This window comes from Mercurialis annua, linkage group LG2 (genome assembly GCF_937616625.2).
Source record: "Mercurialis annua linkage group LG2, ddMerAnnu1.2, whole genome shotgun sequence".
In the NCBI taxonomy this organism is placed as follows: domain Eukaryota; kingdom Viridiplantae; phylum Streptophyta; class Magnoliopsida; order Malpighiales; family Euphorbiaceae; genus Mercurialis; species Mercurialis annua.
The window spans coordinates 37115895-37187983 of record NC_065571.1 but is presented as its reverse complement, the minus strand read 5'-3'; the positions used below and the strand labels follow the sequence as shown (position 1 = coordinate 37187983).

The 72089-nt window shown below is 34.1% G+C and overlaps 2 protein-coding genes across 2 annotated transcripts; one reads left to right on the top strand and one right to left on the bottom strand.

Moving 5' to 3' along the window:
* The first annotated feature begins 20485 nt into the window (after positions 1 to 20485).
* On the top strand, positions 20486 to 21441 carry LOC126670274 (uncharacterized). The gene is made up of 3 exons (XM_050363964.2): positions 20486 to 20515; positions 20580 to 21097; positions 21222 to 21441. The coding sequence occupies exons 1-3, from the start codon at positions 20486 to 20488 to the stop codon at positions 21412 to 21414; spliced, it is 741 nt and encodes a 246-aa protein (XP_050219921.2). The 3' UTR covers positions 21415 to 21441.
* A 316-nt stretch (positions 21442 to 21757) lies between these two features.
* LOC126669593 (uncharacterized) lies at positions 21758 to 23500 on the bottom strand. The gene is made up of 4 exons (XM_056104769.1): positions 23476 to 23500; positions 23062 to 23370; positions 22882 to 22969; positions 21758 to 22809 (listed from the first exon to the last, which is right to left on the bottom strand). Exons 1-4 carry the CDS (start codon positions 23490 to 23492, stop codon positions 22033 to 22035), a joined length of 1191 nt encoding a protein of 396 aa, XP_055960744.1. The 5' UTR covers positions 23493 to 23500; the 3' UTR covers positions 21758 to 22032.
* Positions 23501 to 72089: the final 48589 nt, after the last annotated feature.

Genomic DNA, 72089 nt, shown 5'->3' with positions numbered 1-72089 from the left:
ATATAAAATCTGGAAATTTTTAATTGATATCGTATTTGGCTTTTGTATGTTGTTTATACCTTGGGTGATTTAGTTGAGTTGATGCATTGGATTTGTTAATCAACTTATTTGAGTTTTGGACTTATATTTCTGTTTTAAGCCTTTATTAAAAATCTGGAAGTTTTAAAATAAACGAATCATATGTTGTTAGATGTTTAACAATATGTTGGGCGATTTGGAGGAATCAGTTAAATGAAATAATGTATCATTTGGGTTAAGTTGTGGAATTGAATTCTGTTTTGAACTATAAACTAAAAGCTAAAAATGTTGTTTAAAGGTTAAATGATTGTTAATGGAAATTCCTACTTTGGGTGATTGGAGATAATTGGCTAAGGCTAGATTATATGTTAAAGGTGATTTTAATTGGAATAAATCGTTATTTTAAGAATACCTACATGTGGTCATAAATTGTTTGAGTATAAAAGATGTTAGTTACCTTAGGTTGTTTGGTAACCACTTGGGTATTCAGTATATAAGCTATGTAAGATATTGTTTTGATTGTAATGTTTTGCCTAAGCTATTTTAGTTTCAAGTCGATACTTGAAAGATGTTTGAATCTTATGGATCCCATGTAGATGATATATTTAAGTGTATTACTTTATTGCTTTCTATGATATTGGCATTATTAAGTTAGGATATGAGTTCTTATCTAAATGACTTAGGCCTATTTAAGGATGGATTTAAACTTTGGTTTTACTTTGGTTTATAGTTGGGTCGGGTTAGACTTGTGTCGCCTGACATGTTGTGTTAAGCTTATAGTATGGTTTATGGATAACACACTACTATAGGAATTTTAATTGATCTTAAATGATTTATCTAAGTTATGTAAGAACTCCATATTTTTGTTTTAAAATAAGAACTAATCTGAGCTTAACTCGGTGTTGGTTTGTATGTGTGTATACATGCTTGTTGGAATCATTTTAAGTGATTTGACACGCTTGTGTCTACTCTGGGTGGTTTGGCCAATTGTGGCTAGTTTTGAGCATATTGTATAAGTGTTGCTTTGTTGTTAAGCTATATTGAGTTCAATGGTTTTCAAATGAATGTCGTTTTGATTTAAAAAGGCATCAGATCATACTTTGGTTTTACTCTGGCATATCTTTGGGTCGGGTTAGACTTTGGTCGCCCGACATGTGAGATTAAGCTTGTAGGCTAATTCACTACTCTGGGATTTTCACTTGGTTTTAAAGTTTTAAACTAAGTTTTATAAATACTCTGGGTTATATTTTCAACGGGAAATCAATTATGCGTAACTTATTTTTTGACTCTGGTATTACCTTGGATATGCAAAGTATATGTATGGATGTTGTGCTTGGACTTGTACTTTTGTTGTAGTTGAGATGCTAGTCCTATGTGGTGTCTAGTATTCTTAGAGTTAGGGGTTGAATTGAGTTTAACCTATGCTTTATTTCTTAGACCGTCGACTGCTCGTGCTTCGGAGTCGAACCAGGTTTAGGTTGCTTGCCAGGTTTTCACGTGGATTCGCAAGCAGTGAGTTTATATCGCTATTTACCTCTTTATTAAGTAAATTGTGTATTTTCATATATATAAATGTTTGCGAACTATTTTAAGTCATTATGGATCTGGATTGGAACGAGCTACTCGATAGGCGTGCATCGAGACTGTGTGCACCGGTAAGTAATCTGGGATCGGCAGACTGATGTTTTGCTTACGCTGGGAATTGACGAGGATTAGTTCCCGTCAACTATGGGATTCAGTGTGATGCGTCGCACTTACGCTGGGATCATTTCAATATAGTATTTCCATAATGTTATATTATATTAGTATAAAAGTGATTTGAGGTTTTAAGGGTTTTCACTTAATAAATGTAAAGAGTTGTATGAACTCATCTCAATATATCTGACCCCATTGTTTTCCCAATTTTCCAGGTTTATGATTTGAGAGTTTTTGGTTGATCTCTGTTTTCTTGATTCCTTCGGAGGTTCTTTGTTTTTAATAAAACTAGTCAACTGTTTATTACTCTTAGACCGCAGTAGAACTAGTTAGTCTTTGTGATTATTATACTTTGGTTTGTCGGATTGGTCCGACTGTTTATTTATGCTGCTGGCATGTTATACTCTGGATTCAATTTTATATAAGTATGTTGTTGGAGTCTCGGGTTTGAACCGAGCATTTATTTATATAATTGTTTATATAAATTGTTAGACTTAGGTTGAAGTCTCGGTTGCCCCCGAGCAGTGGTTTTTGTGCAGGTTTATTTAATTTTATATTTATCCGCGAGGTTAGCTAGGGGTTTCGGTACAACCATACCCATACCCTAGCGCCGGTCACGATCTCTGAATTTGGATCGTGACAAAGTTGGTATCAGAGCTTTGGTTTCAAACAAAGGCCATTTTGCATGTTACGTGTTTACTGCTTTATGGAATGTTAAGTTGTTGTTGTGTCACAGGATCTACTGCGGAATTAGGATTCAAGTCCTGTCTTTTGAAACGTCGTCATTTGTATTCAAACTTTACACCTTCACCTTTGGGAGTGTTGTTTGTCGGTTTTATGTGTTACGGATGCTTTACTTTGGAATGTTTATTACTTAATCATTGGGTGATTTGTTGGCTGTTGTGCCATATATTAGATATACTTTGGGTGATATTTTGTTGGCTGTTGTACCTTATATGGTGTTTACTTCGGGTGACGTTTTGGTTGACTGTTGTGCCTTATATGGTGTTTACTACGGGTGATGCTTTGTCGGTTGTTGTGCCTTATATAATGTTTATCTTGGGTGATTAGTTGTTGGATTTTGCGCCTTAGATGATTTTGATTATAATTTGATTGCTTTCACCTTGTTGGTGAGTACAGTTTGGTTTTGACTGTGTTTGTTGGGTGCTAAATAGGTTGTACTATTTTAGGTTAGGCGTTGGCCTTGTGTGATTTTTTTTAAAAGAACTTTTGTGATAAATCTTTAAGCATATTTTGTGGATATACAGTGTTCGACCACATGTTGGTTTTATGGTTATTATTGAGAAAACTATTTTTATTTGATTTGTGTTTTGACATGAGAGTCGGATGAGTTGTCTGCTCATAATACTTTAAAAATGTGATTTTTGGTTATTTCTCCAATAAAATGAATTTTTCGTATTTCAGAATCTTACGTTGACTTGGTTTTGACCAACAATTGTTTTTAAAATAATATTATTTATGAGATGATTCATTGTTTTGAGAATTTAACATTATTGTTATTTTTACTGTGTTGTGGTATGTCGACGTTTGAAGTGTCGTTGGTCATATGTTTAGTATTTTGTGTTGGCTGGATTGGGTGTATACCGAATGGTTGTTGTGAATTACATTTTTTTCAATTAAGTAATTGAGTTGATTTTTGATACTTGGGTTGCGTTGAGCTCTTATTTTGGAAAGGATTAAGATTTTTAATTAAAAGGATTTTTCCGGATTTATAAATATTTAAAATACGTTTTATAAATGGTGGTTTTGGGTTTGACTTGGGTCACCCAAATTTGAATGTTAAGCTTGGTAGTTGTAATGACTCGGCTAGCACGATGGTTGTTTTGGATTGAGATACTTTGGAAACTTTTAAGGAAATTGATTTATAAAAAAGGTTTTCCGGAAAATGGAATTTAATAAAAAAACGTGGGGCTCAACTAGAACTTGGAAACTTTTGTGATTGACTTATAATTCAAAATGAGTTTCGATGCGTATTTTGATCGATGACTTACTACTTGTTGATTTCGTTACAATAATTTGGAGGTTGTTGTAGCACGTTTTGATTTTGTTTTTGATATACTTTTGAGGTTAATGTGGATAATGGCATGTTTGGGTGATTTATGGTTTGCGGAAATTATAATTTTTTGGTATTGTTTGCGTTTGTATACATGTATGTTGATTAGTTAATTTTTATTTTGTCTCGTCGGGTGAAGTAGCACGTGAGGTTATTTCTTTCATGCGGTTCTTTTAGTTTTAACATTGATGTTGGTTTTGATTGTGAGTCGAACCTTTATTTAGAACTCTGTTGCTTTTAATGTCGGTTTTGAGTTACGTTGGGTTTCGTGTATCGATTTATGGATCAAAATCTTTTGGGTTATGATACCGAGAAAGACGAGAAGAGTTACTCTTTGGAAACATTAGTGATTTCTGATTATACTAGAAAACAATGTTAGAATTTTGACCGAGATGATAGACCAGTGTAGTAATAAATTGGTGTGTACATTAGAGTGAACGGTGCGATGCTGAAACTAATGGTAAGTTTTGTTGATACGTATGTTATGTATTAGTTTCCTTTAAGTATAAATTCAATTTAACTGGAGGTCAATTTGGATGTTTTTTTTTTGCCTAAGAGAATTTAGCGGAGTTATCAATTTGATCTGATATAATAGTATTGTATGATTTAGTAGATTGCAAGTATGGAGTTTGAGAAATATTTTGAGATTATTGAGTGCATATCTCACAGAGTGTAACGTCTAGCAAATGTTTTATTGAGATATTGATTTCAAATGTTAATTCATTGAAGTATTTGAAATGTTTTTATCATATAGTTGTGTCCAAACATGGCATGAACATACATTTTGAATGTTACGAATAGGGAATTGCATTGAGCACTGAGTATGTTCACTAAATAAAAAAGAAAATAAATAATTGGTACATGCATAGTAGTACATGCATCATGTGCACTGAAATGATTAGAGTTGGATGCAACTCTTTGGGGATGAGAGGTGTCATCACCCTGGCGCACAATTATGTAAAATTGATTTTATCAATAAAGTTTTTTGAGAAAGATGTTTTGAAACGAACTCGCGAGTCACTATGTGATAAATGTATTTATAAAGAGGAGGATTTCAAATGGTTTTGAAATTTTTACCGAAAGGTAGTTAGACAAATACTCTGTGATGATAGTGGTGAATTGAGGACGATTATGTTGTAAAGGACCGGGTAGTATAATTGGGAATAATGATGTTTCATAGTATATGGTATTCGATTTAAGGTTGCACTCGAGATTTTGTTTTGATAAGTTCGATAAGATGTTGGAGTCGGATTGGAAAACTTATGTGTTAGTTTCTGATTTATGATTTGAGTAGTATTGGATTAAGGAATATGGTTATACTTTATGCGTGTGATTTTAAAAGATGTCTTGTCTTTCAATGTTTTGATATATTTATATAAAAATATTTTTGTCAACAAAAAGATTTTCATTTTAAGATTCTATCTTTTGAAAAAGGGCTGAACTTTTTATCATGTTTGATTTAAAGCGAATGATAAAATTCATCGGTTGAACGATTTCGTAAATTTGCAAATTTATTCAAAAGCGAAATTTAAATGCGAATTCAGAAATTATGGGAGTTTTAAAACATGATGTGTATAGGAAGAGGAAAGTTTTTCAAAGGTTGTTATTTTGGTTTTTAAGAATAAAATGGAGTTTATGCTGTTGTGTTCTTTAAAGAGAAGTAGATTTTTTTTTACTATATAATATATGGTAAACGGAAATTATTTTACTATAAGATTGGTTTTGAGCCTAACCAATGACCTAACAATTTGTGATCTGGATCTGAGAGATCTTTAGCTATACATGAGGTTATAATTAAGATATAATTTTGAAGAATTGATCTTAATTAAAATATTTGAGTTTGTTGATCGGAGGATAGCGATTGATGGGTTTCGATAACAAGGTTGGTTGCTCGAGACTTTTGATTGAGGTTTTTATAGGTTAAATTTTTGTTATTGATTGATTGGTTGTTTAACCGAGTGTATAGAATTCGACTAATTCATTTATAGTTTTTTTTATCGATATAACCTTTTGGTATATGATTATAGCGAGTATTTTGACAAGGTCTACTTGGTTTTGAGATCATTATTGAATAAGTGGTAAGTGTTGGTGAATTTATTTTGATTTGTGAATTTCATCATTTTCAAATTTGAGGCCGTAGACTTGGGTATAGTCAGAACTACAATTTGAGACGCGGGCTTGTTATTGCACCTTGTTAGTGTGGTTTTGGAAGTTGGTCATGTTCGAGCTGTTTTTTGGTTTCACCCCATTAGATGGTGTTTTATAGTCTTTGGCTATAGTATTTTTGAGTATTAAATTGTTGTTTTATCGAATGTATGTTTGTGCGTTTATGTGTTCGATCTTGCGGGGCATAGATTAAGTTGAAATTTAAGTTTGATGGTGGAGAGAGTATCTTTGTTCAAATGGAGATGCATAACCTTTTTATTTGGCATGAGAATTTTCAGTATTTAGAATGTAAGATTTTAGTTTTTAGTTGGAAGCTTGTGTGTTCATCCGTGTCCACTTAGTCTTGGTGTTGATATTTTGTGTTACGCAGGAGTTTAACTATAAGACTGGTTTAATCATATGAGATTGATAAGAGTAATCGAGCTTTGATATTTGATTTATCATTTCAGGGAAAAACCAATAGTGAGTGTGCGATAGTGCATAAGTTATTGAGTACAAAAATAATTATGGTTAAACTTGTGGCTTAATAACTCGGTTGAGAAGTATTCTTTGGAGACAGAGTCCATTTTGCAGAATCGCTACTTTTTTTTCTTTTCTCTCGATGTTAGTTGGGTTTGTTGCTTACGTGTTTTTATTATTTTTGTGAGCACAATATCTTTGATATTTTATTTGAGTTGTTTTATGTCAAATTCGAGGACGAATTTTTATAAGGTGTGGAGAATGTAATACCCCGTATTTTCCGACTTGTTTTGTTGGTTTGGTTGTCCGTTTAAAGTTTGGTTTGTGATGGACTTTGGTTGTGTTTTCGCTTCGTCATTTGCTCGTTGTGATTCCGACTTGTTTTCGGATTGATATGTGTTTGGATTAGCATATGTGGTACCTTGATTGTGTCATGTTGAGCAACTTATGTGTACCCCTTGAGCCTCTAAGTATTTGATGTTGAATTTATTTATTTCCGGGTTGTTATTGAAAAAAATGTTTACATGTTTTTCAAATCTGCCATGCTGTAATAAAACGTCCGTATATCCCAATTGAACTGTCGGATCGGGCTGCATTTTGGATATGTTGTACCTAAGAGGATTATCTTTCATTCGACCGTGCGGATCGTCGGTTCGACCCTTTTTCGGGTCAACGGGACCTGTGAACCGGACCTGCTGGGTAGATCAATTCGCAGATCCGGTCCACTTTGTTAATAGACTTTTACTCGACCTAAACAGCCCCGATTCAATTATTAAAACCCTAAACTCATTCTAAGTCATTCATAGGCCATTTTCCTCTGATTATTGGTGTCCATAACATTTGGTAAGTGTTTATAATCTACATTTCATTGATAAATTCATTGGTTCCTCGGTCTTTTCGTTTTGGTTTCATTAGCTATGGTGTTTGATTGATTGTAGGCTTGTTCTAATCAATAAATTTATGGGTTCTCTTCTTTTGATCATTCAAAAGGTTAGTAACTCCTTTAACATTGGTTTTATTATAGGATCTTTGTGTTGTATTGATTGAGTGTTGTGCTAAATCCTTACTTAGGGTGTGTGGCTTATTATTTTCTGTTTTGTATGCAATAGAAAATCTGGAAATTTTTAATTGATATCGTATTTGGCTTTTGTATGTTGTTTATACCTTGGGTGATTTAGTTGAGTTGATGCATTGAATTTGTTAATCAACTTATTTGAGTTTTGGACTTATATTTCTGTTTTCAGCCTTTATTAAAAATCTGAAAATTTTAAAATAAATGAATCATATGTTGTTAGATGTTTAACAATATGTTGGGCGATTTGGAGGAATCGGTTAAATGAAATAATGTATCATTTGGGTTAAGTTGTGGAATTGAATTCTGTTTTGAACTATAAACTAAAAGCTGAAAATGTTGTTTAAAGGTTAAAAGATTGTTAATGGGAATTCCTACTTTGGGCGATTGGAGATAATTGGCTAAGGCTAGATTATATGTTAAAGGTGATTTTAATTGGAATAAATCGTTATTTTAAGAATACCTACATGTGGCCATAAATTGTTTTAGTATAAAAGATGTTAGTTACCTTAGGTTGTTTGGTAACCACTTGGGTATTCAGTATATAAGCTATGTAAGATATTGTTTTGATTGTAATGTTTTGCCTAAGCTATTTTAGTTTCAAGTCGATACTTGAAAGATGTTTGAATCTTATGGATCCCATGTAGATTATATATTTAAGTGTATTACTTTATTGCTTTCTATGATATTGGCATTATTAAGTTAGGATATGAGTTCTTATCTAAATGGCTTTGGCCTATTTAAGGATGGATTTAAACTTTGGTTTTACTTTGGTTTATAGTTGGGTCGGGTTAGACTTGTGTCGCCTGACATGTTGTGTTGAGCTTATAGTATGGTTTATGCACTACAAAAAATTTGGCTTCTTGTGACGAATAAAATTTATCATGTTAAGCCCAAAATTTGTCACAACAACGTTATTGTGACTACTTTGTGACGAATTTTGTTGGTCACAACAAACAAGTCACAATAAGTCAATTTTATAGTTTGTCACCATAAATTTTCTATTGTGATAAAATTGTTTTGTCACATTCATATTTATTGTGATGAAAATGTATATCACAAGTAATCCAATGTTGTCAAAATTTGTCGTAATATACATCGACTTCTAGTGACAAAACGCTAATAACATGACAAAAAAATATTTATCACAATTCATATAAATTTGTCACTACATACACCGAGTTATTAGTGACAAAAAGATTATATGGTGATAAAACCATATTTATCACAATTAATATACATTTGTCACCACATACGCCGAGTTATTAGTGACAAAAAGATTGTGAAGTGACAAAAAAATATTTATCATAAGTAATCAATCATAAAGTGACGAAATTGATTGCCATAATAATTAATTAGTTGTGATAAATGTAATTTATCACAACAAGTAATTTAACATAATGTGACGAGATTAATTGTCATTATAATTAGGTAGTTGTGATAAATTTAATTTATCATAAGAAGTAATTTAACTTAACGTGACGAAATTAATTGTCATAATAATTAGTTAGTTGTGATAAATTTAATTTATCACAACACGTAATATAATAATAATGTGACAAAATTAATTGTCATTATAATTTGTCGACGGTGACAAATTTAATTTATCAAAATAAGTAATTTATCATAACGTGACGAAATTAATTGTCATTATAATTTGTCAACGGTGACAAATTTAATTTATCACAACAAGTAAGTTATTATAACGTGACGAAATTAATTGTCATTATAATTAGTTAGCTGTGACAAAAATAATTTATCACAACAAGTAAGTTATCATAATGTGACGAAATTAATTGTCATTACAGTTTGTCATCGGTGACAAATATAATTTATCACAACAAATAATATATTATAACGTGACGAAATTAATTGTCATTATAAGTTGTTAACGGTGACAAATTTAATTTATCACAAGAAGAAATTTATCATTACGTGACGAAATTAATTGTCATTATTATTAGGTAGCTGTAACAAAATTAATTTGTCACAACAAGCTATTATTTCCATTTTTATCGATACCAAAATAATTGAATACGGTAATTTGTTGCTAAAATCAATGAATAAAAAACAAAATCAATTCAAATATTACATAAAATTATCAATGATTAAGTCTTTAATAACACTAAAATAACCGATCGTATGCAAACATGTAAACTATTTGCTATAAAGAAAAGAAACTAAATTAAGCCTAACTTTTGATATAGGAGACGTCCATCTTCTTTCATTCAATTCCAATCTGCAAGAAAAAAAATACGTTTATTATATACACTTTTATTTTCAAACTGACATAATTAAGTGAATAATTTTCAAATTATAGAAAAAATTTAAAAGCGTAACGAATTAAAAAATATATTTAAGTAAGCCGTCACATACCAATCATTAGATGGTTCGTCATCAAGAGATTTTTCACAGCCATCGATACATGTTTCGTCGCCATCAATAGATATTTCCTCATCATCTTTTGCATTCAACATTTGTTGAACAAGATGCTTGAGTTTGCTATATGATTGAGAAATGTTATCAATTTTCACCTGTTGATTTTGAATTTGGTCATTTAGTTCTTTAACTTTCTTTTCAGTCTCAAACTTCTCTGCTTGTAAACGAGCTTCAAACTCTGATTCTTTAGCTGTTATCCGTTTGGCTCCATATCCGAGTCCACGAGCATAATCAGACTTCGGTATATCCAAAACCTTTTGTAGAATTTTCCTCCCATCAATTGCAACGCCTTCCTCGAGTGCTTTTGAGCGAATAGCTTCCATTTGTTCCTAAGAATAGAAATATGCTTTAATAACACTTTATAAAATTGTGTTTAGATAACTATATATATAAAAAAAGAACTTACGTATTTATCTCCAGCTTCTGGGTCAATCCATGAGCCGTCTTTTTTACGGTGTGCTTGACTGTAGAGCCTCATTTCAGGTGGCTCTTCATCAATGACTTCAGATGTTTCCTATAACGTTCATACAATTGATTAAAAACTAAATGATAAAGAATTTAAGTACGAAATCAAAAACAGATTACATATAAACTCATATTTACCATTTCATACAAACGTTGTCAATAAGACTTTGATCCCGAAGTGTGAGAAAAGGTCACTTTCTTGCGATTATTAATGTTTACAGTGCTTCGAGCCTATTATAATAAAGCCAACACATAAAGGTTTTAAAGGTACATATCATATTATCAATAATAAAAGCTTTATATAATTAGAAATAAACTATTTTAACCAAAATAGTAGAGATATTCGTATCTCAGAAGCATAACTCGTAAACATGCCAAATACTCGGCGAAGTACAAGCATTTTCTCGAGTTATGTTAATTATGTAGACATCTGAACTCGAGGTAAGGCATAAAACTCGAAGAGTTTCAAGCCTTTCATCGAGTTTGAGCTTCTCAGATATGAACTAACTCGAGGAAGGAAAAAATACTCTACGAGATCATTCATTCCTCGAGATTTTCATTTCTGTATAAGCTCATTTTCGTGGAGAGGCTTTAAACTCGAAGTGTTTCAAGTCTAACCTCGAGTTTAAGCTTCTTCAGAGTTAAAATAAATCATGAAAAGGTTAAAAATCATTTAATATTGAAATCCTTTGAACAAACCTCGTATTTTCGTTCAGAACACAATATGTGAAGCTAATTTAGATATAATTGGAAACATACTACCAACTAATTAGATAATAAAGTACTCATTTTTAGCAAACGATAATAGACAATTGTATATAAAATTGAAACATTACCTTAAAGTGTGCATGTTCATCAAAATGTTCACATAGGTTCTTCCAATCGTTAATTTTTACATCCTTGGGTGGATGTTTTTCAGCTTCTTCACGAGTAGGGAACGTCTTATAGTGTAAGTGACACTGATACTTGAAGTTTCTAAATCGTCTAGCCATCATTCCATATACTACTTCTCTTGCATGTGGATCACTTAAATCAATCTCAAATTCACCCTATCATAAAAAAACATATGAATAGTCACATATTATAAGAATATAATTAATTGAAATAACAAGTATGCTATAAAATAATTATTAATTTTACCTGAATAGTTGTAAGTAAAGCTTCCTTTTGTTCAGCGCTTATTTGAGACCAATAAAGTTTACCTAGCGGTGCCATTAATCGAGTGACAATACCAATTTCCATTTTGAATATCTTTTCTGAAGGACCAATTGGTAATCTATTTGTTTTTGCAATCACAATTCCACCAATTTTTGAACCATCTTTAGTCATTTTTTTAACTTCAAATCCTCTAGCTTTACCTCTACCATTATTTTTTGGAAGAGGACCTAAGAAGTACAACAGTTTACCTCATGTTAGTTTGCTTTTTGTTTCCAAATTGATATGTACCTTTTTAAAAAAATAATTTATATGCAGTTTGTAAATGTTATAGTGACTGAATATAAACTATATGTGAACCATATGTCAACCTCAGAAAACAAAAAACAAACACAGAATAGAGAAATACGTAAGAAATACAAAACTTTACCTCATACTAGTTTGCTGCTCTATTAAACTTTATATGTAATTATCATACTATTTTAAAATTTCATATGTATGTCTTATACTATTTTTAAATTTAAATGCAGTTTTTAAAACGTTTTTGTGCCCAAATATGAATCTTATGTCAACCGCATGAAACACAAAATAATCACAAAATAGAGAAACAAATTGATATGTATGTCTTATACTATTCTTAAACTATTTTTAAATTAAAACACATTTCTTTTTGGGAAGAAGACCTAAGAAATACTACAGTTTATCTCATGTTAGTTTTCTTCTCAATTCAAATTGATATGTATGTCTTATACTATTTTTAATTTTTATTTAGATGCAGTTTTTTATAGGTTTTTGTAACCTAATATGAACCTTATGTCAACCGTATGTCAACTTTATGAAACACAAAATAGAGAAAAAAAAAACGAATTGCAAAAAATATAAGGTAAAAAATAACTTGAAAACAATATTTCCATTCCAGAAAAAGCATTGAAACACAATTTCATTTGTTAATTATATCAATTCTCTAAGCAAAATAAATGAAACACAAAATAAATTCAACCTAACCTTCATCAACGTTTGTTGGTTCACCGGACATGGTTTCAGTTTCACCATCCCTGTTAACTTCAGCAGCCACTGGTATTGCAGTTGAATCATCATGGTGGTTGTGATGTTCAATACTATTTGGGTTTTGAATTGGAGGAGACGGAGATGTTGTGTTCACCAAAGGAGGAATAGGTTCTGACTCAGTTTCGGTAGTCTGAGATTGTTGTGATATATTTTTCATCGATGGTTTGTCATTCCCCTTCCTCAAATGAGCTTTCAGTCTAGTTGATCTTTGTAATTCGTTAAACGATATAACTCTTTTTCTAGTATTAAGTGACATTGTTCAGAAAATCGTTGAAACAAATTGAATTGAAGAACAAGTATGGTGAGAATTGTTTGTAATTTTTTTTATGATCGATATTTTGATAAGAACAAAGAAACCACTTTATTTTGTCATTCAACAACGTGATTCCTGCAATTATGGTTAATGCCAAAGAAGTTTCCTTTTAGAGGGAACTTCTTTAATTAAAAAATTAAATAAGGACCAAATTATTTTCGTTTCCCTCTTTTTTTTTCGTTTCCCTCCTATTTTAATATTGTTTCCCTCCTAATAAATTCGTTTTTAAATTTTCCTGATTTGATTTGCCAAAATCGTGTCAAATCTAATCAGTTTGAGATATATTCTGAAAATCTTGTTGCAGAAATATTGTTTGTTACTCGAGGTAGTAGAGAAAGTCGACGAGTTTTATATGTTTCATCGAATATATGCTCTACTGAACTCGTCATAACTCGATGACATGGCAAATATTCGACGAGTTTAAACAATATACTCGAGTTATAATCTATTTTTTTCAACTTAATCCAAATATCACCACTTTCCTTTAGATATAGAAGCAAAATGCAAAATAAAAAGTCTTTGTTTCCCATATTAAAAGCAAAACAAAGAGTCTAATGTTGATAAATGGTAGATTTTATGCTTATTTATGATTAGATATCAAAAATTTATGTGTTATTCAACGTAATAGTTGACCACTCCATTTTTATCGCTCTCACATAAATATTTCAAAACAATATTTTGTCTTAATTTTTTTGGAGGTAATATATGCCTTTTGTAAATAAATTGCAAAAATAAGAAATTTTTCCACTTTTGCCTATTCTTATAATTTATTTTAATGTTTTTAATTAGTATAATTTGAATTTTTAATAGCTAAATTTATTCGGTTGAATATGATTTTACTCGCATAACCATTATTAAAATTGCATTTTAGGGTTTAGGGTTTAGGGCTTAATTAGGGTTTAGGGTTTAGGGTTTAGGGCTTAGGGTTTAGGGCTTAGGGTTAGGGTTTAGGGTTTTGGGTTAGGATTAGTGTTAGGGTTAGAAAAAACAACATTAATTAGCAACATTCAATTTTTTTTAATGACCGCTAAAAAAATAAAACAATTAATATTTTATTTATTTTTCCAAGGACATCCATTTTTCATATCGTTGACATAAAAAACCTCATGTATACTTGAGAACTGAACACGAAAGAATGATTTGTTTCAATTCCATTTTTACATTAACAAAGCAATGTGGCAAAATTTACATGAAGTTAATTTTATAAATTTTGATAAAAATTAAGAGAACTTAAAATATACGTTACATGTGCCTCAATTTAACGTTGCATGTGCCTCAACTTACGTGAGATGTAAAAATAAACCTACAACTTCAACCTACTCGTAAAATAAGACATGATTTCATCACAAATAAACTAACTCGTTTTTAAGTACATAAATCTCAAATTCATGTACATATCTTGCAACCAAGCACTTTTGCAATTTTGAAAACATATTGGTTCAGACAGTACACACTTTAATAATCACAGGTTATGAGTAGCACACACGGACATGTTATTATGTCGTTGCATTCTATAAAGTTTATACATTTAATAATGTACGTAATTTAAAATTTTATGAAACAAATTAGCAAAAATATATAGATCATATCATAATATATTAATAATTTTAAATGTTTAAATATTAAAAAATCGACTCAACCAAAAAATAAAAGCTTAAAGACTGATGTAAGAAATTAATTACATATTTTTAAAATTTAAATATTTAAATTTGTAAAATATTAACATTTATTCAAATTTTCTAGATCATAATCCTTTTTTTTACGGATTTAGATATTTAAATATTAAAAATTGGTTGAACAGAAAAATAAAAGCTAAAAAACCGATGTAACAAATTAATTACATATTTGTAATTCATAAATATTTAAATTTATCAATTTTTATTCTTTGGCTTTATAAGAAAAGTTAATCAATAAAAGTCATGTAACTATCCTAATTTATAACAATTTAACAAACTTAAATTTAAAGTTTTGTCAAAAAAAATATTAGTGTACAATGATCTAGAATTAACAAGTGTTAATATTCAAATTTGATAATAGCATTCAGACCTGTTAATATTCAGACTTGGTAATAACATTTCAGACCTACTAATAACACATGAGTTTATCACAATTAAACCTACTTATGTTCAAATACATAAACCTCCAAATTCAAAATACTAAATCCATAATCAACAGCTATGCATATACATCTGCTCCACGTCTTCAAAACTGCACCTCCAAGTCTCCAAAACAGCATATCCAGAATTAGACATTTAGAACCAACTATGCAATCAGCCACCCATCTTATCTGCAATTTGGAAAACAGAGCATATTTCAGGAAGAAAAGTAATGCCCTGAAACCAAATGAATGACAACATACAGATATGAAATAATCAAAATATTTTGGTTGTTACTAACCTTAACTCTCCGGTGTATGTGGAGGTGAAGGATCATGTGCGCCCAAGGTGCCGAAACAAGCCTTCCATCGGCGATGTGACCTTCGTTGTTCTCTTTTAATCTCTTCGATAGATGTTTCAATATTAGTCAACCTCGACTTTGTTTCATTTAACAAAGAAAGTACTTCCTCTTCAAAAGCTCCCCTTCGCTTCGGCTTTCTTGGTCGCCTCACTTCCTCCTCTCTTGGTCTATCTATACCGACATCATCCCTCACCACCTCATCTTGACCATTCTCGGTTTCCAGTTCTCTACTTACATTATCCTCATCTTCGTCACAGTCATCTTTTATTTCTGCTTTTCTTCCCTTTCCTCTTCTCGGCTGGCCAGTTTTAATTAAATAACTATTTCGGTCCTTTACATTCATTAATTCTCCATCCATATCAAGAATGTCGGCTTTACGGAGCATAGTTTCATTAAGATACGCATCCCCCAAACATTCCATCTTATGCAAATCATCCTCATCAATAGCACTATGAAGCAATGCTATACAAGTTACTAAATGACCATTTCCAAGTGCAACTTTATATGATGTTGCCATGGTCATCATGCTTTTAAAAATTAAGTGTATGAAATCAACACTTTTTGCCGAACGTCGCACTAAATAGTCAAGTACTAGTAAATCATCCTTCCTTACTCTATTCGACTCCTTTTTACCACATATAGAATGACAAAGGAATTTATGAAATATAAGATATGATGGTTCAATTATGAGTCTATTAGGAGCTTGTTGTAAATCGACCGAGTCTTCACCGGTCAATTGCTTCCATACTCTATTATCATCAAAATTTGAAGGACAACCTCTAATGCCACCTTTAGGCAACTTCAATTTCTGATTCATAAAATCATACCCTATGCTATTATCAACCCCTTTTATTCTAAAAGAAATTGCTTTTTCATTCTTAGAGGCATAATTCAAGGTGGTATAAAATTCCCTAGTTAACTCTTTATAAACTTGATACTTACCATGTGCAATAAAATTTAAACCCATTCTACCAACTATTTCATCAATTTTTGATTTCAAACCCATCCTAGTCAACAAAGCATAATCAAAATATCTAGGTATAACAATAGGCTTGCGTGAAATAGTTTCGTAACGAATACCTTCTTCGTCGGAGAAAATTGGAAATGGGCAATCATAATTTGAGGACAAATCTTCTCTTCTAACAAATTTCGGAGGCATAGTTGAACTTGATGATTTCCCTTTTGAAGCAACTCTTTTAGCTCGTCCCTTTGTTGCTACCATCATTTTGGTTAATGATTTGATAAGATTATGATAGCAATTTGATGAATTTAGAGGCTAGGTTTCGGGTTGTGGAATGGGGAAGATTTAGAGAATTTTTTTTTCACTTGTTTTGATTCTAGGTTTCTAAAGAAAAGGGGGAGGTTTATTTTTCAATTGCAGTAATTTTCAAAATAAATCGAGGTGGGTCTAAATACTCGACGAAAACAAAGCCTGAAATCGAGTTTGGCATAACTGGACTAGCATAAACTCGATGTTAGGTTTAAACTCGTCGAATATTAACCCATCATCGAGTTTATGCAGCACTGAACAACAACAATCTCGATGTTAGGCTTAAAACTCGTCGAGTATTTAGCCAGACCTCGAGTATTTACTTGTCCAGTTCTTTATATGCACATACCCTAATTAAAATAATAATTTTAATCTTTTAAATTATTAAAACTATAACAAATTAATTGAAATCTCAAAACTTTAAATTATTGATTTCATTTTTTTTCCTTGAAAAAATGCCTCTATTGAAAACATTAATTTATTTTCAACACCCTTTAAATTTTTTATTCCTATTTTATCCTCATCTAAGGTATATGTCTCTTTAGTGTGTGTCTAATGTATCATATAATTTACCTCTCCTTTTTTCATATAGCGGGAAATACCCATTTGATATTGCAAAATTTGATTTCATTCCTAATTAATAAAAACTCTTTTCTTCCTTCCTAATTTGTCGTGTTCTTCTTTATGACCTAAATCCATGGTGACTACACGGGGTGCCACTGATAACGATGGTAACATCAAAATCGCTGATATGGGTAAGAAATCCGTTGCAAAAAAAAGCTTCAAAAAACAAAAAGGTGGTGTCAACCGGAGAAGCTTCAGTTCCTCCATCTCCTATACAGTTGAGTAAGAAGAGACATGCAAATGATTCACCTCCGAAATCGAAGAAACACAAAGGCATTTCCAGAACTGAATCCAAGAAATCTCCTCCTAAGGTATGATTTCATTAGTTTATAAGTCAATTAAGAACCTACTGCATTAGAATTGTTTGATGTCTTAAAATAATAAATTGACTCTGTTTATATGATTGTTTGAAATTATGTTTAAGTATGATTGTTTGGAATTATGTTTATATAAAATTGTGGTTAGGTTGGTTGGTAGATAGTTTTGAAGGTACAGTTATGAACTCTATTTTTTTAGGGTACTGAAATTTCAGTTTTTGAAGGTTAATTCCTCCATTCTACTGGGTTTGACAATGAAATTTCAGGTTTTGATTTGGTTATTTTTGGGCATTGTATTGAGAGGAATGTTAGAAATTGGATTTACAAAGTTGGCAATGTTTCTTGTATGCTATTTGATAAGAACTTAATGTGTATGGTTGTGCTTTTGAATAGCTTATTTTCTATTTAAGTTTGAACACCAAAACAGAAAAATAGTTGAATCTTGCTTGGGTGAAATTTTTGATATCTAACAGTTTTCACCCTAATTTCCATACAACTATGGCAGTTTAAAGTAAGCCGAGAAGATCGTGTTCACTCGAAGATTGATACGCGCATGTCATACGATGTCATTTCTGATATCAAATCGACTCTGACTCCAGGTGAATTGGAAAAGTTTAGACAATCTTGCTTTGGCTACTTTCTTGATATTCCCAAGATCAAAGTGCAAAATCAGATCATACATTGTTTATTATTGAGGGAGGTGGAGCAGCTAAACAAGTCTGAATTGTGGTTTGAGGTTGGCGGTCATAGGCTGAAATTCGGAATCGACGAATTTGCTTTGATCTCGGGTTTAAACTGTCAAGGTGACAGCAGTAAGTATGCCTATACCAAAGTTGAAAATGGCATTTTGGATAAGTACTTCAGCGGAGTGCAATCTGTTTCTAAACAGACCCTTCAGGATTTTTTCAAAGCTAGGCGTTGGGAGTCGGAGGAGGATGGGTTTAAGATAGCATTTATGCATTTTTTGCATAACTTCTTGCTTGCTTCACCGAGGACTGCTCGTATCCCTTTGAAGGACTTTGACGTAGTTGATTCGGCTGATTTGAACGACTATCCATGGGGTATTGACGTTTTCAAGTACACGTTTGATTCTTTGTCGAAAAGAGCTGTTCTTAGTCCGGGATCTCTTATTATTGAAGACAACATTTACCAGTATCGCCTTCAAGGTTTACCATATGCACTGGTATGTTGGTTCTACGAGTGTTGCCCGGCGGTGGAAAATACCTTTGCTCAGCTAGTGAACAAAGATGCTATCCCGCGGATTCTGAGGTGGCAAGCATTCGTTCCTGCAAAATACATTGTTGTTGACAGGGATTTATTTGTTGAGATTGCATCCGATGAGGTTCGTATGTGTTAAATTTTCAATTTTTCAAATGTAATTTATCATTGACTCTGTTTTCATATATGGTGTTCATTTGTTATGTGTAGATGATTTTCCGATCAATTGTTCCAACCCCGGCAGAGATGAATGCCCTTCGTCTAGGTGACTTATTCAAAAAAATTAAGGGAAACGAGGAGGGTTATTGTCCGGCATTTAATATATTGAAGGACGGTGAATCAACGTCGAACACTTCGAATTTAAATTTTATGGAAGAGAGGCTGGAAATTTTGATGGCTGGTCAAAAGACGATTAAGGATGATATAATGGATTTGAAACGTTTATTCACTTCCAAATGTTCCGAACTTTTGACAGTTGTCAATTCATTGAATGATAGGCTAACTCTGATTGGTGATTCTAAAACGGTAGTTTGTTTTGATTTATGTATTTTGTACTTTTATCACTTAGAGTTTAGTTAAATATAATTTATGTTATTTCATATTATGTTATTGTAACTTGATGGGAACCTAATGTGAACTCCATATCTGTATCAGGTTGAAATTGAGAAACATGATGTTTCTGATGGCTTGCAGACAAGGGTTGACAAAGGAAAAAAGGTTGTTCTTCCTGCAGAGGACATTTCAGTGAAACCAAGTAAAAATGGTACTTCTATAGTAACAGAACGAGAAGAAAGGGATGGTAGGGAGTCTGCTGTTCCTGTTTCTGCTGATACTAAAGCTACTTCCAGCAAAGAAAGGGATGGTAGGGAGTCTGCTGATGAAGAAGAAGGTGCTGAAAAAGTCGAATTGGAAGATTTGGTTTGCGAGAATGCTGTACTTGAAGGCAAGGATGACCGTGGTGAACCTTGTGTTATTGTTTCTTCCGAACACGTTGATGTTATCTCTCCGAATTTTGAGGTATATTTAATAATTTGAAATTAAGCTGTTTTGATTAACTATATTAATTTGTTTATTGTCAATTTACTAGGTTTCGCGACAAAGCGAGTTGAATTTAAAATCTCCACCAGATGACACCATCAATCAGACTAAAAAAAATGCAAGTGAATCGATTGCTGAATTCAAATCAAAGGAGGTATTGTTTGCTTTAAATTATATTTATAGTTTAATTTTATAGTTTACTTACTGTATCCTCTCTTATATTTTTGGTAGTCTGGTCCTTCTTCAAGCCGCTTCATACCGACGCAAACTGGTTGTAAAGTCCGTATTTGTCCATTTGATGCTAATCACATTTTATTCAGTGATGCCACCAAACAAGACATCATTCAGAATTGGCTGGAAGAAGGACGTCCTAAAGGGGCCAAGTTCGTATCTCGACTAACTTTTTTCAGTTCTGTTTTAATGCTCACTTATTTAATTTTTTTTTCTTTGTTTGTTTAGAAGGCAAAGCTGGATATACGATCCAAAGATTGATAAATTCCATCCTCGTCTTTCTCTTGGCGTGGTTGATATTGAAACGAAATCCTGGTTTTACCATCTCTACCACGTTGGAAAGGCTCTTGAGTGTTCTGTAAGTATATCCATACTTCTTTTATTTGTTCTTTTTTTTTATTATTTTATGTGTTTATTACTTGAATTACTCACGATAGTTTTGTTAATAACATTGTTGTGACTGTATGGCTACTTAACCTTGATTTTTGTTTATTTGGCAGCATGTAGATGTTCTCTTTTATTATCTGAGAAAGAAAATAAAATATGGTTGTGCTGCAAACAGTAGATGTACGTCAACTGATAATTTTTTTGATCGGCGTATTCAAACTCTCTACACAGCATACAAGAAAAAGCAAGATGTGTCACTTGTTTCTTTGAAACATACAGTGGCTATCTACATTAAAGGTGGTGCTATGCGTTGCAATACGAATTGGGCTAATGTTGACGATGTTCTTTTTCCGATCAATTGTGTTAACGATTGGCATTGGATTTTGGCTCGCCTGAATTTCAAGGAACGATGCATCTATATCTACAATTCGTTGAGGTCGGCGCAATATGACAGATCAGCAACTGAATATGTTACTTGCTATAGTGTGTTGCTTCCACTATTCCTTCAAGCTACCAATTTTTATGATTCTCGAGATGACATCGATACTACTGCCGGTGCTTATGAGGGAAAGAGAATAACTGATCCGTTCAGAATAGAGATTGTGGAAAACATGCCTATCCAAAATGATGTGTAAGTCTATAATTTGTTTTTAACTTTAGTTAGTTGGGTTATATTAAAGAGTTATGGTGACAGAATAGGAACCTAATGTCAACCTTGTTTCTTATGTTTTTTTATTTTTTCTCACTTTTCGTAGTGATTGTGGAGTTCATATGTTTTCCGCTGCTGAGTTCTTTGTTGATGGGAAAGTTATGGGGCATGATTATGATGTCAAAGAACACCGTGCTCGTTACGCTTCGTCATTATATTTGTATGCTCGTTGGAAGGAAAGCTCTTCTTGTGTTAGTGAAGATGAGGGTCCTCTAAAACTCAAGAGAACATCTGCCTAGGGAGTGAAGAGGAAGCTAATTTATGGAGGTTCAATATGAAGAATGTTATTGATTTTTGTTTGTAAAGAAAGTCTCCTTTTTGTCACACTTTTATTTTGCTTGGAGGACATAAATGTCCATTTATTTCTTATTTGAAGTATATTTTAGAGTATGTGTAAAAACAGGTAATTACAATATGTGTAGTGTTTTAGCAAATTTCCGCAAAATTGTGAATTGTCAATAGTTATATTAAAAGGCAGGAGTTCAATTCTATTTTTCTGTTCGGTTCTATAGTAGAAGTACAAAATTGAGAAAAAATAATTGGTATTATACCAAACCTTAAAATCAAACTAAACCAAAGGAATCAATTGAATGTTTGGCTGATATCTCATATATAATTCCATAAGTTCAAACTCGATGTGTGGCTAATATCTCGACGAGTTTTCATCAACACATCGAGTTTCTGCTATCCAGTTTTCCACAAATTTCATGTTGGGCTGCATAACTACTGCCATAAAACACCAAAATTCTACAATCTACATTCAAGGCAATATAAAAAAGCATCTCTCAGTAAAATTCATACTTTCAAACAAGCTACAAGAATCCAAAAAGAGTTCAATAAGCGGTAAATTTCAGTCACTAATCATCGTCTTCGTCTTCATTGTCACTGTCATTTGAGTCTTCTAGTACATCAGTGTCGGCATCATCATAATTGATCGTAGTATCATCCTCCTCATCGCTAGAATAAATCGGGTTTGAGTTTTGACCTTGAAACATTTGACCAACATCAACTTCATCCGGTAATACATCTATAGGATGCAAGAGTTCCAAATTTTCACCACCATTTTGATCGACTTCATGACTATTATCTGCCTCGTATTGCTGATAGGGCTCATCATTCAATATTGAATCTTCATTGCACACTTTTTCCTTTTCTGGCACATCAAATATATTCCTGTGAAATGATTTTTGCACAATTTTCCAATGACCTCCATTTTTCATATCGCTGACATAAAAAACCTGCTGTACTTGAGAACTCAACACGAAAGAATCACCTGTATACCATTTACGGCTCACATTAACAGAAACTAAGTTGCCATCTGTTTTAATTCCATTTTTATCGCCAACATCCCACCAATCACATTTAAACAAGAAAACATGATTCCCATTAACATATTGGAGGTCAATGATATCTGTTAGCACACCATAAAACTCGATTTCTTTCGACTTATGCTCTCCCGTAACTGAAACTCCATTATTTTGAGTCCGACGAAAATTATCACGCTCAACTGTGTGAAACCTAACTCCATTGACAATTATCCCACTGTACCTAGCAATTCGTATATCAGGACCTAATCCCAACGCATATATATGATCTGTTGCTGCAACCAAACCAGTAGCACGTAAGCGTCCAACCTGAAAAATAAGTTTAATGGTGAAATTAGAGGCATAATTCAATATTTAGTACTTTTATAGCATCATACTTACACACTCCTTGAACCAACTGGAAAATCCTGCCTGGTGTCTTTTTTGCACATCTATAACACTTTCCTTTTGTAATTCTTCAATGTGAATCCTGCACAACGTTTATAAAATTAGATAAAAAGTGTAAAATAAAGCTATTTTGAAACTCTAAAGTCTTTGTTTTTTCAAAACAAAATAACTTACTTAAGATATTCATCAACATCCTCACAATTGTTAAGCACATACCACTGCAATTTTTCAAAATCAGAATGGGATAACGTTTTATATTCTGTAGCTCCTAAAGGTCTTGCATTGTTTGAAAATATGGAAAATCCATTTTCCACTCCTATTTGCACAGGAAAATTATTTCTCTCAACGCGATTATATATTGTCTCAACCCCATGAAAATACAGTGAACAAAAGTTCAAACATTCTTTAGTGATATACGCTTCAGCAATTGAACCCTCCGGTCGAGCTAAGTTACGTACATAATTTTTCAAAGTACGTAAGAACCTGCACAACAAATTTGTTGTAAATGTGAATAAACCATATAGATATATAAAAATTAGTTAAAACTGCAGCAAGAAAACTAAAAATAAAATTTCCTTATCAACTAACCTCTCAATAAAGTACATCCACCAATAGTGAACAGGGCCTCCTAATTCTACTTCACGTGACAGATGAATTGCCAAATGCATCATTACCACGAAAAAAGATGGAGGATATATCATCTCAAGTTTACATATTATCAAAATGATATCGCTCTGCAACTTTTTAACTGTAGATCTTTTTAAAGTCTTCGAACAAAGCTCCTTAAAGAAAGAGCTCAACTCTGATAATGCAGTGTAAACCTTACTACGCAAAGACCCACAAATTGATGCTGGAAGTAACCGTTGCAAGAATATATGATAATCATGGCTTTTCATCCCCATAACTTTGCAGTCCTGAACACTTACACATCGAGAAAGATTGGAAGCATATCCGTCTGGCAACCGGATTGACTGCAACCATTCGCAAAACTTTCTCCTTTCAGGCTTCGGTAATGTATAACAAGCAAGTGGCATAAAAAATTTATTTCCCTTTTGCTGTAAATGTAACTCTTTTCTTATACCCATTGCTTCTAAATCCATTCGAGCCTTAATGTTATCCTTAGATTTTCCATCAATATTCATCAACGTACCCAATATATTTTCACATATATTCTTCTCAATATGCATTACATCTAAATTATGACGTAATTTTAATGTTTTCCAGTAAGGCAATTCAAAGAATATACTTCTCTTTGTCCAATTGAGCTCTTCAGGACCACGTGCACGCTTTTTTTGGTTAGGTGTCTTCCCAAAAACAAGGCTTTTTGGAAGCAAATCTAATTGCCTTAGAACTTCATCTCCTGACAACTCTTCAGGCTTTGACCCGTGCTCTGGTTTGCCATCAAATTTTCTGCTTTTTCTCCAAGAATGTTGGGCATGTAAATATCTCCGATGACCCATGTAACATTGCTTCACTCCATTTTTTAATGTTAGCGAACACGTCCACTTATTACACACAGGACATGCCAATTTTCCTTTTGTGCTCCATCCAGATAACATTCCATATGCTGGAAAGTCATTTATTGTCCATAATAATGCAGCATGTAATTGAAAATTCTTACCGCTATATGCATCATATGTTGTCACACCGGTCTTCCATAACTCTTTTAACTCATCAATTAATGGCCTTAAATATACATCGATATTATTTCCGGGAGATTCCTTACCAGGAATAAGCAAAGATAACATCAAAAAATTCTCCTTCATGCATTTCCATGGTGGTAAGTTATATGGCGTCACAATCACCGGCCACATGCTATAACTCGTGCTCATATTTCCAAAAGGGTTAAATCCATCACTAGCAAGCCCAAGTCGCACGTTACGAGCATCTTTGCCAAACCAAGCATATTTCTGGTCAAAATCTTTCCATTCCGTAGCATCAGCTGGATGTCTAATCGTATCATCATCTACACGTTTCTCTTATGCCACCTCATATTTTCACCAATATCTTTAGACATAAATAACCTCTGAAGTCTAGGTACTAAAGGGAAGTGTCTAAGAATTTTTTGAGCAACCTTCTTGCGTTTTCCGAAACCTAATTTCCATCTAGGGGCCTTACAAGTTGGACACGTGTCAAGATTTTCATTTTCCTTCCAAAATAGCACACAATCATTTACACAAGCATCAATAGTTACGTAACCGAGTCCTAAATCACGCATCAATTTTTTAACCTCATAACTTGAGCTTGGAAGGGTTTCTCCTCTCGGGAGTGCATCCTTGAACAACTCCAAATTCGAAAAAAATGACTTATTACTAGAATTTGTGAGTGCTTTGATATTAATCATCTTAAGAAGAAAAGAGAGCTTTGAATATTTTTGACTTCCAGGATATAGTTCACAATGAGAATCATTCCACAATTTAGCAAATTTTGCTACTTCTCCTTCTAGCATGTTATTATCTTGATTGGGAAGTCTGTCTTCCATGTCGGTGTCCATAAAAGTTTCATTACACATATCATCTAACATTTCTGAAACATCATTTCCACTGTCCTCCAATTCATTGTCCGAATTAATAGAGCCATCTAAACTATCACGAGGTTGAGAAGTCTCACCATGGTGCACCCAGTTTGTGTAGTTTTCACTAATTCCATATTGATATAGATCCATTTTGACTTCTTGCAATGGCTTCAAATAAATATTGATGCAGTTCTTGCATGGACATCGAACTCTGCCATTTGAATCAGTAAAGTCTTTTGCAACATTCAGAAAATTTTTGACCCCTTGAATATAACATGAACTAAATCGGTACGACGTCATCCAACTTTTGTCTGATGGCGTCCCTTTAATTCCAAAATAATATATTAGGCAACATCAATATTTGGTACAAATCTATCAATTGAAAATATAATTAAAACTTACCCATTACAAATCAGATACCGTTAGCTATTTTAAAAATATATCCAATTTCTTTCCCTGAACTACCTGCAGTTCTAAAACAAGGCTAACATTTGGTTAGCGTTACTGTTAAAACATACTCGAGGTCAGGCTATATAGTCGACGAATTTTTAAACTTAACTCGAGTTTATACGTCGTTTGCAATGTTAAACTCGATGTCATGCTTAATAGTCGACGAGTTACATCCTTAACTCGACTTTTTTATCTCTGTCAAAGCACAAACTTGATGTACGTCTTAATACTCGACGAAATGGAAGCAAAATCTCGAGTTCTTGTTTTTACTGAGCTAATAAACTCGAGAATAGGTGATAAGTCGTCGAGTTAGAAGCCCGACTTTCGAGTTTGTACGAATCAGTTAAAAATTTAAATTATCAATTGAACAAATAAGCAATTTGAATGTGAAATTCATCCTACATTAATCAATTTAGTCTCTTTTCATAAGTTAAAAAATACCTGGACAAATAAGCATCAACAAACACAAAATCAATGAAAGTGCGGCGGCGTGAGAAGTGTACAAACGTATGGAATTGATGCGGTAGTGTGGTGTCAATATTCAGCAAAAAAAGTTTTTCCCTAATGAAGAGTGCTTCGATTAACCTAATTTGGATATTTGAATCTTAATTTTCATATACCTTTTTTTATCAAAATAAAATATAATTTTATAACCCATTTAAACCTGTTATCATAAATTTTTTTTTCAATTCCATGGTGACAAAACATTTATTAATCACAATATCATTTAATTTCGCGTAATTGCTGAAAAATAAAATTATTCACAATATTTTTACATATTATGATAAAATTTATTTTATCATAATAACTGTATGTTTAATATACAGTGACAAAACAGTTTTTGTCAAAACCCATTGTCAGAACAAACACAATTAATTGTTATAGTGACAAAAATATTTGACACAATATTTAATTATCACAACATTATATAAGTTTAATTAATTGCTGAAAAAATAAATTCGTTACAAAAGTCTTTAAATATTATGCTAAAATTTATTTTATCATTATAACTGTATATATTTTCTATTTTACCATTTATTTTCTGCAATTAGTTTTTCTTTCTCTATTTTGTGTGTATTTTGTGTTTCATAAGGTTGACATATGGTCAATAAATGGTTTATTTACGGTTATTATAACTATAGTTTAAAATACAGGCACAAAACATTTGTTTTGGCAAATTACTTTGTCATAACAATATATTTACTTTTTTATATAGTGACAAATAAATATGACACAATAAATATTATAACTGTCTTTTTAAAATATCGGAACCAAACATTTGTTTTGGCAAAATATTTTGTCAGAAAAACAAATTTACTTTTTTTATTGACAAATAAATTTGACGCAATAAACAGTAGTGGAAAGAGTTTTTTTCGAGTTATTCCTTAACATATATATTTTCTGCACTTCCTTTTTCATACTCTATTTTGTGTTTATTTTGTGTTTTATAAGGTTGACATAAGGTTGACATCAGGTTCATATGCAGTCGTTATAACTGTAGGTTTAAAATACGAAAACAAAACATTTGTTTTGGCAAAATACGTTGTCACAAAGACATATTTACTTTTTTATAAGTGACGACAAAATTTGACACAATATTAATTTATTACAATATCTTTTATTGGCAAAATACTTTGTCACAACAAACGTAATTAATTTTTATAGTGACAAAATATATCTAATTGCTGCAAAATAAAATTTGTCACAACTTTTTTAAATATTATGATAAGAATAATTTTGTCATAATAAAAATATTTTAAATTACGGCGACAAAACATGTTTTTGTCAAAATAGTTAGTCACAACAAACATAATTATTTTTTATAGTGACAAAAATGGTTGACACAATATGTATTTGTCGCAACATCATTTCATTGAACTCTCATTGTGACAAAATATTTTTTTTTTGTCACAACTAACCTATTTATTATGACAAAATATAGTTTGTCACATATTTTTTTGTCACAAGAAGCCAATTTTTTTGTAGTGATGTGTAATATCCCGTAAAATTTTGAATTTATTTTGTTATTTTTCCGACGTGGTTCCGGATGTGTTTTGAGGAGTATTTGAATTTTCGTAAGTTAATGGTGGTTCGATTCATCTTTGGTTCGGTTTAAAAAAAATATATAAAATTTCTTCTTTGGGTTGTGGTTCAGCCGAAGTGGTTGAACCACTTTCGTTTGACTCAGGTCTCATTTGAGACCTGAGAAAAACGATGATTCTCGTTTGAGAATCCAAGGATTCTCGAACGAGAATCCATTTGCAGGCCTGGTCTCGTTCGAGACCAGGCCCTTTCTCGAACGGGATCAGGCCAAAAATGGCCATTCCCGTTCGAGAACAGTTGTTCTTTCGGACCCCTTCGCCCAGCCCACTTCCAACCTGTTTTCGACCTACTTCCTCTCGTTATATCAGCTCGACTTCTAAACAGAAAATCTTCACCACTCATCACTGAAACCCTAGCCGTTTTCCTCTTGTCATTTCGCTGAATATCGGAGCTGTTATCATCTTCCAAAGATCGTTGTTCGGTAAGTTTTCTGTTTCTTTTGATTTCCAGATTTTGCTCTTGAACGACTTTCAGTGTTTTTGATCGTTCTCTCTCGTTTCTAGATCGAAACTGATTCCATTTGATCTCAGACGTTCTAGACTCATATACCTTCGATTCCCCACCTCATTTTCGTTGAACGGTACGTGATCGACCTCGTTTCCATTCGCCGTACGGTTTCCGTTTTCTGTTTTGCCTATGTTCTGTTCTTGTTTATATGTTTCTGCCGAACCATCCCTTCCTCTTTTGGTTTTGTTTTGCTTGTCCTTTGATTATGGATCCCTTGGCATGATTAGTAGTTAATAGATCAAGCTTTTAGATTGAGTTGTTTCATCATTTGGTTCTCGGATCCGTAGTAATTTGATTGTTCTTGGTTTCGTTGTTAAGTTTCTGCCATGGTTTTGATTTGAATTCCTTCTACTATGCTACTGTTTATGGGTTTGATTAGGTGATTAGTGTGTTGTTCATTTATGAATTATGTTGCTTTGTCAAGTTGGTATAAGATTTTGGATGGCTTGGGGTTTAAACGTGATGATTACTGTAACTTGTGTTAATGGAGGGAAATGGTTTGTTTGAATCAAAAGAGATGGTGAATGGGTCATTTTAATCACCCAATTATTTTGTGTAATCAATCAAATCCTTTTAGTTAAACTTTACCTTTTGCTTTAAACTAATAACTTGGGTTTTATTTTGAAAATAAATTAAATAGTGGAAATGATAGATAATTATAAATTAAGTTAATATAATTACTCGGGTAGTTATATTTGCCTTCAATGTCGTTTTGTCAAAAGTTGGCTAAATTACAATTTAACCCCTGAACTTAGTTATAACCTTATTAAGTGGATTTTTGATTAGTAACTTTATATAGGGTTTTAATTATAAACAAAAGCAATTATTTTGATTTCGGATATCAATTTGGCTAAAGTACAATTTAGTCCCTAATTGGCTAAAGTGCAATTTAGTCCCTAAACTTCTATTAACTTAAAATGATTAAGTTTTTGGTTTGTAACTTAGGTTATTTAGAATTGGAGTTATTGAGTTCCGTTTTTTAAAATAGATTATTATTTTGTTAATTTAATTTATAAATATAAACTTGGGTTTATATTTGATAAACGTTTTGAATCGGGTTCGACTTGGGTCACCCGACAAGTGAGGTTAGCTTGGTAGTTTGTGATAACTCGGCTAACCCACTATTTGGAAATTATTTATTATTTAAAGTTATTAAATAATATTTATAAATTGGATTTTAAGCGGGAACTCAATAGACTTATATTAATTGGGCTTTATTACCTTTTGGTTGTATTTGTGTGTGCTTTGGATTGTTTATTTACGACGTGTTTATTGTGCTAGTCTTATGTGGTGTCTAGTACTCTTTAGAGTTAGGGTCTGATTTTAATAATTATTTTATTTGTCTAGACTCGTCTACTGTTCGTGCTTCAGAGGCGAACCAGAGTTAGTTGCTTGCCGGTATTTCACGCGGATTAGCAAGCAGTGAGTTTATATTTACTATTTACCGCTTTATTAAGTAAATTGTTATTTTAATATTAAATATATATACTGTACGTATATTTCGAACTGTTTTTATATTATGGCTCTTAGTTGGAACATGCTACCTAATGGGCATCATTAGAACTGCGTGCGCACCGGTATTGATCTGGGTCAGGTATTTATGGAAATGTGGTAACTCGGTGTGAGCATAGCTCTCGGGACCAGGTAGAGTAACTCGGTGTAGCTCAGCTCTCGGGACTCTGGTATAAGTGTGGTCAGTGGTAACTCGGTGTAGCTCAGCTCTCGGGACCAGACCTATTGGATTATGATTATTATTTAGAATTGTGGATTAGGGTTCCAACTATTATCTGTAATATCGTTATTAAATGTTTTAAACGTTTTAAAGGTTTTCCACTTAATAAATGTAAATAGTGGTATGAACTCATCTCAGTATATCTGACCCCGTTGTTTTCCCAATTTTTCCCAGGGTTATGATCTGAGAGAGTCTGGTGATCTCCGCATTTACTTTTCCTCGGAGGTTCCATTTATTTTGATAAACTGTCAAACTATTTTATTCTTAGACCGCAGTAGTTGACTAGACGTCTTTATTATTGTTACAGTTGTTTGTCGGATTGGTCTGACTGGTTATATTGCTCTTGCATGTTATGTATTTATTTCGGATTATTTATGTTATGCCTATTTTAGACTCAAAATTGAATAAGCATGTTATATTAACTGTTGATTATTATAACTGCTAGTTTAGGCTGAAGTCTCGGTTGCCCCCGAGCATTGGTTTTCTGCAGGTTTATGTGTTTATGAATTAAATGAAAGGCTAGCTACGGGTTTAGGTACTACATTACCCATACCCTAGCGCCGGTCGCGATTCATGAAAATGGGTCGTGACAAACTTGGTATCAGAGCTTTGGTTTCAAACCAAGGTCATTGCTTGCTATGTGTTTACTCTGTTAAGTATGGTTGTGTCTTAGGAACTACTGCGGATATAGGATTCTGTCATGTCTTTAAAAACGTCATCTTTTGATTTTAAAAACATTCTGCCTACACCAATAGGAGTGCGTCGAGTCAGTCATTGTATGTTAATTTGATGTTGTTAAATGTTAATTTTATTTCACTTGGGTGAACATTTTATTGCTGTTGATTTCTTGGGAAATCCTGTATGTTGTTTGTTTTGTTCATACTTGGGTATGAAATATCTATTATTTAAATTGTTGTTGTTCAATCTTAGGATATGGACAACGTTGTTCGTACTCGTGCTCGTGCTGCGGCAGAGCAAGAAGCTGTGGCTGATGATGCGATTTCCATGGAAGTCGATCAGAACGTACCACCAGTTCAGGCTAATGCTGGACGTGGTCGAGGTAGAGGTGCTAGTAGAGGCAGAGGAGCTGGTGCCGGTAGAGGTGGAGCTAGAGGACGCGGTGCAGCAGGTGTTCAGGCACCGAATGTGCAGCAGGCACCAGAGGTGCAACAAGCACCAAATATGCAAGCGTTCGACTTCACTACTTTCTTGGCTGGCGTTGTCGAGATGCAGAACAATCAGGCTCTACTGCAGAATCAGTGTAATATACTGGGTCAGTTAGCGCAGCAACAGCAACCTCAGGCTGGTGTTGTAGCTGGTGTTGGTGGACTTGCTGGTGTCGGTCACATTCCGACGGACAGAGAGTTGGTGATGATCTACTTGAAGTTGAATCCGACTTCTTTTGATAGTACTGGGGATGCTCTGGACTTTTTGGAGGAATTTGAGTACAACAGTCAGAGGATTCAAGCTTCTGATCGCCAATCAGTGATGCTTGTGGAGATGTCGCTGAAGGGTCCAGCTAAGGATTGGTATCGCGATAACATCAGGCCAGTTATGGATACTTTGTCTTGGACTGATTTTGTGATCAGGTTCAGAGGTTACTATCTACCCTTCTCTGTTACTGAGAGTTTCAGAGAAAAGCTGCTCACTTTGAAGAAGGGGGATAGATCGGTGACAGACTACACTACTGAGTTTGTACGTTTGGGGCGGTTTGCTACAGATCTTCAGGGTGATCAAGAGCGAGTGAACGACCGTTACATTAGGGGTTTAGGCTCGGAGTTTCTCCCTTTGCTGATAGGGACAAACATGGAGTTTGCCCGGTTAGTGGATAGTGCGCGGCGGATGGAGAATTCGATGGTTCAGTTTGGAACGATCTCTGACCCTTTCCAGAATCAAAAGGGAAAGAGTGACGTTCCTAGTGGGGGGCAACAGGCCCCAGTGCAGCATAGTAGTGGGAATTACTACAGTGGCTCTACTCAGGCCAACAGGGGGAGTCGACGGACTCACAACAAAGGGAGGCATAGTGCCAGGAGTGCTCCGTACAGTTCCAGTAGCAGTGGGAGCAACCGTGGTTCAGGACGCGGGTACAGTGGTGGATCGAACATTCCATTCTGCCAGAATTGCAGACGTAGGCATTATGGTCAGTGCCAGTTAGCTCCTGGAGGTTGTTTCACTTGTGGCCAGCCGGGTCATTTTTCTAGGGAGTGTCCGACATCTGGGCAGCAGATGTCTAACTCCAGTGTGGCGCAGTCATCTTATCAGCAGCAGAGACCTGCGTTTACACAGTCTGTAGGGTACTCTCAACCTGCAGCATCTTTTGGTGGCCAGCGGGGCCGTGGTTCTGGTGGCAGAGGTTTTGGTGGCCGTGGTAACGGCGGTAGAGGTTCCAACGGTTATGGTACTGGACAGAGTTCGCAGCAGCAGCCGCAGGGTCAGGCCAGAGTGTTCGCACTTACTCCTCAGGATGCGCGTGCATCAAACGCTGTGGTGCAAGGTACCATCCCGATTTCTTTTACTGATGCTTTGGTATTATTTGATGCGGGTGCGACCCATTCGTTTGTTTCTACTTGTTTTGCTGGGAAATTGGGTAGAGCACCATCTGTTTTGAGTGAACCTCTAGCTGTGTCTACACCTATGTCTGAAGGTGTAGTAGTGGACGTTGTTTATCCTTCGTGTCCAGTGGTTATTCAGGGTAGAGAATTATGTGCTGATTTGATTGTACTTGACGTTCTTTCTTTTGATGTTATCTTGGGGATGGACTGGTTGTCACGCCATTATGCTTCTATTGACTGTCGAGGGAAGTCAGTCGAGTTCAGGATTCCAGGTGATCTACCTTTTTCCTTTCAGGGAGAAAAGGCAGAGACACCTAAGAATCTGATTTCCGCCATCAAGGCGAAGCGGATGTTAGGCAAGGGTTGCCAGGGTTTTCTTCCTGTGGTTCATGATTTGGAGACTAGTAGTGGTGATATGCATAGTGTTCCGATAGTGAATGAGTTCACTGATGTATTTCCAGAGGAATTGCCTGGATTACCACCTGATCGTGATATTGAGTTTTGCATTGACGTGGTTTCTGGTACAGCTCCGATTTCGATACCGCCGTATCGGATGGCTCCTGCAGAGCTGAAGGAGTTGAAGGACCAGTTACAAGAGTTGTTGGATAGCGGGTTCATCAGACCGAGTACTTCTCCGTGGGGTGCTCCAGTTCTGTTTGTAAAGAAGAAAGACGGTTCCTTTCGGCTGTGTATCGACTACAGACAGTTGAATAAGGCTACTGTCAAGAACAGATATCCTCTTCCTCGCATCGATGATCTGTTTGACCAGTTGCAGGGTGCGAAGTGTTTTTCCAAGATTGATTTGAGGTCTGGGTATCATCAGCTACGGATCCGTGATGCAGATGTGCCTAAGACTGCTTTTCGGACTCGTTATGGACATTTTGAGTTTCTGGTTATGTCCTTTGGTCTGACGAACGCACCAGCAGCATTTATGGATATGATGAATAGAGTGTTCAAGCCGTTTTTGGATCAATTTGTTATCGTCTTCATTGATGACATTTTGATCTATTCTCGGAGTGAGGAGGAGCATGCTTACCATTTAAGGACTATACTACAGACGTTGCGTGAGCATCAGTTGTACGCTAAGTTCTCAAAATGTGAGTTCTGGTTGGATCAGGTTACCTTTCTAGGACACGTGGTGTCAAAAGATGGGATCAAGGTTGATCCGAAGAAGATTGAGGCGGTCATGGATTGGCAAAGGCCAAGGTCAGTTACCGAGATCATAAGTTTTCTGGGTTTAGCTGGCTACTATCGTCGGTTCGTGCAAGATTTCTCCAGAATATCTGCACCTTTGACTAAACTGACACAGAAGGGTGTCAAGTTTGAGTGGACTGACAAGTGCGAGGCAAGTTTTGAGAAGCTCAAGGAGATTTTGACTACAGCTCCGGTGTTGGCATTGCCTTCTGGCATTGATGGTTTCACAGTGTATTGTGATGCGTCTCGGGTTGGTTTGGGTTGCGTTCTGATGCAACATGGACAGGTGATTGCCTATGCTTCCAGACAGTTGAAGAAGCATGAGGTGAATTACCCTACGCATGATTTAGAGTTGGCAGCTGTGGTTTTTGCGCTGAAAATCTGGAGGCATTATTTGTATGGTGCTACTTGTGAGATTTTCACTGATCATAAGAGTCTGAAATATATCTTTGATCAGAGAGAATTGAACTTGAGGCAGAGGAGGTGGCTAGAGTTGCTGAAAGACTACGACTGTACTATTCAGTACCATCCTGGTAAGGCTAATGTGGTAGCCGATGCGTTGAGTCGCAAGTCTTCAGGCAGTTTGGCTCATATTTCTGAGATTGGGCGTAGACCCATGGTTAGAGAGTGGCACAGTTTGATAGCTTCAGGCTATGGATTTCAGATTTCTCAGACTGGTTGTTTGTTAGCACAGTTGCAAGTGCAACCCGTTTTGATTGATCGGATCAAAGCTTTACAAGCTGAGGATTCACAGTTGAAACGGATTATTGAGGAGGTTCAGCAGGATGGAAATCCTGAATTTACATTTGTGGATGGTGTTCTGAGACATGGTTCGAGATTGTGTGTTCCGGATTCAGATGGTTCGAGGGACCAGATTCTGGAAGAAGCGCACAAGTCTGCTTATAGTGTTCATCCGGGCTCTACTAAGATGTACCATGATCTTAAGGGTACCTACTGGTGGAGCGGGATGAAGAAGGATGTCGCTGAGTATGTTTCTAAGTGTCTGACTTGCCAGCAGGTGAAGCTGGAACATCAGAGACCTTTTGGCTATCTGCAACCACTACCTATTCCAGAGTGGAAGTGGGAGCGGATTGCTATGGATTTTGTGGTTGGTTTACCACGTACTCGACAGGGATACGATTCCATCTGGGTGATAGTTGACCGTATGACCAAGTCAGCTCATTTCCTTCCGATTAAGGTTTCGTATACTGCTTCGAGGTTGGCTCAGTTGTACATCGACAGGATTGTCAGTTTGCATGGTGTACCGGTTTCTATTGTTTCAGGCAGAGGTTCTGTGTTTACTTCGAGGTTCTGGAAAGCGTTACAGGAATCCTTGGGTTCTCGGTTGGATTTCAGTACAGCTTTTCATCCTCAGACTGACGGTCAGTCTGAGAGGACTATTCAGACGTTGGAGGATATGCTCAGGATGTGTGTTCTCGATTTTCAGGGTAGCTGGGATACTCATTTGCCGTTGATTGAGTTTTCTTATAACAACAGTTACCACGCGAGTATCGAGATGGCGCCGTATGAGGCTTTGTACGGGCGCAAGTGTAGATCTCCTATCTGTTGGGAGGAGGTCGGAGAGCGTAAACTCTCGGGAGCTGAGATTATTCAGATTACCTCAGAGAAGGTACCGTTGATAAAACGGAGGTTGGAGACAGCTTTTAGTCGGCATAAGAGTTATGCAGATCCGAAGAGGAAAGACATCGAGTTTCAGGTGGGGGACTTTGTGTTTCTTCGGGTTTCGCCTATGAAAGGCGTGGTTCGTTTTGGTGTCAAGGGAAAGTTGGCACCGAGGTATATTGGTCCTTATGAGATTTCGGAGAGGATTGGAGCTGTGGCTTATCGTCTGGTTCTACCGCCAGACATGTCGTTAGTACATCCGGTGTTTCACGTTTCTATGTTGAGAAAGTGCATTTCTGATCCTTCACACGTGATTGTGCCTCAGAGTGTTTAGATTGACCAGGAGCTGTCCTATGAGGAACAGCCAGTTGAGATTGTTGATACGCAAGTGCGTAAATTGCGGAACAAGGAGATTCTGATGGTTAAAGTTCTCTGGCGCAATCATTCTGTAGAGGAGTGTACTTGGGAGACCGAGTTGGGTATGCGGAATCGCTATCCTTTTCTATTTCCGTGAGGTACAATATCTTGATTTCTGTGACTTTTATGATTTTTACTTGTGTTACGTGTTGTTCTAATGGTAATTGCTTATCGTGTTAAATTCGAGGACGAATTTTTAATTAGTTGGGGAGAATGTAATATCCCGTAAAATTTTGAATTTATTTTGTTATTTTTCCGACGTGGTTCCGGATGTGTTTTGAGGAGTATTTGAATTTTCGTAAGTTAATGGTGGTTCGATTCATCTTTGGTTCGGTTTAAAAAAAATATATAAAATTTCTTCTTTGGGTTGTGGTTCAGCCGAAGTGGTTGAACCACTTTCGTTTGACTCAGGTCTCATTTGAGACCTGAGAAAAACGATGATTCTCGTTCGAGAATCCAAGGATTCTCGAATGAGAATCCATTTGCAGGCCTGGTCTCGTTCGAGACCAGGCCCTTTCTCGAACGGGATCAGGCCAAAAATGGCCATTCCCGTTCGAGAACAGTTGTTCTTTCGGACCCCTTCGCCCAGCCCACTTCCAACCTGTTTTCGACCTACTTCCTCTCGTTATATCAGCTCGACTTCTAAACAGAAAATCTTCACCACTCATCACTGAAACCCTAGCCGTTTTCCTCTTGTCATTTCGCTGAATATCGGAGCTGTTATCATCTTCCAAAGATCGTTGTTCGGTAAGTTTTCTGTTTCTTTTGATTTCCAGATTTTGCTCTTGAACGACTTTCAGTGTTTTTGATCGTTCTCTCTCGTTTCTAGATCGAAACTGATTCCATTTGATCTCAGACGTTCTAGACTCATATACCTTCGATTCCCCACCTCATTTTCGTTGAACGGTACGTGATCGACCTCGTTTCCATTCGTCGTACGGTTTCCGTTTTCTGTTTTGCCTATGTTCTGTTCTTGTTTATATGTTTCTGCCGAACCATCCCTTCCTCTTTTGGTTTTGTTTTGCTTGTCCTTTGATTATGGATCCCTTGGCATGATTAGTAGTTAATAGATCAAGCTTTTAGATTGAGTTGTTTCATCATTTGGTTCTCGGATCCGTAGTAATTTGATTGTTCTTGGTTTCGTTGTTAAGTTTCTGCCATGGTTTTGATTTGAATTCCTTCTACTATGCTACTGTTTATGGGTTTGATTAGGTGATTAGTGTGTTGTTCATTTATGAATTATGTTGCTTTGTCAAGTTGGTATAAGATTTTGGATGGCTTGGGGTTTAAACGTGATGATTACTGTAACTTGTGTTAATGGAGGGAAATGGTTTGTTTGAATCAAAAGAGATGGTGAATGGGTCATTTTAATCACCCAATTATTTTGTGTAATCAATCAAATCCTTTTAGTTAAACTTTACCTTTTGCTTTAAACTAATAACTTGGGTTTTATTTTGAAAATAAATTAAATAGTGGAAATGATAGATAATTATAAATTAAGTTAATATAATTACTCGGGTAGTTATATTTGCCTTCAATGTCGTTTTGTCAAAAGTTGGCTAAATTACAATTTAGCCCCTGAACTTAGTTATAACCTTATTAAGTGGATTTTTGATTAGTAACTTTATATAGGGTTTTAATTATAAACAAAAGCAATTATTTTGATTTCGGATATCAATTTGGCTAAAGTACAATTTAGTCCCTAATTGGCTAAAGTGCAATTTAGTCCCTAAACTTCTATTAACTTAAAATGATTAAGTTTTTGGTTTGTAACTTGGGTTATTTAGAATTGGAGTTATTGAGTTCCGTTTTTTAAAATAGATTATTATTTTGTTAATTTAATTTATAAATATAAACTTGGGTTTATATTTGATAAACGTTTTGAATCGGGTTCGACTTGGGTCACCCGACAAGTGAGATTAGCTTGGTAGTTTGTGATAACTCGGCTAACCCACTATTTGGAAATTATTTATTATTTAAAGTTATTAAATAATATTTATAAATTGGATTTTAAGCGGGAACTCAATAGACTTATATTAATTGGGCTTTATTACCTTTTGATTGTATTTGTGTGTGCTTTGGATTGTTTATTTACGACGTGTTTATTGTGCTAGTCTTATGTGGTGTCTAGTACTCTTTAGAGTTAGGGTCTGATTTTAATAATTATTTTATTTGTCTAGACTCGTCTACTGTTCGTGCTTCAGAGGCGAATCAGAGTTAGTTGCTTGCCGGTATTTCATGCGGATTAGCAAGCAGTGAGTTTATATTTACTATTTACCGCTTTATTAAGTAAATTGTTATTTTAATATTAAATATATATACTGTACGTATATTTCGAACTGTTTTTATATTATGGCTCTTAGTTGGAACATGCTACCTAATGGGCATCATTAGGACTGCGTGCGCACCGGTATTGATCTGGGTCAGGTATTTATGGAAATGTGGTAACTCGGTGTGAGCATAGCTCTCGGGACAAGGTAGAGTAACTCGGTGTAGCTCAGCTCTCGGGACTCTAGTATAAGTGTGGTCAGTGGTAACTCGGTGTAGCTCAGCTCTCGGGACCAGACCTATTGGATTATGATTATTATTTAGAATTGTGGATTAGGGTTCCAACTATTATCTGTAATATCGTTATTAAATGTTTTAAACGTTTTAAAGGTTTTCCACTTAATAAATGTAAATAGTGGTATGAACTCATCTCAGTATATCTGACCCCGTTGTTTTCCCAATTTTTCCCAGGGTTATGATCTGAGAGAGTCTGGTGATCTCCGCATTTACTTTTCCTCGGAGGTTCCATTTATTTTGATAAACTGTCAAACTATTTTATTCTTAGACCGCAGTAGTTGACTAGACGTCTTTATTATTGTTACAGTTGTTTGTCGGATTGGTCTGACTGGTTATATTGCTCTTGCATGTTATGTATTTATTTCGGATTATTTATGTTATGCCTATTTTAGACTCAAAATTGAATAAGCATGTTATATTAACTGTTGATTATTATAACTGCTAGTTTAGGCTGAAGTCTCGGTTGCCCCCGAGCATTGGTTTTCTGCAGGTTTATGTGTTTATGAATTAAATGAAAGGCTAGCTACGGGTTTAGGTACTACATTACCCATACCCTAGCGCCGGTCGCGATTCATGAAAATGGGTCGTGACAAACTTGGTATCAGAGCTTTGGTTTCAAACCAAGGCCATTGCTTGCTATGTGTTTACTCTGTTAAGTATGGTTGTGTCTTAGGAACTACTGCGGATATAGGATTCTGTCATGTCTTTAAAAACGTCATCTTTTGATTTTAAAAACATTCTGCCTACACCAATAGGAGTGCGTCGAGTCAGTCATTGTATGTTAATTTGATGTTGTTAAATGTTAATTTTATTTCACTTGGGTGAACATTTTATTGCTGTTGATTTCTTGGGAAATCCTGTATGTTGTTTGTTTTGTTCATACTTGGGTATGAAATATCTATTATTTAAATTGTTGTTGTTCAATCTTAGGATATGGACAACGTTGTTCGTACTCGTGCTCGTGCTGCGGCAGAGCAAGAAGCTGTGGCTGATGATGCGATTTCCATGGAAGTCGATCAGAACGTACCACCAGTTCAGGCTAATGCTGGACGTGGTCGAGGTAGAGGTGCTAGTAGAGGAAGAGGAGCTGGTGCCGGTAGAGGTGGAGCTAGAGGACGTGGTGCAGCAGGTGTTCAGGCACCGAATGTGCAGCAGGCACCAGAGGTGCAACAAGCACCAAATATGCAAGCGTTCGACTTCACTACTTTCTTGGCTGGCGTTGTCGAGATGCAGAACAATCAGGCTCTACTGCAGAATCAGTGTAATATACTGGGTCAGTTAGCGCAGCAACATCAACCTCAGGCTGGTGTTGTAGCTGGTGTTGGTGGACTTGCTGGTGTCGGTCACATTCCGACGGACAGAGAGTTGGTGATGATCTACTTGAAGTTGAATCCGACTTCTTTTGATAGTACTGGGGATGCTCTGGACTTTTTGGAGGAATTTGAGTACAACAGTCAGAGGATTCAAGCTTCTGATCGCCAATCAATGATGCTTGTGGAGATGTCGCTGAAGGGTCCAGCTAAGGATTGGTATCGCGATAACATCAGGCCAGTTATGGATACTTTGTCTTGGACTGATTTTGTGATCAGGTTCAGAGGTTACTATCTACCCTTCTCTGTTACTGAGAGTTTCAGAGAAAAGCTGCTCACTTTGAAGAAGGGGGATAGATCGGTGACAGACTACACTACTGAGTTTGTACGTTTGGGGCGGTTTGCTACAGATCTTCAGGGTGATCAAGAGCGAGTGAACGACCGTTATATTAGGGGTTTAGGCTCGGAGTTTCTCCCTTTACTGATAGGGACAAACATGGAGTTTGCCCGGTTAGTGGATAGTGCGCGACGGATGGAGAATTCGATGGTTCAGTTTGGAACGATCTCTGACCCTTTCCAGAATCAAAAGGGAAAGAGTGACGTTCCTAGTGGGGGGCAACAGGCCCAGTGCAGCATAGTAGTGGGAATTACTACAGTGGCTCTTCTCAGGCCAACAGGGGGAGTCGACGGACTCACAACAAAGGGAGGCATAGTGCCAGGAGTGCTCCGTACAGTTCCAGTAGCAGTGGGAGCAACCGTGGTTCAGGACGCGGGTACAGTGGTGGATCGAACATTCCATTCTGCCAGAATTGCAGACGTAGGCATTATGGTCAGTGCCAGTTAGCTCCTGGAGGTTGTTTCACTTGTAGCCAGCCGGGTCATTTTTCTAGGGAGTGTCCGACATCTGGGCAGCAGATGTCTAACTCCAGTGTGGCGCAGTCATCTTATCAGCAGCAGAGACCTGCGTTTACACAGTCTGTAGGGTACTCTCAACCTGCAGCATCTGTTGGTGGCCAGCGGGGCCGTGGTTCTGGTGGCAGAGGTTTTGGTGGCCGTGGTAACGGCGGTAGAGGTTCCAACGGTTATGGTACTGGACAGAGTTCGCAGCAGCAGCCGCAGGGTCAGGCCAGAGTGTTCGCACTTACTCCTCAGGATGCGCGTGCATCAAACGCTGTGGTGCAAGGTACCATCCCGATTTCTTTTACTGATGCTTTGGTATTATTTGATGCGGGTGCGACCCATTCGTTTGTTTCTACTTGTTTTGCTGGGAAATTGGGTAGAGCACCATCTGTTTTGAGTGAACCTCTAGCTGTGTCTACACCTATGTCTGAAGGTGTAGTAGTGGACGTTGTTTATCCTTCGTGTCCAGTGGTTATTCAGGGTAGAGAATTATGTGCTGATTTGATTGTACTTGACGTTCTTTCTTTTGATGTTATCTTGGGGATGGACTGGTTGTCACGCCATTATGCTTCTATTGACTGTCGAGGGAAGTCAGTCGAGTTCAGGATTCCAGGTGATCTACCTTTTTCCTTTCAGGGAGAAAAGGCAGAGACACCTAAGAATCTGATTTCCGCCATCAAGGCGAAGCGGATGTTAGGCAAGGGTTGCCAGGGTTTTCTTCCTGTGGTTCATGATTTGGAGACTAGTAGTGGTGATATGCATAGTGTTCCGATAGTGAATGAGTTCACTGATGTATTTCCAGAGGAATTGCCTGGATTACCACCTGATCGTGATATTGAGTTTTGCATTGACGTGGTTTCTGGTACAGCTCCGATTTCGATACCGCCGTATCGGATGGCTCCTGCAGAGCTGAAGGAGTTGAAGGACCAGTTACAAGAGTTGTTGGATAGCGGGTTCATCAGACCGAGTACTTCTCCGTGGGGTGCTCCAGTTCTGTTTGTAAAGAAGAAAGACGGTTCCTTTCGGCTGTGTATCGACTACAGACAGTTGAATAAGGCTACTGTCAAGAACAGATATCCTCTTCCTCGCATCGATGATCTGTTTGACCAGTTGCAGGGTGCGAAGTGTTTTTCCAAGATTGATTTGAGGTCTGGGTATCATCAGCTACGGATCCGTGATGCAGATGTGCCTAAGACTGCTTTTCGGACTCGTTATGGACATTTTGAGTTTCTGGTTATGTCCTTTGGTCTGACGAACGCACCAGCAGCATTTATGGATATGATGAACAGAGTGTTCAAGCCGTTTTTGGATCAATTTGTTATCGTCTTCATTGATGACATTTTGATCTATTCTCGGAGTGAGGAGGAGCATGCTTACCATTTAAGGACTATACTACAGACGTTGCGTGAGCATCAGTTGTACGCTAAGTTCTCAAAATGTGAGTTCTGGTTGGATCAGGTTACCTTTCTAGGACACGTGGTGTCAAAAGATGGGATCAAGGTTGATCCGAAGAAGATTGAGGCGGTCATGGATTGGCAAAGGCCAAGGTCAGTTACCGAGATCATAAGTTTTCTGGGTTTAGCTGGCTACTATCGTCGGTTCGTGCAAGATTTCTCCAGAATATCTGCACCTTTGACTAAACTGACACAGAAGGGTGTCAAGTTTGAGTGGACTGACAAGTGCGAGGCAAGTTTTGAGAAGCTCAAGGAGATTTTGACTACAGCTCCGGTGTTGGCATTGCCTTCTGGCATTGATGGTTTCACAGTGTATTGTGATGCGTCTCGGGTTGGTTTGGGTTGCGTTCTGATGCAACATGGACAGGTGATTGCCTATGCTTCCAGACAGTTGAAGAAGCATGAGGTGAATTACCCTACGCATGATTTAGAGTTGGCAGCTGTGGTTTTTGCGCTGAAAATCTGGAGGCATTATTTGTATGGTGCTACTTGTGAGATTTTCACTGATCATAAGAGTCTGAAATATATCTTTGATCAGAGAGAATTGAACTTGAGGCAGAGGAGGTGGCTAGAGTTGCTGAAAGACTACGACTGTACTATTCAGTACCATCCTGGTAAGGCTAATGTGGTAGCCGATGCGTTGAGTCGCAAGTCTTCAGGCAGTTTGGCTCATATTTCTGAGATTGGGCGTAGACCCATGGTTAGAGAGTGGCACAGTTTGATAGCTTCAGGCTATGGATTTCAGATTTCTCAGACTGGTTGTTTGTTAGCACAGTTGCAAGTGCAACCCGTTTTGATTGATCGGATCAAAGCTTTACAAGCTGAGGATTCACAGTTGAAACGGATTATTGAGGAGGTTCAGCAGGATGGAAATCCTGAATTTACATTTGTGGATGGTGTTCTGAGACATGGTTCGAGATTGTGTGTTCCGGATTCAGATGGTTCGAGGGACCAGATTCTGGAAGAAGCGCACAAGTCTGCTTATAGTGTTCATCCGGGCTCTACTAAGATGTACCATGATCTTAAGGGTACCTACTGGTGGAGCGGGATGAAGAAGGATGTCGCTGAGTATGTTTCTAAGTGTCTGACTTGCCAGCAGGTGAAGCTGGAACATCAGAGACCTTTTGGCTATCTGCAACCACTACCTATTCCAGAGTGGAAGTGGGAGCGGATTGCTATGGATTTTGTGGTTGGTTTACCACGTACTCGACAGGGATACGATTCCATCTGGGTGATAGTTGACCGTATGACCAAGTCAGCTCATTTCCTTCCGATTAAGGTTTCGTATACTGCTTCGAGGTTGGCTCAGTTGTACATCGACAGGATTGTCAGTTTGCATGGTGTACCGGTTTCTATTGTTTCAGGCAGAGGTTCTGTGTTTACTTCGAGGTTCTGGAAAGCGTTACAGGAATCCTTGGGTTCTCGGTTGGATTTCAGTACAGCTTTTCATCCTCAGACTGACGGTCAGTCTGAGAGGACTATTCAGACGTTGGAGGATATGCTCAGGATGTGTGTTCTCGATTTTCAGGGTAGCTGGGATACTCATTTGCCGTTGATTGAGTTTTCTTATAACAACAGTTACCACGCGAGTATCGAGATGGCGCCGTATGAGGCTTTGTACGGGCGCAAGTGTAGATCTCCTATCTGTTGGGAGGAGGTCGGAGAGCGTAAACTCTCGGGAGCTGAGATTATTCAGATTACCTCAGAGAAGGTACCGTTGATAAAACGGAGGTTGGAGACAGCTTTTAGTCGGCATAAGAGTTATGCAGATCCGAAGAGGAAAGACATCGAGTTTCAGGTGGGGGACTTTGTGTTTCTTCGGGTTTCGCCTATGAAAGGCGTGGTTCGTTTTGGTGTCAAGGGAAAGTTGGCACCGAGGTATATTGGTCCTTATGAGATTTCGGAGAGGATTGGAGCTGTGGCTTATCGTCTGGTTCTACCGCCAGACATGTCGTTAGTACATCCGGTGTTTCACGTTTCTATGTTGAGAAAGTGCATTTCTGATCCTTCACACGTGATTGTGCCTCAGAGTGTTTAGATTGACCAGGAGCTGTCCTATGAGGAACAGCCAGTTGAGATTGTTGATACGCAAGTGCGTAAATTGCGGAACAAGGAGATTCTGATGGTTAAAGTTCTCTGGCGCAATCATTCTGTAGAGGAGTGTACTTGGGAGACCGAGTTGGGTATGCGGAATCGCTATCCTTTTCTATTTCCGTGAGGTACAATATCTTGATTTCTGTGACTTTTATGATTTTTACTTGTGTTACGTGTTGTTCTAATGGTAATTGCTTATCGTGTTAAATTCGAGGACGAATTTTTAATTAGTTGGGGAGAATGTAATATCCCGTAAAATTTTGAATTTATTTTGTTATTTTTCCGACGTGGTTCCGGATGTGTTTTGAGGAGTATTTGAATTTTCGTAAGTTAATGGTGGTTCGATTCATCTTTGGTTCGGTTAAAAAAAAATATATAAAATTTCTTCTTTGGGTTGTGGTTCAGCCGAAGTGGTTGAACCACTTTCGTTTGACTCAGGTCTCATTTGAGACCTGAGAAAAACGATGATTCTCGTTCGAGAATCCAAGGATTCTCGAACGAGAATCCATTTGCAGGCCTGGTCTCGTTCGAGACCAGGCCCTTTCTCGAACGGGATCAGGCCAAAAATGGCCATTCCCGTTCGAGAACAGTTGTTCTTTCGGACCCCTTCGCCCAGCCCACTTCCAACCTGTTTTCGACCTACTTCCTCTCGTTATATCAGCTCGACTTCTAAACAGAAAATCTTCACCACTCATCACTGAAACCCTAGCCGTTTTCCTCTTGTCATTTCGCTGAATATCGGAGCTGTTATCATCTTCCAAAGATCGCTGTTCGGTAAGTTTTCTGTTTCTTTTGATTTCCAGATTTTGCTCTTGAACGACTTTCAGTGTTTTTGATCGTTCTCTCTCGTTTCTAGATCGAAACTGATTCCATTTGATCTCAGACGTTCTAGACTCATATACCTTCGATTCCCCACCTCATTTTCGTTGAACGGTACGTGATCGACCTCGTTTCCATTCGCCGTACGGTTTCCGTTTTCTGTTTTGCCTATGTTCTGTTCTTGTTTATATGTTTCTGCCGAACCATCCCTTCCTCTTTTGGTTTTGTTTTGCTTGTCTTTTGATTATGGATCCCTTGGTATGATTAGTAGTTAATAGATCAAGCTTTTAGATTGAGTTGTTTCATCATTTGGTTCTCGGATCCGTAGTAAATTGATTGTTCTTGGTTTCGTTGTTAAGTTTCTGCCATGGTTTTGATTTGAATTCCTTCTACTATGCTACTGTTTATGGGTTTGATTAGGTGATTAGTGTGTTGTTCATTTATGAATTATGTTGCTTTGTCAAGTTGGTATAAGATTTTGGATGGCTTGGGGTTTAAACGTGATGATTACTGTAACTTGTGTTAATGGAGGGAAATGGTTTGTTTGAATCAAAAGAGATGGTGAATGGGTCATTTTAATCACCCAATTATTTTGTGTAATCAATCAAATCCTTTTAGTTAAACTTTACCTTTTGCTTTAAACTAATAACTTGGGTTTTATTTTGAAAATAAATTAAATAGTGGAAATGATAGATAATTATAAATTAAGTTAATATAATTACTCGGGTAGTTATATTTGCCTTCAATGTCGTTTTGTCAAAAGTTGGCTAAATTACAATTTAGCCCCTGAACTTAGTTATAACCTTATTAAGTGGATTTTTGATTAGTAACTTTATATAGGGTTTTAATTATAAACAAAAGCAATTATTTTGATTTCGGATATCAATTTGGCTAAAGTACAATTTAGTCCCTAATTGGCTAAAGTGCAATTTAGTCCCTAAACTTCTATTAACTTAAAATGATTAAGTTTTTGGTTTGTAACTTGGGTTATTTAGAATTGGAGTTATTGAGTTCCGTTGTTTAAAATAGATTATTATTTTGTTAATTTAATTTATAAATATAAACTTGGGTTTATATTTGATAAACGTTTTGAATCGGGTTCGACTTGGGTCACCCGACAAGTGAGGTTAGCTTGGTAGTTTGTGATAACTCGGCTAACCCACTATTTGGAAATTATTTATTATTTAAAGTTATTAAATAATATTTATAAATTGGATTTTAAGCGGGAACTCAATAGACTTATATTAATTGGGCTTTATTACCTTTTGGTTGTATTTGTGTGTGCTTTGGATTGTTTATTTACGACGTGTTTATTGTGCTAGTCTTATGTGGTGTCTAGTACTCTTTAGAGTTAGGGTCTGATTTTAATAATTATTTTATTTGTCTAGACTCGTCTACTGTTCGTGCTTCAGAGGCGAACCAGAGTTAGTTGCTTGCCGGTATTTCACGCGGATTAGCAAGCAGTGAGTTTATATTTACTATTTACCGCTTTATTAAGTAAATTGTTATTTTAATATTAAATATATATACTGTACGTATATTTCGAACTGTTTTTATATTATGGCTCTTAGTTGGAACATGCTACCTAATGGGCATCATTAGGACTGCGTGCGCACCGGTATTGATCTGGGTAAGGTATTTATGGAAATGTGGTAACTCGGTGTGAGCATAGCTCTCGGGACCAGGTAGAGTAACTCGGTGTAGCTCAGCTCTCGGGACTCTGGTATAAGTGTGGTCAGTGGTAACTCGGTGTAGCTCAGCTCTCGGGACCAGACCTATTGGATTATGATTATTATTTAGAATTGTGGATTAGGGTTCCAACTATTATCTGTAATATCGTTATTAAATGTTTTAAACGTTTTAAAGGTTTTCCACTTAATAAATGTAAATAGTGGTATGAACTCATCTCAATATATCTGACCCCGTTGTTTTCCCAATTTTTCCCAGGGTTATGATCTGAGAGAGTCTGGTGATCTCCGCATTTACTTTTCCTCGGAGGTTCCATTTATTTTGATAAACTGTCAAACTATTTTATTCTTAGACCGCAGTAGTTGACTAGACGTCTTTATTATTGTTACAGTTGTTTGTCGGATTGGTCTGACTGGTTATATTGCTCTGGCATGTTATGTATTTATTTCGGATTATTTATGTTATGCCTATTTTAGACTCAAAATTGAATAAGCATGTTATATTAACTGTTGATTATTATAACTGCTAGTTTAGGCTGAAGTCTCGGTTGCCCCCGAGCATTGGTTTTCTGCAGGTTTATGTGTTTATGAATTAAATGAAAGGCTAGCTACGGGTTTAGGTACTACATTACCCATACCCTAGCGCCGGTCGCGATTCATGAAAATGGGTTGTGACATGATGGCTAACACACTACTATTGGAATTTTAATTGATCTTAAATGATTTATCTAAGTTATGTAAGAACTCCATATTTTTGTTTTAAAATAAGAACTAATCTGAGCTTAACTCGGTGTTGGTTTGTATGTGTGTATACATGCTTGTTGGAATCATTTTAAGTGATTTGACACGCTTGTGTCTACTCTGGGTGGTTTGGCCAATTGTGGCTAGTTTTGAGCATATTGTATAAGTGTTGCTTTGTTGTTAAGCTATATTGAGTTCCATGGTTTTCAAATGAATGTCGTTTTGATTTAAAAAGGCATCAGATCATACTTTGGTTTTACTCTAGCATATCTTTGGGTCGGGTTAGACTTTGGTCGCCCGACATGTGAGATTAAACTTGTAGGCTAATTCACTACTCTGGGATTTTCACTTGGTTTTAAAGTTTTAAACTAAGTTTTATAAATACTCTGGGTTATATTTTCAACGGGAACTCAATTATGCTTAACTTATTGTTTGACTCTGGTATTACCTTGGATATGCAATGTATATGTATGGATGTTGTGCTTGGACTTGTACTTTTTTTTGTAGTTGAGATGCTAGTCCTATGTGGTGTCTAGTATTCTTAGAGTTAGGGGTTGAATTGACTTTAACCTATGCTTTATTTCTTAGACCGTCGACTGCTCGTGCTTCGGAGTCGAACAAGGTTTAGGTTGCTTGCCAGGTTTTCACGTGGATTCGCAAGCAGTGAGTTTATATCGCTATTTACCTCTTTATTAAGTAAATTGTGTATTTTCATATATATAAATGTTTGCGAACTATTTTAAGTCATTATGGATCTGGATTGGAACGAGCTACTCGATAGGCGTGCATCGAGACTGTGTACACCGGTAAGTACTCTAGGATCGGCAGACAAATGTCTTGCTTACGCTGGGAATTGACGAGGATTAGTTCCCGTCCACTCTGGGATTCAGTGTGATGCGTCGCACTTACGCTGGGATCATTTCAATACAGTATTTCCATAATTTATATTATATTAGTATAAAAGTGATTTGAGGTTTTAAGGGTTTTCACTTAATAAATGTAAATAGTTGTATGAACTCATCTTAGTATATCTGACCCCGTTGTTTTCTCAATTTTCCAGGTTTATGATTTGAGAGTTTTTGGTTGATCTCTGTTTTCTTGATTCCTTCGGAGGTTCTTTTTTTTAATAAAACTAGTCAACTGTTTATTACTCTTAGACCGCAGTAGAACTAGTTAGTCTTTGTGATTATTATACTTTGGTTTGTCGGATTTGTCCGACTGTTTATTTATGCTGCTGGCATGTTATACTTTGGATTCAATTTTATATAAGTATGTTGTTGGAGTCTCGGATTTGAACCGAGCATTTATTTATATAATCGTTTATATAAATTGTTAGACTTAGGTTGAAGTCTCGGTTGCCCCCGAGCTGTGGTTTTTGTGCAGGTTTATTTAATTTTATATTTATCCGCTAGGCTAGCTACGGGTTTCGGTACAACCATACCCATACCCTAGCGCCGGTCACGATCTCTGAATTTGGGTCGTGACAATTTTAAAAGTCTGGCTTAAATTGCTAAAAAGGTGAATCGTTTGGATTTGTTTTGTAACGTGACAAACGTTTGGATTAGTTTCATAATGTTTTAAACGTTTGGCTTAAATAGTTAAAAAAAGTGAAAATTTTAAATTTATTTCGTAACGTTTTTAAAATTTTGGAATATTTTTCAAACGTTTTACACGTTTCACTTAAATCGCTAAAAAGGTGAAGCGTTTGGATTTGTTTCATAATTTTTTCAACGTTTGGATTTGTTTCGTAACATTTTAAACGTTTGGATTAGTTTCGTTACGTCTTAAACGGTTGGCTTAAATAGCTAAAAAGGTGAAACGTTTAGATTTGTTTTGTCAAATTTTAAACGTTTGGATTTGTTTCGAAACGTTTTAAACGTTTGGATTTTCTTCGTAACGTATTACACGTTTGGCTTAAATTGCTAAAAAGGTGAAATGTTTGGATTTGTTTCATAACGTTTTAAACGTTTAGATTTGGTTCGTAACGTTTTAAACGTTTGACTTAAATCGCTAAAAAGGTGAAACGTTTGGATTTGTTTTGTAACGTTTCAAACGTTTGGATTAGTTTTGTAACGTTTTAAACGTTTGGCTTAAATGGTCAAAAAAGTGAAAAGTTTTAATTTGTTTCGTAATATTTTATTCGTTTGGCTTAAATCTCTAAAAAGGTGAAACATTTGGATTTGTTTCGTAACGTTTTAAGATTTTGAATTTTTTTCTTAACGTTTTATTTGTTTGGGTTAAATCTCTAAAAAGTAAAACATTTTGATATGTTTCGTAACATTTTAAGCGTTTGTATTTGTTTCGTAACGTTTTAAAATTTTGGAATTTTTTTCGTAACATTTTACACGTTTCACTTAAATCGCCAAAAAGGTGAAGCGTTTGGATTTGTTTCATAATGTTTTGAACGTTTGGATTTTTTTAGTAGTATTATAAACGTTTGGATTTGTATTATAACGTTTTAAACGTTTGGATTTGTTTCTTAATGTTTTAAACGTTTATATTTTTTTCGTAACATTTTAAACGTTTGGCTTAAATTGCTAAAAAGGGGAAACATTTGGATTAGTTTCGTAATGTTTTAAACGTTTGGCTTAAATCGCTAAAAAGGCGAAATGCTAGGATTTGTTTCGTAAAATTTTATACTTTTGGTTCGTAACATTTTAAACATTAGGCTTAAATCGCTAAAAAGGTGAAACGTTTGGATTTATTTCGTAACGTTATAAACGTTTAGCTTAAATCGCAAAAAAGGTGAAACATTTGGATTTGTTTCGTAATGTTTTAAATGTTTGGATTAGTTTCGTAACGTTTTAAACGTTTAGCTTAAATCGCTAAAAAGGTGAAACGTTAGGAATTGTTTCGTAACGTTTTAAACGTTTGGATTAGTTTCGTAAGGTTTTAAACGTTTGGCTTAAATCACTAAAAGGGTGAAACGTTTTGATTTGTTTCGTAACGTTTTAAACGTATTGATTTGTCTCGCAACGTTTGAAATGTTTGTCTTGAATAGCTAAAAAGGTGGAACGTTAGGATTTTTTTTGTAAAGTTTTAAACGTTTGGCTTAAATCGCTAAAAAGGCGAAACGTTAGGATTTGTTTTTTAACGTTTCAAACGTTTGGATTAGTTTCGTAACGTTTTAAGCATTTGGCTTAAATAATTAAAAAAGTGAAAAGTTTGAATTTGTTTCGTAACATTTTATTCGTTTGGCTTAAATCTCTAAAAAGGTGAAACATTTGGATTTGTTTCGTAACGTTTTAAGATTTTGGATTTTTTTCGTAACGTTTTGCTTAAATCTACAAAAAAGCTGAAACATTTGAATTGTCTCGCAACGTTTTAAACGTTCGTATTTATTTCACAACGTTTTAAAATTTATGATTTTTTTCGTAACGATTTACACGTTTCGCTTAAATAGCTAAAAAGGTGAAACGTTTGGATTTGTTTCATAACGTTTTAAACATTTGGATTAGTTTCGTAACGTGTTATACGCTTGGCTTAATTTGCTAAAAAGGTGAAACGTTAGGATTTGTTTCGTAATGTTTTAACGTTTAGATTTGTTTCCGAACGTTTTAAACGTTTGGCTTAAATCGTTAAAAAGGTAAAAAGTTTGGATTAATTTCGTAATGTTTTAAAGGTTTTTCTTAAATCAGTAAAAAGGGGAAACCATAGGATTAGTTTCGTAACGTTTTTAACGTTTGGATTAGTTTCGTAATGTTTGAAACATTTGGTTTAAACCGCTAAAAAGGTGAAACGTTAGAATTTGTTTCGTAACATTTTAAACGTTTGGATTAGTTTCGTAACGTTTTAAATGTTTGGCTTAAATCTCTAAAAAGGTTAAACGTTTTAATTTATTTCGTAACGTTTTAAATGTTTGGATTTGTTTCGTAACGTTTAAAATGTTTGTCTTAATTCGCTAAAAAGGTGGAACATTAGGATTTCTTTCGTAATATTTTAAAAGTCTGGCTTAAATTGCTAAAAAGGTGAAACGTTTGGATCTGTTTTGTAACGTGTCAAACGTTTGGATTAGTTTTGTAATGTTTTAAACGTTTGGCTTAAATAGTTAAAAAAAAGTAAAAGTTTAAATTTGTTTCGTAACGTTTTATTCGTTTAGGTTAAATCTCTAAAAAGGTGAAACACTTTGATTTCTTTGGTAACGTTTTAAACGTTCTGATTTGTTTCGTAACGTTTTAAAATTTGGAATTTTTTTCAAACATTTTACACGTTTTACTTAAATCGCTAAAAAGGTGAAGCGTTTGGATTTGTTTCATAATTTTCTCAACGTTTGGATTTGTTTCGTAACATTTTAAACGTTTGGATTAGTTTCTTAACTATTTAAACGGTTGGCTTAAATAGCTAAAAAGGTGAAACGTTTAGATTTGTTTTGTGACGTTTTAAACGTTTGGATTTGTTTCGTAACGTTTTAAATGTTTGGATTTTTCTTGACGTATTACACGTTTGGCTTAAATTGCTAAAAAGGTGAAATGTTTGGATTTTTGTCGTAACGTATTAAGATTTTGGATTTTTTTCGTACTGTTTTATTTGTTTGGGTTAAATCTCTAAAAATGTGAAACATTTTGATATGTTTCGTAACGTTTTAAGCGTTTGGATTTGTTTCGTAACGTTTTAAAATTTTGAAATTTTTTTCATAACATTTTACACGTTTCACTTAAATCGCTAAAAAGGTGAAGCGTTTGGATTTGTTTCATAATATTTTGAACGTTTAGATTTGTTTCGTAACATTTTAAACGTTTGGATTAGTTTTGCAATGTTTTAAACGGTTGGCTTAAATAACTAAAAAGGTGAAACATTTAGATTTGTTTCATAACGTTTTAAATGTTTGTATTTTCTTCGTAACGTATTACACGTTTGGCATAAATTGCTAAAAAGGTGAAACATTCAGATTTGTTTCATAACGTTTTAAATGTTTGTATTTTCTTCGTAACGTATTACACGTTTGGCTTAAATTGCTAAAAAGGTGAAATGTTTGGATTTGTTTCGTAAAGTTTTAAACGTTTAAATTTGGTTCGTAACGTTTTAAACGTTTGGCTTAAATCGCTAAAAAGGTGAAAATTTAGGATTTGTTTCGTAATGATTTAAAAGTTTGGATTTGTTTCATAACGTTTTGAACGTTTGGCTTAAATCGCTAAAAAGGTGAAACGTTTGAATTAGTTTCGTAACGTTTTAAACGTTTGGATTAGTTTCGTAACGTTATAAGGGTTTGGCTTAAATCGCTAAAAAGTTGAAACCTTACGATTTGTTTAGTAACGTTTTTAACGTTTGGATTAGTTTCGTAATGTTGGAAACGTTTGGCTTAAATCGCTAAAGATGTCATGACCCAATTTCATGAATCGTGACCGGCGCTAGTGTATAGGTATGGTCGTACCGAAACCCGTAGCAAGCCTTGCGGAAATCAATCAAACACATTAACCTGCAGAAACTGCTTGGGGGCAACCGAGACTTCAACCTAAGTCTAGCAATTTATATTATAGTTCTAATATAAATAACTTAAATATCCAAAACTGTTCAACAGCATGCCTTAAATATAATATTAAAATAATCCAGAGTAAACATGCTAATAATAGATAATTGATCAAATCGACAATCCCAAGTGCAATAACAAATGTAATATATAAACTAGTTCTACTGCGGTCTAAGAGTTCGAAAACAATAACTAGTTTAAAATAATATAAAAACCTCCGATGAATCAAAAGAATCGGAGTGGACCAGTTTTCAAATCATAAACCTGGAAAATTTGGGAAAACAACGGGGTCAGATATACTGAGATGAGTTCGCAATACTATTTACATTTATTAAGTTTAAAACCCTTAAATCAAACCATTTTATACTAATATAATATGATTATGGAAAACAGTATTGAAATGATCCCAGCGTAAGTATGACATAACATACTGATAAACCCAGAGTGGACGGGAAAAAAATCCTCCTCATATATATACCAGCGTAAGCAAGACTTTAGTCTGCTGATTCCCAGAGTACTTACCGGTGCACACAGTCTCGATACAAGCATATCGAGCAGCTCATTTCAATCCAGATCCATAATCCGTAAAAATAGTTCAAAAGCATTTATAATATTAAAATATGATGCGGTACTTAATAAAGCGGTAAATAGCACTACAAACTCACCCCTTGCTAATCCACGTGATAACCTGGCAAGCAACTAAACCTGCTCTGACTCCGAAGCACGAACAGTCGACGGGTCTAGAAACAAAGCTTAAGTTAAATTTCATTCAACCCCTAACTCTAAGAATACTAGACACCACATAAGACTAGCATCTCAAACCCAACCAAAGAACAATATCTGAAACACAAGTAATCCCAAAGCCAAAGTACAGATACATTCAACCAATTCAATAACCAGTTAAGCTTAGATGAGTTCTCGTTTTAAAAACAATCCAGAGTAATATTAATTTAGATAACACCTTTTGGAATCAAAAGAAATCCCAGAGTGGTGTGTTGGCCGTACATCAACTTTATGCTCAACACAACATGTCGGGCGACCAAAGTCTAACCCGACCTAACTTAAACCAGAGTAATATCCAAAGTTAAATCCTTAAATCAAACCAACGTATTTGAAAACATAGAACTCATTATAAGCTTAACCCAACCAATACCAAAACCATAAGCAACAATAACATGCCAACAAATTGTGAACACTTGACAATTTTCACCCAGAGTTCATATCTCTCAATTAAAACACCTTGAATGTAATTTACCATGATTTCAATCTCTTTTAAACAACTAAAATCAGATCTGAAAATAGAGAAATTAACTTAACCATTTACGTGGCACAATTTGTCAATCTTAAATACAAACAACACGAAACATTATCAATGATCCTTAAACAATACTAACATGTTATAAACGTCCAAAACTACCTATAATACACTTATGGGCAGCAACTAACATCATATGAATCAACCAAAGTGTGTTCATGCAATATGGACCAAAACTCAACCTTAAATCCTACCCATCAAACCAAACAAGCAAGAATTGATTTCATCATTTAACATCAGCCCCAAACAAAGATTTACAGCCATAGGACACTATCTCAAAACAGTGAATAGTCATAACAAGATCAACCAAAAAGTATAGTATACAACCTAGGAATCGATCTTGAGAAACCCATGTAAGAAATATGAAAATGCAGCCCTAGGTCATGCAAACTCAGTCACTAAATACACTCAAACAGTGGCAATCATCATCCCCAACGATTGCATGAAACACATAAATCAAATTACAAATTATCAATTGGTAAAACTTGCATAGGCAACTACATGATCATAAAGCATCAAACCAAACACTTAACTTCAGAATCGGCATACTCAAAACAGTAAACAACAACCATAATTATCAACAAACAAGAGTAATGCTTAAACGAACGAATCGCTACGTACCAAGAACGAATGAAACATGATTTAACACCCTAAGGAACAAGGATGAATGAACCAACAAAATAAGAGGTACGTAACAGCCCTACAATGATCCTGGAACAAGAAAAGAATGAGTTATCAAAGACCAAAAGGGAATCGAATGAGAGCGGATGAACGGATAGTGAGAGTATCTTACCGAAAACCAACGATTTGAGAAGGATTTGATGGAAAACGAATTGAATCAGAGAGTTTAATAGTATTTAGGTCGGCTAGGGTTTAATATGAGTGTAGGTAATGTTTATACCAGAAAAAAGGGTTTATTTATAGGCCCCGAAGTGAAAAAACACGTCAGGCGCGATGCGAGGCGCGATTGCCCATCGCGCCTGCCGTCGTGCCTTCATAAAAGGCAAAAACGCATGGGGCGCGTAGCGAGGCGCGATGGCCCTAAAGCGCCCTCCAACATACCTTAATTTTTGATCCAACGGTCAACTTTTTCTCGTGCATAGCATATCCAAAAATGAGCCCGATCCAACGGTTAATTTGGGAGATATGGATGTTTTATTAAAACATGTCAGATTCAGAAAGTACACGAACACATCATTGATTATAAACAAGATACAAATCAAATCGCTATGGAAAAATCACACGACACATGCGACACATACAAGATACAAATCAAACCCCAAACAACGTGTCACACTTGCTAATTCCACCATAAACAATCTAAAACCAAGTCGGAAACACAACGAAACCATGAAAGAAAAACACAGGATACTACAAAAGAGGTGAAACGTTAGGATTTATTTCGTAACATTTTAAATGTTTGGATTAGTTTCCTAACGTTTAAACGTTTGGCTTAAATCGCTAAAAAGGTGAAACGTTTTGATTTATTTCGTAATGATTTAAAAGTTTGGATTTGTTTCGTAACGTTTAAAATGTTTGTCTTAATTCGATAAAAAGGTGGAACATTAGGATTTCTTTCGTAACATATTAAAAATCTGGCTTAAATTGCTAAAAAGGTGAAACGTTTAGATTAGTTTCATAACGTTTTAAACGTTTGGCTTAATTCGCTAAAAAGGTGAAATGTTTGGATTTGTTTCGTAATGTTTTAAACGTTTAGATTTGTTTCACAACGTTATAAACGTTTGGCTTAAATCGCTAAAAAAGGTGAAACATTTGGATTAGTTTCGTAACATTTTAAAAGTTTGGCTTAAATCGATAAAACGGTGAAATGTTAGATTTTGTTTCATAACGGTTTTAACGTTTAGATTTGTTTCATATCGTTTTAAAAGTTTTGTCATAAATAGTTAAAAAGTTAAAACGTTTGATTTGTTTCGTAATGTTTTAAACGTCTGGATTTGTTTAAAAACGTTTTGAACGTATGGCTTAAATCGCCAAAAAGGTGAAACATTAAGATTTATTTCGTAACGTTTTAAATGTTTGGTTTAGTTTCGTAACATTTTAAACGTTTGGCTTAAATCGCTAAAAAGGTGAAACATTTGGGTTTGATTCTTAACATTTTAAACGTTTGGCTTAAATCGCTAAAAAGGTGGAACGTTAGGATTTGTTTCTTAACGTTTTAGACGTTTGAAGTTGTTTCATAACCTTTTAATCGTTTGGCTTAAATAGCTAAAAAGGTGAAACGTTAGGACTTGTTTTGTAATATTTTAAACCTTTGTTTTAGTTTCGTAACATTTTAACATTTGGCCTAAATATCGAAAACATTAAAAAGTTTGGATTTGTTTCGCACCGTTTTAAACTTTTGGCTTAAATCTCTAAAAAGGTGACACGTTTGGATTTCATTCATAACGTTATAATCTTTTGGATTTTTTTAGTACTATTATTAACGTTTGGATTTGTATCATAACGTTTTAAACATTTGGATTTGTTTCATAATGTTTTAAACGTTTATATTTGTTTCGTAACATTTTAAACGTTTGGCTTAAATCGCTAAAAAGGGGAAACATTTGGATTAGTTTCGTAACGTTTTAAATGTTTGGCTTAAATCGCTAAAAAGGCGAAACACTAGGATTTGTTTCATAACATTTTATACATTTGCATTACTTTCTTAACATTTTAAACGTTTGGCTTAAATCTCTAAAAATGTGAAACGTTTGGATTTGTTTCATAACGTTTTAAACGTTTGGATATGTTTCGTAATTTTTTAAACATTTGGCTTAAATCGCTAAAAAGGTGAAACGTAATGATTTATTACAAAACGTTTCAAACATTTGGATTTGTTTCGTAACATTTTAAACGTTTGGCTTAAATCGCTAAAAAGATGAAACGTTTGGATTTATTTCGTAACGTTATAAACGTTTGGATTAAATCGCTAAATAAGTGAAACGTTTAGATTTGTTTCGTAATGTTTGAAACGTTTGGATTATTTTCGTAACGTTTGATACGTTTAGATTAAATCGCTAAAAAGGTGAAACGTTAGGATTTGTTTCTTAACGTTTTAAACGTTTGGATTAGTTTCGTAACGTTTTAAACGTTTGGCTTAAATCAGTAAAAAGGTGAAACATTTTGATTTATTTCGTAATGTTTTAAACGTTTGGATTTGTTTCGTAACGTTTGAAACGTTTGTCTTGAATAGCTAAAAAGTGGAACATTAGGATTTTTTACGTAACGTTTTAAACGTTTGGCTTAAATCGCTAAAAAGGTGAAACGTTAGGATTTTTTTTAACGTTTCAAACGTTTGGATTAGTTTCGTAACGTTTTAAACGTTTGGCTTAAATAATAAAAAAATGAAAATCTTGAATTTGTTTCGTAACATTTTATTCGTTTGGCTTAAATATCTAAAAAGGTGAAACATTTGGATTTATTTCGTAACGTATTAAGATTTTATATTTTTCCGTAACGTTTTATTCGTTTTGCTTAAATCCATAAATAAGGTGAAACATTTGGAATTGTCTCGTAACGTTTTAAACGTTTGGATTTATTTCTTAACGTTTTAAAATTTTGCATTTTTTTCGTAACGATTTACACGTTTCCCTTAAATAGCTAAAAAGGTGAAACGTTTGGATTTGTTTCATAAGGTTTTAAACGTTTGAAATTGTTTCGTAACGTGTTATACGTTTGGTTTAATTTCCTTAAAAGGGGAAATGTTAGGATTTATTTCGTAATGTTTTAACGTTTAGATTTGTTTCCGAACGTTTTAAACGTTTTGCTTAAATCGCTAAAAAGGATGAAACGTTTGAATTAGTTTCGTAACGTATTATACGTTTGGATTAGTTTCGTAATATTTTAAAGGTTTGGCTTAAATCAGTAAAAAGGTGAAACCTTAGAATTTGTTTCGTAACGTTTTTAACGTTTGGATTAGTTTCGTAACGTTTGAAACGTTTGGCTTAAATCGCTAAAAAAGGTGAAACATTAGGATTTGTTTCGTTACGTTTTAAACGTTTAGATTAGTTTCGTAACGTTTCAAATGTTTAGCTTAAATCTCTAAAAAGGTGAAACGGTTTTATTTGTTTTGTAACGTTTTAAATGTTTGGATTTGTTTCGTAATATTTAAAACGTTTGGCTTAATTCGCTAAAAAGGTGGAACATTAGGATCTCTTTCGTAACATTTTAAAAGTCTGGCTTAAATTGCTAAAAAGGTGAAACGTTTGGATTTGTTTTGTAACGTGTCAAACGTTTGGATTAGTTTCGTAATGTTTTAAACGTTTCGCTTAAATAGTAAAAAAAAAGTGAAAAGTTTAAATTTGTTTCGTAACGTTTCAAAATTTTGGAATTTTTTTCAAACATTTTACACGTTTCACTTAAATCGCTAAAAAGGTGAAGCGTTTGGATTTGTTTCATAATTTTTTCAACGTTTGGATTTCTTTCGTAACATTTTAAACGTTTGGATTAGTTTCGTAAAGTTTTAAACGGTTGGCTTAAATTGCTAAAAAAGTGAAACGTTTAGATTTGTTTTGTGATGTTTTAAAAGTTTGGATTTGTTTCAAAACATTTGGATTTTCTTCGTAACGTATTACACGTTAGGCTTAAATTGCTAAAAAGGTGAAATGTTTGGATTTGTTTCGTAACGTTTTAAACGTTTAGATTTGGTTCGTAACGTTTTAAACGTTTGGCTTAAATCGCTAAAAAAGTGAAACGTTTGGATTTGTTTTGTAACGTTTCAAACGTTTGGACTAGTTTTGTAACGTTTTAAACGTTTGGCTTAAATAGTTAAAAAAGTGAAAAGTTTTAATTTGTTTCGTAACGTTTTATTCGTTTGGCTTAAATCTCTAAAAAGGTGAAACATTTGGATTTGTTTCGTAACGTTATAAGATTTTGGTTTTTTTTGTTACGTTTTATTCGTTTGGGTTAAATCTCTAAAAAGGTGAAACATTTTCATTTGTTTCGTAACGTTTAAACGTTTGGATTTGTTTCGTAACGTTTTAAAATTTTGGAATTTTTTTCGTAAGATTTTACATGTTTCACTTAAATCGCTAAAAAGGTGAAGCGTTTGGATTTCTTTCATAATGTTTTCAACTTTTGGATTTGTTTCGTAACATTTGAAACGTTTGAATAGTTTCGTAACGTTTTAAACGGTTGGCTTAAACAGCTAAAAAGTGAAACATTTAGATTTGTTTTGTGACGTTTTAAACGTTTGGATTTATTTCGTAACGCTTTAAATGTTTTGATTTTTCTTAACGTATTATACGTTTGGCTTAAATTGCTAAAAAGGTGAAATGTTTGGATTTGTTTCATAACATTTTAAACGTTTAGATTTGGTTCGTAACGTTTTAAACGTTTGGGTTAAATCGCTAAAAAGGTGAAACGTTCGGATTCGTTTCGTAATGTTTTAAACGTTTGGATTTGTTTGTTAACGTTTTGAACATTTGGCTTAAATCGCTAAAAAGGAGAAACGTTTGGATTAGTTTCGTAACGTTATAAACGTTTGGATTAGTTTCGTAACGTTATATGGGTTTGGCTTAAATCGCTAAAAAGGTGAATACTTAGTATTTGTTTCGTATCGTTTTTAATGTTTGGATTAGTTTCGTAACGTTGGAAACGTTTGCATTAAATCGCTAAAAAGGTGAAACGTTAGGATTTGTTTTATATTGTTTTAAATGTTTAGATTAGTTTTGTAACGTTTTAAACATTTGACTTAAATCGCTAAAAAGGTGAAATATTTTGATTTGTTTCGTAACGTTTTAAAAGTTTGGATTTGTTTCATAACGTTTAAATTGTTTGTCTTAATTCGCTAAAAAGGTGGAACATTAGGATTTCTTTCGTAACATTTTAAAAGTCTGGCTTAAATTGCTAAAAAGGTGAAACGTTTGGATTTGTTTTGTAACGTGTCAAACGTTTGGATTAGTTTCGTAATGTTTTAAAAGTTTCGCTTAAATAGTTAAAAAAAGTGAAAAGTTTAAATTTGTTTCGTAACGTTTCAAAATTTTGAAATTTTTTTCAAACATTTTACATGTTTCACTTAAATCAATAAAAAGGTGAAGCGTTTGGATTTGTTTCATAATTTTTTCAACGTTTGGATTTCTTTCGTAACATTTTAAACGTTTGGATTAGTTTCGTAAAGTTTTAAACGGTTGGCTTAAATTGCTAAAAAAGTGAAACGTTTAGATTTGTTTTGTGACGTTTTAAACGTTTGGATTTGTTTCAAAACGTTTTAAACGTTTGGATTTTCTTCGTAACGTATTACACGTTCGGCTTAAATTGCTAAAAAGGTGAAATGTTTGGATTTGTTCCGTAACGTTTTAAACGTTTAGATTTGGTTCGTAACGTTTTAAACGTTTGGCTTAAATCGCTAAAAAAGTGAAACGTTTGGATTTGTTTTGTAACGTTTCAAATGTTTGGACTAGTTTTGTAACGTTTTAAACGTTTGGCTGAAATAGTTAAAAAAGTGAAAAGTTTTAATTTGTTTCGTAACATTTTATTCGTTTGGCTTAAATCTCTAAAAAGGTGAAACATTTGGATTTGTTTCGTAACACTAAGATTTTGGTTTTTTTCGTTACGTTTTATTCGTTTGGGTTAAATCTCTAAAAAGGTGAAACATTTTCATTTGTTTCGTAACGTTTGAACGTTTGGATTTGTTTCGTAACGTTTTAAAATTTTGGAATTGTTTTCGTAACATTTTACATGTTTCACTTAAATCGCTAGAAAGGTGAAGCGTTTGGATTTGTTTCATAATGTTTTCAACTTTTGGATTTGTTTCGTAACATTTGAAACGTTTCGATTAGTTTCGTAACATTTTAAACGGTTCGCTTAAACAGCTAAAAAGGTGAAACATTTAGATTTGTTTTGTGACGTTTTAAACGTTTGGATTTGTTTCGTAACGTTTTAAATGTTTGGATTTTTCTTAACGTATTACACGTTTGGCTTAAATTGCTAAAAAGGTGAAATGTTTGGATTTGTTTCATAACGTTTTAAACGTTTAGATTTGGTTCATAACGTTTTAAACGTTTGGGTTAAATCGCTAAAAAGGTGAAACGTTCGGATTCGTTTCGTAATGTTTTAAACGTTTGGATTTGTTCCGTAACGTTTTAAACGTTTAGATTTGGTTCGTAACGTTTTAAACGTTTGGCTTAAATCGCTAAAAAAGTGAAACGTTTGGATTTGTTTTGTAACGTTTCAAACGTTTGGACTAGTTTTGTAACGTTTTAAACGTTTGGCTGAAATAGTTAAAAAAGTGAAAAGTTTTAATTTGCTTCGTAACATTTTATTCGTTTGGCTTAAATCTCTAAAAAGGTGAAACGTTTGGATTTGTTTCATAAGGTTTTAAACGTTTGAAATTGTTTCGTAACGTGTTATACGTTTGGTTTAATTTCCTTAAAAGGGGAAATGTTAGGATTTATTTCGTAATGTTTTAACGTTTAGATTTGTTTCCGAACGTTTTAAACGTTTTGCTTAAATCGCTAAAAAGGATGAAACGTTTGAATTAGTTTCGTAACGTATTATACGTTTGGATTAGTTTCGTAATATTTTAAAGGTTTGGCTTAAATCAGTAAAAAGGTGAAACCTTAGAATTTGTTTCGTAACGTTTTTAACGTTTTGATTAGTTTCGTAACGTTTGAAACGTTTGGCTTAAATCGCTAAAAAAGGTGAAACGTTAGGATTTGTTTCGTTACGTTTTAAACGTTTCGATTAGTTTCGTAACGTTTCAAATGTTTAGCTTAAATCTCTAAAAAGGTGAAACGGTTTGATTTGTTTTGTAACGTTTTAAACGTTTGGATTTGTTTCGTAATATTTAAAACGTTTGGCTTAATTCGCTAAAAAGGTGGAACATTAGGATCTCTTTCGTAACATTTTAAAAGTCTGGCTTAAATTGCTAAAAAGGTGAAACGTTTGGATTTGTTTTGTAACGTGTCAAACGTTTGGATTAGTTTCGTAATGTTTTAAACGTTTCGCTTAAATAGTAAAAAAAAAGTGAAAAGTTTAAATTTGTTTCGTAACGTTTCAAAATTTTGAAATTTTTTTCAAACATTTTACATGTTTCACTTAAATCAATAAAAAGGTGAAGCGTTTGGATTTGTTTCATAATTTTTTCAACGTTTGGATTTCTTTCGTAACATTTTAAACGTTTGGATTAGTTTCGTAAAGTTTTAAACGGTTGGCTTAAATTGCTAAAAAAGTGAAACGTTTGTTTTGTGACGTTTTAAACGTTTGGATTTGTTTCAAAACGTTTTAAACGTTTGGATTTTCTTCGTAACGTATTACACGTTCGGCTTAAATTGCTAAAAAGGTGAAATATTTGGATTTGTTCCGTAACGTTTTAAACGTTTAGATTTGGTTCGTAACGTTTTAAACGTTTGGCTTAAATCGCTAAAAAAGTGAAACGTTTGGATTTGTTTTGTAACGTTTCAAACGTTTGGACTAGTTTTGTAACGTTTTAAACGTTTGGCTGAAATAGTTAAAAAAGTGAAAAGTTTTAATTTGTTTCGTAACATTTTATTCGTTTGGCTTAAATCTCTAAAAAGGTGAAACATTTGGATTTGTTTCGTAACACTATAAGATTTTGGTTTTTTTCGTTACGTTTTATTCGTTTGGGTTAAATCTCTAAAAAGGTGAAACATTTTCATTTGTTTCGTAACGTTTGAACGTTTGGATTTGATTCGTAACGTTTTAATATTTTGGAATTGTTTTCGTAACATTTTACATGTTTCACTTAAATCGCTAGAAAGGTGAAGCGTTTGGATTTGTTTCATAATGTTTTCAACTTTTGGATTTGTTTCGTAACATTTGAAACGTTTCGATTAGTTTCGTAACATTTTAAACGGTTCGCTTAAACAGCTAAAAAGGTGAAACATTTAGATTTGTTTTGTGACGTTTTAAACGTTTGGATTTGTTTCGTAACGTTTTAAATGTTTGGATTTTTCTTAACGTATTACACGTTTGGCTTAAATTGCTAAAAAGGTGAAATGTTTGGATTTGTTTCATAACGTTTTAAACGTTTAGATTTGGTTCATAACGTTTTAAACGTTTGGGTTAAATCGCTAAAAAGGTGAAACGTTCGGATTCGTTTCGTAATGTTTTAAACGTTTGGATTTGTTCCGTAACGTTTTAAACGTTTAGATTTGGTTCGTAACGTTTTAAACGTTTGGCTTAAATCGCTAAAAAAGTGAAACGTTTGGATTTGTTTTGTAACGTTTCAAACGTTTGGACTAGTTTTGTAACGTTTTAAACGTTTGGCTGAAATAGTTAAAAAAGTGAAAAGTTTTAATTTGCTTCGTAACATTTTATTCGTTTGGCTTAAATCTCTAAAAAGGTGAAACGTTTGGATTTGTTTCATAAGGTTTTAAACGTTTGAAATTGTTTCGTAACGTGTTATACGTTTGGTTTAATTTCCTTAAAAGGGGAAATGTTAGGATTTATTTCGTAATGTTTTAACGTTTAGATTTGTTTCGAACGTTTTAAACGTTTTGCTTAAATCGCTAAAAAGGATGAAACGTTTGAATTAGTTTCGTAACGTATTATACGTTTGGATTAGTTTCGTAACATTTTAAAGGTTTGGCTTAAATCAGTAAAAAGGTGAAACCTTAGAATTTGTTTCGTAACGTTTTTAACGTTTGGATTAGTTTCGTAACTTTTGAAACGTTTGGCTTAAATCGCTAAAAAAGGTGAAACGTTAGGATTTGTTTCGTTACGTTTTAAACGTTTAGATTAGTTTCGTAACGTTTCAAATTTTTAGCTTAAATCTCTAAAAAGGTGAAACGGTTTGATTTGTTTTGTAACGTTTTAAACGTTTGGATTTGTTTCGTAACATTTAAAACGTTTGGCTTAATTCGCAAAAAAGGTGGAACATTAGGATCTCTTTCGTAACATTTTAAAAGTCTGGCTTAAATTGCTAAAAAGGTGAAACGTTTGGATTTGTTTTGTAACGTGTCAAACGTTTGGATTAGTTTCGTAATGTTTTAAACGTTTCGCTTAAATAGTTAAAAAAAAGTGAAAAGTTTAAATTTGTTTCGTAACGTTTCAAAATTTTGGAATTTTTTTCAAATATTTTACACATTTCACTTAAATCGCTAAAAAGGTGAAGCGTTTGGATTTGTTTCATAATTTTTTCAACGTTTGGATTTCTTTCGTAACATTTTAAACGTTTGGATTAGTTTCGTAAAGTTTTAAACGGTTGGCTTAAATTGCTAAAAAAGTGAAACGTTTAGATTTGTTTTGTGATGTTTTAAAAGTTTGGATTTGTTTCAAAACGTTTGGATTTTCTTCGTAACGTATTACACGTTAGGCTTAAATTGCTAAAAAGGTGAAATGTTTGGATTTGTTTCGTAACGTTTTAAACGTTTAGATTTGGTTCGTAACGTTTTAAACGTTTGGCTTAAATCGCTAAAAAGGTGAAACGTTTGGATTTGTTTTGTAACGTTTCAAACGTTTGGACTAGTTTTGTAACGTTTTAAACGTTTGGCTTAAATAGTTAAAAAAGTGAAAAGTTTTAATTTGTTTCGTAACGTTTTATTCGTTTGGCTTAAATCTCTAAAAAGGTGAAACATTTGGATTTGTTTCGTAACGTTATAAGATTTTGGTTTTTTTGTTACGTTTTATTCGTTTGGGTTAAATCTCTAAAAAGGTGAAACATTTTCATTTGTTTCGTAACGTTTAAACGTTTGGATTTGTTTCGTAACTTTTAAAATTTTGGAATTTTTTTTGTAAGATTTTGCATGTTTCACTTAAATCGCTAAAAAGGTGAAGCGTTTGGATTTGTTTCATAATGTTTACAACTTTTGGATTTGTTTCGTAACATTTGAAACGTTTGGATAGTTTCGTAACGTTTTAAACGGTTGGCTTAAACAGCTAAAAAGTGAAACATTTAGATTTGTTTTGTGACGTTTTAAACGTTTGGATTTATTTCGTAACGCTTTAAATGTTTTGATTTTTCTTAACGTATTATACGTTTGGCTTAAATTGCTAAAAAGGTGAAATGTTTGGATTTGTTTCATAACGTTTTAAACGTTTAGATTTGGTTCGTAACGTTTTAAACGTTTGGGTTAAATCGCTAAAAAGGTGAAACGTTCGGATTCGTTTCGTAATGTTTTAAACGTTTGGATTTGTTTCATAACGTTTTGAACATTTGGCTTAAATCGCTAAAAAAGGAGAAACGTTTGCATTAGTTTCGTAACGTTATAAACGTTTGGATTAGTTTCGTAACGTTATATGGGTTTGGCTTAAATCGCTAAAAAGGTGAATACTTAGTATTTGTTTCGTATCGTTTTTAATGTTTGGATTAGTTTCGTAACGTTGGAAACGTTTGAATTAAATCGCTAAAAAGGTGAAACGTTAGGATTTGTTTTATATCGTTTTAAATGTTTAGATTAGTTTTGTAACGTTTTAAACGTTTGACTTAAATCGCTAAAAAGGTGAAATGTTTTGATTTGTTTCGTAACGTTTTAAAAGTTTGGATTTGTTTCGTAACGTTTAAAACGTTTGTCTTAATTCGCTAAAAAGGTGGAACATTAGGATTTCTTTCGTAACATTTTAAAAGTCTGGCTTAAATTGCTAAAAAGGTGAAACGTTTGGATTTGTTTTGTAACGTGTCAAACGTTTGGATTAGTTTCGTAATGTTTTAAAAGTTTCGCTTAAATAGTTAAAAAAAAGTGAAAAGTTTAAATTTGTTTCGTAACGTTTCAAAATTTTGAAATTTTTTTCAAACGTTTTACATGTTTCACTTAAATCACTAAAAAGGTGAAGCGTTTGGATTTGTTTCATAATTTTTTCAACGTTTGGATTTCTTTCGTAACATTTTAAACGTTTGGATTAGTTTCGTAAAGTTTTAAACGGTTGGCTTAAATTGCTAAAAAAGTGAAACGTTTAGATTTGTTTTGTGACGTTTTAAACGTTTGGATTTGTTTCAAAACGTTTTAAACGTTTGGATTTTCTTCGTAACGTATTACACGTTCGGCTTAAATTGCTAAAAAGGTGAAATGTTTGGATTTGTTCCGTAACGTTTTAAACGTTTAGATTTGGTTCGTAACGTTTTAAACGTTTGGCTTAAATCGCTAAAAAAAGGGAAACGTTTGGATTTGTTTTGTAACGTTTCAAACGTTTGGACTAGTTTTGTAACGTTTTAAACGTTTGGCTGAAATAGTTAAAAAAGTGAAAAGTTTTAATTTGTTTCGTAACATTTTATTCGTTTGGCTTAAATATCTAAAAAGGTGAAACATTTGGATTTATTTCGTAACACTATAAGATTTTGGTTTTTTTCGTTACGTTTTTTTCGTTTGGGTTAAATCTCTAAAAAGGTGAAACATTTTCATTTGTTTCGTAACGTTTGAACGTTTGGATTTGTTTCGTAACGTTTTAAAATTTTGGAATTGTTTTCGTAACATTTTACATGTTTCACTTAAATCGCTAGAAAGGTGAAGCGTTTGGATTTGTTTCATAATGTTTTCAACTTTTGGATTTGTTTCGTAACATTTGAAACGTTTCGATTAGTTTCGTAACATTTTAAACGGTTCGCTTAAACAGCTAAAAAGGTGAAACATTTAGATTTGTTTTGTGACGTTTTAAACGTTTGGATTTGTTTCGTAACGTTTTAAATGTTTGGATTTTTCTTAACGTATTACACGTTTGGCTTAAATTGCTAAAAAGGTGAAATGTTTGGATTTGTTTTGTAACGTTTTAAACGTTTAGATTTGGTTCATAACGTTTTAAACGTTTGGGTTAAATCGCTATAAAGGTGAAACGTTCGGATTCGTTTAATGTTTTAAACGTTTGGATTTGTTTCTTAACGTTTTGAACATTTGGCTTAAATCGCTAAAAAAGGTGAAACGATTGCATTAGTTCCGTAACATAATAAACGTTTGGATTAGTTTCGTAACGTTTTATGGGTTTGGCTTAAATCGCTAAAAAGGTGAATACTTAGTATTTGTTTCGTATCGTTTTTAATGTTTGGATTAGTTTCGTAACGTTGGAAACGTTTGGCTTAAATCGCTAAAAAGGTGAAACGTTAGGATTTGTTTCGTATCGTTTTAAACGTTTAGATTAGTTTTGTAACGTTTTAAACGTTTGACTTAAATCGCTAAAAAGGTGAAACATTTTGATTTGTTTCGTAACGTTTTAAAAGTTTGGATTTGTTTCGTAACGTTTAAAACGTTTGTCGTAATTCGCTAAAAAGGTGGAACATTAGGATTTCTTTCCTAACATTTTAAAAGTCTGGCTTAAATTGCTAAAAAGGTGAAACGTTTGGATTTGTTTTGTAACGTGTCAAACGTTTGGATTAGTTTCGTAATGTTTTAAAAGTTTCGCTTAAATAGTTAAAAAAAGTGAAAAGTTTAAATTTGTTTCGTAACGTTTCAAAATTTTGGATTTTTTTTCAAACGTTTTACAAGTTTCACTTAAATCGCTAAAAAGGTGAAGCATTTGGATTTGTTTCATAATTTTTTCAACGTTTGGATTTCTTTCGTAACATTTTAAACGTTTGGATTAGTTTCGTAAAGTTTTAAACGGTTGGCTTAAATTGCTAAAAAAGTGAAACGTTTAGATTTTTTTTGTGACGTTTTAAACGTTTGGATTTTCTTCGTAACGTATTACACGTTCGGCTTAAATTGCTAAAAAGGTGAAATGTTTGGATTTGTTTCGTAACGTTTTAAACGTTTAGATTTGGTTCGTAACGTTTTAAACGTTTGGCTTAAATCGCTAAAAAAGTGAAACGTTTGGATTTGTTTTGTAACGTTTCAAACGTTTGGACTAGTTTTGTAACGTTTTAAACGTTTGGCTGAAATAGTTAAAAAAGTGAAAAGTTTTAATTTGCTTCGTAACATTTTATTCGTTTGGCTTAAATCTCTAAAAAGGTGAAACGTTTGGATTTGTTTCATAAGGTTTTAAACGTTTGAAATTGTTTCGTAACGTGTTATACGTTTGGTTTAATTTCCTTAAAAGGGGAAATGTTAGGATTTATTTCGTAATGTTTTAACGTTTAGATTTGTTTCCGAACGTTTTAAACGTTTTGCTTAAATCGCTAAAAAGGATGAAACGTTTGAATTAGTTTCGTAACGTATTATACGTTTGGATTAGTTTCGTAATATTTTAAAGGTTTGGCTTAAATCAGTAAAAAGGTGAAACCTTAGAATTTGTTTCGTAACGTTTTTAACGTTTTGATTAGTTTCGTAACGTTTGAAACGTTTGGCTTAAATCGCTAAAAAAGGTGAAACGTTAGGATTTGTTTCGTTACGTTTTAAACGTTTAGATTAGTTTCGTAACGTTTCAAATGTTTAGCTTAAATCTCTAAAAAGGTGAAACGGTTTGATTTGTTTTGTAACGTTTTAAACGTTTGGATTTGTTTCGTAATATTTAAAACGTTTGGCTTAATTCGCTAAAAAGGTGGAACATTAGGATCTCTTTCGTAACATTTTAAAAGTCTGGCTTAAATTGCTAAAAAGGTGAAACGTTTGGATTTGTTTTGTAACGTGTCAAACGTTTGGATTAGTTTCGTAATGTTTTAAACGTTTCGCTTAAATAGTAAAAAAAAAGTGAAAAGTTTAAATTTGTTTCGTAACGTTTCAAAATTTTGAAATTTTTTTCAAACATTTTACATGTTTCACTTAAATCAATAAAAAGGTGAAGCGTTTGGATTTGTTTCATAATTTTTTCAACGTTTGGATTTCTTTCGTAACATTTTAAACGTTTGGATTAGTTTCGTAAAGTTTTAAACGGTTGGCTTAAATTGCTAAAAAAGTGAAACGTTTGTTTTGTGACGTTTTAAACGTTTGGATTTGTTTCAAAACGTTTTAAACGTTTGGATTTTCTTCGTAACGTATTACACGTTCGGCTTAAATTGCTAAAAAGGTGAAATATTTGGATTTGTTCCGTAACGTTTTAAACGTTTAGATTTGGTTCGTAACGTTTTAAACGTTTGGCTTAAATCGCTAAAAAAGGGAAACGTTTGGATTTGTTTTGTAACGTTTCAAACGTTTGGACTAGTTTTGTAACGTTTTAAACGTTTGGCTGAAATAGTTAAAAAAGTGAAAAGTTTTAATTTGTTTCGTAACATTCTATTCGTTTGGCTTAAATCTCTAAAAAGGTGAAACATTTGGATTTGTTTCGTAACACTATAAGATTTTGGTTTTTTTCGTTACGTTTTATTCGTTTGGGTTAAATCTCTAAAAAGGTGAAACATTTTCATTTGTTTCGTAACGTTTGAACGTTTGGATTTGTTTCGTAACGTTTTAAAATTTTGGAATTGTTTTCGTAACATTTTACATGTTTCACTTAAATCGCTAGAAAGGTGAAGCGTTTGGATTTGTTTCATAATGTTTTCAACTTTTGGATTTGTTTCGTAACATTTGAAACGTTTCGATTAGTTTCGTAACATTTTAAACGGTTCGCTTAAACAGCTAAAAAGGTGAAACATTTAGATTTGTTTTGTGACGTTTTAAACGTTTGGATTTGTTTCGTAACGTTTTAAATGTTTGGATTTTTCTTAACGTATTACACGTTTGGCTTAAATTGATAAAAAGGTGAAATGTTTGGATTTGTTTCATAACGTTTTAAACGTTTAGATTTGGTTCATAACGTTTTAAACGTTTGGGTTAAATCGCTAAAAAGGTGAAACGTTCGGATTCGTTTCGTAATGTTTTAAACGTTTGGATTTGTTCCGTAACGTTTTAAACGTTTAGATTTGGTTCGTAACGTTTTAAACGTTTGGCTTAAATCGCTAAAAAAGTGAAACGTTTGGATTTGTTTTGTAACGTTTCAAACGTTTGGACTAGTTTTGTAACGTTTTAAACGTTTGGCTGAAATAGTTAAAAAAGTGAAAAGTTTTAATTTGCTTCGTAACATTTTATTCGTTTGGCTTAAATCTCTAAAAAGGTGAAACGTTTGGATTTGTTTCATAAGGTTTTAAACGTTTGAAATTGTTTCGTAACGTGTTATACGTTTGGTTTAATTTCCTTAAAAGGGGAAATGTTAGGATTTATTTCGTAATGTTTTAACGTTTAGATTTGTTTCGAACGTTTTAAACGTTTTGCTTAAATCGCTAAAAAGGATGAAACGTTTGAATTAGTTTCGTAACGTATTATACGTTTGGATTAGTTTCGTAATATTTTAAAGGTTTGGCTTAAATCAGTAAAAAGGTGAAACCTTAGAATTTGTTTCGTAACGTTTTTAACGTTTGGATTAGTTTCGTAACGTTAGAAACGTTTGGCTTAAATCGCTAAAAAAGGTGAAACGTTAGGATTTGTTTCGTTATGTTTTAAACGTTTAGATTAGTTTCGTAACGTTTCAAATTTTTAGCTTAAATCTCTAAAAAGGTGAAACGGTTTGATTTGTTTTGTAACGTTTTAAACGTTTGGATTTGTTTCGTAACATTTAAAACGTTTGGCTTAATTCGCAAAAAAGGTGGAACATTAGGATCTCTTTCGTAACATTTTAAAAGTCTGGCTTAAATTGCTAAAAAGGTGAAACGTTTGGATTTGTTTTGTAACGTGTCAAACGTTTGGATTAGTTTCGTAATGTTTTAAACGTTTCGCTTAAATAGTTAAAAAAAAGTGAAAAGTTTAAATTTGTTTCGTAACGTTTCAAAATTTTGGAATTTTTTTCAAATATTTTACACATTTCACTTAAATCACTAAAAAGGTGAAGCGTTTGGATTTGTTTCATAATTTTTTCAACGTTTGGATTTCTTTCGTAACATTTTAAACGTTTGGATTAGTTTCGTAAAGTTTTAAACGGTTGGCTTAAATTGCTAAAAAAGTGAAACGTTTAGATTTGTTTTGTGATGTTTTAAAAGTTTGGATTTGTTTCAAAACGTTTGGATTTTCTTCGTAACGTATTACACGTTAGGCTTAAATTGCTAAAAAGGTGAAATGTTTGGATTTGTTTCGTAACGTTTTAAACGTTTAGATTTGGTTCGTAACGTTTTAAACGTTTGGCTTAAATCGCTAAAAAGGTGAAACGTTTGGATTTGTTTTGTAACGTTTCAAACGTTTGGATTAGTTTTGTAACGTTTTAAACGTTTGGCTTAAATAGTTAAAAAAGTGAAAAGTTTTAATTTGTTTCGTAACGTTTTATTCGTTTGGCTTAAATCTCTAAAAAGGTGAAACATTTGGATTTGTTTCGTAACGTTATAAGATTTTGGTTTTTTTGTTACGTTTTATTCGTTTGGGTTAAATCTCTAAAAAGGTGAAACATTTTCATTTGTTTCGTAACGTTTAAACGTTTGGATTTGTTTCGTAACTTTTAAAATTTTGGAATTTTTTTTGTAAGATTTTGCATGTTTCACTTAAATCGCTAAAAAGGTGAAGCGTTTGGATTTGTTTCATAATGTTTACAACTTTTGGATTTGTTTCGTAACATTTGAAACGTTTGGATAGTTTCGTAACGTTTTAAAACGGTTGGCTTAAACAGCTAAAAAGTGAAACATTTAGATTTGTTTTGTGACGTTTTAAACGTTTGGATTTATTTCGTAACGCTTTAAATGTTTTGATTTTTCTTAACGTATTATACGTTTGGCTTAAATTGCTAAAAAGGTGAAATGTTTGGATTTGTTTCATAACGTTTTAAACGTTTAGATTTGGTTCGTAACGTTTTAAACGTTTGGGTTAAATCGCTAAAAAGGTGAAACGTTCGGATTCGTTTCGTAATGTTTTAAACGTTTGGATTTGTTTCTTAACGTTTTGAACATTTGGCTTAAATCGCTAAAAAAGGAGAAACGTTTGCATTAGTTTCGTAACGTTATAAACGTTTGGATTAGTTTCGTAACGTTATATGGGTTT

Excerpts from the sequence above, each read along its gene's own strand:
- LOC126670274 (XM_050363964.2), top strand. The coding sequence starts at position 20,486 with ATGTGTTTATTACTTGAATTACTCACGATA. Across the intron at positions 20,516-20,579 it reads TACTTGAATTACTCACGATA|CATGTAGATGTTCTCTTTTA; the intron begins GTTTTGTTAATA and ends TTTATTTGGCAG. Across the intron at positions 21,098-21,221 it reads ATGCCTATCCAAAATGATGT|TGATTGTGGAGTTCATATGT; the intron begins GTAAGTCTATAA and ends CACTTTTCGTAG.
- LOC126669593 (XM_056104769.1), bottom strand. Across the intron at positions 22,970-23,061 it reads GATGTTGATGAATATCTTAA|GATTCACATTGAAGAATTAC; the intron begins GTAAGTTATTTT and ends AACGTTGTGCAG. Across the intron at positions 22,810-22,881 it reads CCAGTTGGTTCAAGGAGTGT|GTTGGACGCTTACGTGCTAC; the intron begins GTAAGTATGATG and ends CTTATTTTTCAG.